A 71,807-nucleotide genomic window follows, 5' to 3' on the forward strand; every position below is an offset into this window, starting at 1 on the left:
TAGAGGGAGTAGAGGTAGAGGGAGTAGAGGTAGAGGGAGTAGAGGTAGAGGGAGTAGAGGGAGTAGAGTGAGTAGAGGTAGAGGGAGTAGAGGGAGTAGAGTGAGTAGAGGTAGAGGGAGTAGAGGGAGTAGAGTGAGTAGAGGTAGAGGGAGTAGAGTGAGTAGAGGTAGAGGGAGTAGAGGTAGAGGGAGTAGAGTGAGTAGAGGGAGTAGAGGGAGTAGAGTGAGTAGAGGGAGTAGAGTGAGTAGAGGTAGAGGGAGTAGAGGGAGTAGAGTGAGTAGAGGTAGAGAGAGTAGAGAGAGTAGAGGTAGAGGGAGTAGAGTGAGTAGAGGGAGTAGAGTGAGTAGAGGTAGAGGGAGTAGAGGGAGTAGAGGGAGTAGAGGTAGAGTGAGTAGAGGGAGTAGATTGAGTAGAGGTAGAGGGAGTAGAGTGAATAGAGGTAGAGGGAGTAGAGGTAGAGGGAGTAGAGTGAGTAGAGGTAGAGAGAGTAGAGAGAGTAGAGGTAGAGAGAGTAGAGAGAGTAGAGAGAGTAGAGGTAGAGAGAGTAGAGGTAGAGAGAGTAGAGAGAGTAGAGGTAGAGAGAGTAGAGAAAGTAGAGAGAGTAGAGGTAGACAGAGTAGAGGTAGAGAGAGTAGAGGTAGAGAGAGTAGAGAGAGTAGACGTAGAGAGAGTAGAGAGAGTAGAGGTAGAGAGAGTAGAGGTAGAGAGAGTAGAGAGAGTAGAGGTAGAGAGATTAGAGAGAGTAGAGGTAGAGAGAGTAGAGAGAGTAGAGGTAGAGAGAGTAGAGGTAGAGAGAGTAGAGAGAGTAGAGGTAGAGAGAGTAGAGAGAGTAGAGTAGAGAGAGTAGAGGTAGAGAGAGTAGAGAGAGTAGAGGTAGAGAGAGTAGAGAGAGTAGAGAGAGTAGAGAAAGTAGAGGTAGAGAGAGTAGAGAGAGTCGAGAGAGTAGAGGTAGAGAGAGAAGAGAGAGTAGAGGTAGAGAGAGTAGAGAGAGTAGAGGTAGAGAGAGTAGAGAGAGTAGAGAGAGTAGAGGTAGAGAGAGTAGAGGTAGAGAGAGTAGAGAGAGTAGAGAGAGTAGAGGTAGAGAGAGTAGAGAGGGTAGAGAGGGTAGAGAGGGTAGACAGAGTAGAGGTAGAGAGAGTAGAGAGAGTAGAGGTAGAGAGAGTAAAGAGAGTAGAGGTAGAGGGAGTAGAGAGAGTAGAGGTAGAGAGATTAGAGAGAGTAGAGGTAGAGAGAGTAGAGAGAGTAGAGGTAGAGAGAGTAGAGAGAGTAGAGGTAGAGAGAGTAGAGGTAGAGAGAGTAGAGATAGAGAGAGTAGAGAGAGTAGAGGTAGAGAGAGTAGAGAGAGTAGAGGTAGAGAGAGTAGAGGTAGAGAGAGTAGAGAGAGTAGAGGTAGAGAGAGTAGAGAGAGTAGAGTAGAGAGAGTAGAGAGAGTAGAGGTAGAGAGAGTAGAGAGAGTAGAGAGAGTAGAGAGAGTAGAGTAGAGAGAGTAGAGGTAGAGAGAGTAGAGGTAGAGAGAGTAGAGAGAGTAGAGGTAGAGAGAGTAGAGGTAGAGAGAGTAGAGAGAGTAGAGGTAGAGAGAGTGGAGAGAGTAGAGGTAGAGAGAGTAGAGACAGTAGAGGTACAGAGAGTAGAGGTACAGAGAGTAGAGAGAGTAGAGGTAGACAGAGTAGAGGTAGAGAGAGTAGAGAGAGTAGAGGTAGAGAGAGTAGAGAGAGTAGAGGTAGAGAGAGTAGAGAGAGTAGAGGTAGAGAGAGTAGAGTAGAGAGAGTAGAGAGAGTAGAGGTAGAGAGAGTAGAGAGAGTAGAGTAGAGAGAGTAGAGGTAGAGAGAGTAGAGAGAGTAGAGAAAGTAGAGGTAGAGAGAGTAGAGAGAGTCGAGAGAGTAGAGGTAGAGAGAGTAGAGAGAGTAGAGGTAGAGAGAGTAGAGAGAGTAGAGGTAGAGAGAGTAGAGAGAGTAGAGGTAGAGAGAGTAGAGAGAGTAGAGGTAGAGAGAGTAGAGGTAGAGAGAGTAGAGAGAGTAGAGGTAGAGAGAGTAGAGAGAGTAGAGGTAGAGAGAGTAGAGAGAGTAGAGGTAGACAGAGTAGAGGTACAGAGATTAGAGAGAGTAGAGGTAGAGAGAGTAGAGGTAGACAGAGTAGAGGTACAGAGATTAGAGAGAGTAGAGGTAGAGAGAGTAGAGAGAGTAGAGGTAGAGAGAGTAGAGAGAGTAGAGGTAGAGAGAGTAGAGGTAGAGAGAGTAGAGAGAGTAGAGAGAGTAGAGTAGAGAGAGTAGAGTAGAGAGAGTAGAGAGAGTAGAGAGAGTAGAGGTAGAGAGAGTAGAGGTAGAGAGAGTAGAGAGAGTAGAGGTAGAGAGAGTAGAGGTAGACAGAGTAGACAGAGTAGAGGTAGAGAGAGTAGAGGTAGAGAGAGTAGAGGTAGAGAGAGTAGAGGTGGAGAGAGTAGACAGAGTAGAGGTAGAGAGAGTAGAGAGAGTAGAGGTAGAGAGAGTAGAGGTAGAGAGAGTAGAGAGAGTAGAGGTAGAGAGAGTAGAGGTAGAGAGAGTAGAGAGAGTAGAGGTAGAGAGAGTAGAGAGAGTAGAGGTAGAGAGAGTAGAGAGGGTAGAGAGAGTAGAGAGAGGAGAGAGTAGAGAGAGTAGAGGTAGAGAGAGTAGAGGTAGAGAGAGTAGAGGTAGAGAGAATAGAGAGAGTAGAGGTAGAGAGAGTAGAGGTAGAGAGAGTAGAGGTAGAGAGAGTAGAGAGAGTAGAGGTAGAGAGAGTAGAGAGAGTAGAGGTAGAGAGAGTAGAGAGAGTAGAGGTAGAGGGAGTAGAGGTAGAGGGAGTAGAGGTAGAGGGAGTAGAGGTAGAGGGAGTAGAGGGAGTAGAGTGAGTAGAGGTAGAGGGAGTAGAGGGAGTAGAGTGAGTAGAGGTAGAGGGAGTAGAGTGAGTAGAGGTAGAGGGAGTAGAGGGAGTAGAGTGAGTAGAGGTAGAGGGAGTAGAGTGAGTAGAGGTAGAGGGAGTAGAGGTAGAGGGAGTAGAGTGAGTAGAGGGAGTAGAGGGAGTAGAGGGAGTAGAGGGAGTAGAGGTAGAGTGAGTAGAGGGAGTAGAGTGAGTAGAGGTAGAGGGAGTAGAGTGAATAGAGGTAGAGGGAGTAGAGGTAGAGGGAGTAGAGTGAGTAGAGGTAGAGAGAGTAGAGAGAGTAGAGGTAGAGAGAGTAGAGAGAGTAGAGGTAGAGAGAGTAGAGGTAGAGAGAGTAGAGGTAGAGAGAGTAGAGGTAGAGAGAGTACAGAGAGTAGAGAGAGTAGAGGTAGAGAGAGTAGAGGTAGAGAGAGTAGAGAGAGTAGAGTAGAGAGAGTAGAGGTAGAGAGAGTAGAGAGAGTAGAGGTAGAGAGAGTAGAGAGAGTAGAGAAAGTAGAGGTAGAGAGAGTAGAGAGAGTCGAGAGAGTAGAGGTAGAGAGAGTAGAGAGAGTAGAGGTAGAGAGAGTAGAGAGAGTAGAGGTAGAGAGAGTAGAGAGAGTAGAGAGAGTAGAGAGAGTAGAGGTAGAGAGAGTAGAGAGAGTAGAGAGAGTAGAGGTAGAGAGAGTAGAGAGGGTAGAGAGGGTAGAGAGGGTAGACAGAGTAGAGGTAGAGAGAGTAGAGAGAGTAGAGGTAGAGAGAGTAAAGAGAGTAGAGGTAGAGAGAGTAGAGAGAGTAGAGGTAGAGAGAGTAGAGGTAGAGAGAGTAGAGAGAGTAGAGGTAGAGAGAGTAGAGAGAGTAGAGGTAGAGAGATTAGAGAGAGTAGAGAGAGTAGAGGTAGAGAGAGTAGAGGTAGAGAGAGTAGAGGTAGAGAGAGTAGAGGTGGAGAGAGTAGACAGAGTAGAGGTAGAGAGAGTAGAGAGAGTAGAGGTAGAGAGAGTAGAGAGAGTAGAGGTAGAGAGAGTAGAGAGAGTATAGGTAGAGAGAGTAGAGAGAGTAGAGAGAGTAGAGGTAGAGAGAGTAGAGGTAGAGAGAGTAGAGGTAGAGAGAGTAGAGAGAGTAGAGGTAGAGAGAGTAGAGAGAGTAGAGGTAGAGAGAGTAGAGGTAGAGAGAGTAGAGAGAGTAGAGGTAGAGAGAGTAGAGGTAGAGAGAGTAGAGAGAGTAGAGGTAGAGAGAGTAGAGGTAGACAGAGTAGAGGTAGAGAGAGTAGAGAGAGTAGAGGTAGAGAGAGTAGAGAGAGTAGAGGTAGAGAGAGTAGAGAGAGTAGAGGTAGAGAGAGTAGAGGTAGAGAGAGTAGAGAGAGTAGAGGTAGAGAGAGTAGAGAGAGTAGAGGTAGAGAGAGTAGAAGTAGAGGGAGTAGAGGTAGAGGGAGTAGAGGTAGAGGGAGTAGAGGGAGTAGAGGTAGAGGGAGTAGAGGGAGTAGAGGGAGTAGAGGTAGTAGAGGTAGTAGAGGGAGTAGAGTGAGTAGAGGGAGTAGAGGTAGAGGGAGTAGAGTGAGTAGAGGTAGAGGGAGTAGAGTGAGTAGAGGTAGAGGGAGTAGAGGGAGTAGAGTGAGTAGAGGTAGAGGGAGTAGAGGGAGTAGAGGTAGAGGGAGTAGAGTGAGTAGAGGGAGTAGAGGTAGAGGGAGTAGAGTGAGTAGAGGGAGTAGAGGTAGAGGGAGTAGAGGGAGTAGAGTGAGTAGAGGTAGAGGGAGTAGAGGGAGTAGAGGGAGTAGAGGTAGAGGGAGTAGAGGGAGTAGAGTGAGTAGAGGTAGAGTGAGTAGAGGGAGTAGAGTGAGTAGAGGTAGAGGGAGTAGAGTGAATAGAGGTAGAGGGAGTAGAGGGAGTAGAGGTAGAGGGAGTAGAGTGAGTAGAGGTAGAGAGAGTAGAGAGAGTAGAGGTAGAGAGAGTAGAGAGAGTAGAGAGAGTAGAGGGAGAGGGAGTAGAGTGAGTAGAGGTAGAGGGAGTAGAGGTAGAGGGAGTAGAGTGAGTAGAGGGAGTAGAGGTAGAGGGAGTAGAGTGAGTAGAGGTAGAGGGAGTAGAGGGAGTAGAGTGAGTAGAGGTAGAGTGAGTAGAGGGAGTAGAGTGAGTAGAGGTAGAGGGAGTAGAGTGAATAGAGGTAGAGGGAGTAGAGAGAGTAGAGGTAGAGAGAGTAGAGAGAGTAGAGGTAGAGAGAGTAGAGAAAGTAGAGAGAGTAGAGGTAGACAGAGTAGAGGTAGAGAGAGTAGAGAGAGTAGAGGTAGAGAGAGTAGACGTAGAGAGAGTAGAGAGAGTAGAGGTAGAGAGAGTAGAGGTAGAGAGAGTAGAGAGAGTAGAGGTAGAGAGAGTAGAGGTAGAGAGAGTAGAGAGAGTAGAGGTAGAGAGATTAGAGAGAGTAGAGGTAGAGAGAGTAGAGAGAGTAGAGGTAGAGAGAGTAGAGGTAGAGAGAGTAGAGAGAGTAGAGGTAGAGAGAGTAGAGAGAGTAGAGGTAGAGAGTAGAGAGAGTAGAGTAGAGAGAGTAGAGGTACAGAGAGTAGAGAGAGTAGAGGTAGAGAGAGTAGAGAAAGTAGAGGTAGAGAGAGTAGAGAGAGTAGAGAGAGTAGAGAGAGTAGAGGTAGAGAGAGTAGAGGTAGACAGAGTAGAGGTAGAGAGAGTAGAGAGAGTAGAGGTAGAGAGAGTAGAGAGAGTAGAGGTAGAGAGAGTAGAGAGAGTAGAGAGAATAGAGAGAGTAGAGAGAATAGAGAGAGTAGAGGTAGAGAGAGTAGAGAGAGTAGAGAGAGTAGAGGTAGAGAGAGTAGAGAGAGTAGAGGTAGAGAGAGTAGAGAGAGTAGAGGTAGAGAGAGTAGAGGTAGAGAGAGTAGAGAGAGTAGAGGTAGAGAGAGTAGAGAGAGTAGAGGTAGAGAGAGTAGAGGTAGAGAGAGTAGAGAGAGTAGAGGTAGAGAGAGTAGAGAGAGTAGAGGTAGAGAGTAGAGAGAGTAGAGTAGAGAGAGTAGAGGTACAGAGAGTAGAGAGAGTAGAGGTAGAGAGAGTAGAGAAAGTAGAGGTAGAGAGAGTAGAGAGAGTAGAGAGAGTAGAGGTAGAGAGAGTAGAGGTAGACAGAGTAGAGGTAGAGAGAGTAGAGAGAGTAGAGGTAGAGAGAGTAGAGAGAGTAGAGGTAGAGAGAGTAGAGAGAGTAGAGGTAGAGAGAGTAGAGAGAGTAGAGAGAATAGAGAGAGTAGAGGTAGAGAGAGTAGAGAGAGTAGAGAGAGTAGAGGTAGAGAGAGTAGAGAGAGTAGAGGTAGAGAGAGTAGATCAGATCTTCTGTGTGTTTGACGTGTCGCTGCACATTTTTCATTGTTCACTTGCGTTTTCGAGCAAAACGCGTCTCATTAGTTCCTCGTGTCGATGCTAAGCTAAGCTAGCTATCCCAAGCTAACCACACCTGAGCGCGTGTGGAATTCTCTTGTAAAACACTCGATCGCTTCTTTTGTCCTAAAGTAACTAAAGTACGTCCACTTGAATAATGATCAGCTTTTCATTTTCATCAATATCAAAGTAACACAAGTTCAATACGTGTTGATTTCATAGATTTGTATTGTGTATTAATATATATATATATATATGAAATAAAAATGCAAACTGAAAAACTAAATAAAAATAAAAACTAATGACAATCTCAAAACTATAATAACCTTGGTACATATATGCGTATATATAACCTTTATGATGAATATTAAATTGCAATAAGTATTGATAGTGTTTTGCAGCCATGTAAAACATCCAATTATATATAATTTACCATCATAAATCAATATACATAGAAAATAATGATCATGACGATAAACAGGGAGGGAGGGAGTTTTTCCTCTCCACAGTCGCCAAAGTGCTGCTCATTGTGGGAACTGTTGGGTTTCTCTATGTTAAATGAGATTTTAAAGTGCCTTGAGATAATGTATATTATGATTTGGTGCTATACAAATTAAATTGAATTGAAACAGGTTTATTGTTTCATCTCTATTTAACAGATTAGATCATTTTAATTGTTTTAATACTATTGTTCTGTTGAATGAGTAAAGAATTGCACTAGACACGTGGCATCTATTGCATGTGCTCTACCTCATCATTGTTTTCACAATGCATAATCATTACATTGATATATATTGGACATCATTATTGATATTCTTTTATCGCTCAGCCCTGATTTGACCTTTATTAAAATGTTAATGTCACCGTTTGAGCTCCCTGCTCCATTTAAATGTATTTTATATGAACTAAAGTGTGTTCCTAAGGAAAGCTCGTTTCATTTGTTTGCTATGTTTGCTACTGTCATTAGCTAGGGATGGAGGTAGAGGGAGCCAGTACGCTGGAGATGCCAGGAGCCCACAGACCCATCATTTGGTGACTATTGCTTGAAAATAAAACAAACGACAGGAAGCTGAAGGTGTGAACAGTTGTTGATATGTGAGAATGAGTAGAGATGTGAATGAAATCAGAAATAATGTTAGTGTTGAAGGTCACCAAGTAAATTGACTCAATTGCTGCAGTACTTGTCATCGAAATTGATGTTGTGTTGGTGAATGGCAGCAACTTTGTAGGTGGTGTAATTGTCACTCTTTTGGTTTGGTGGGTGTTGCACTCCACGTTTGTGTTGGTCACCTGTGTGAGTGTTGCGTGAAGGTAGCTTGAGTAACACCTGTTGTTTGATTTGTCCACCTCATGGTGGCAGCCATTTTGTGTGAAGTGACATTCCCTTGTGGTACAACTTGTGTGTCTGCCGCTCACTTTGAATCCAGCAGCAGTAATTAGTTGGCAAATGCATTGTAATGAATACACTGATTGTAGTTGTTAGTTAGTGAAATGTGATGTAAGTGTTGAATCATTGTTTTAAGGGTGGGGGTGTTTCCTGTAGTGTCCCTGTTTGTCTCTCGTCTCTCCTCTAGCTCCACTGTGATTAACTGATCAGTCATCAATGAGGTGCATCTGGACGGTGGACTGAGGTTCTTGAAAACTCCTGTTAGCATCAGAAGGTAGGTTTCCAGTGTGGAGACTGCTGGGCCTCATACATTGTATTGTTCTCATCATGATTTGTATCAATGGTGTGATTTTACATGTTGTTTGCCTCATAGGGCCACATAATGAGTCCAGTTATCACAAGCACATAATAATTGTTAAATGTTGTGTATGGGGGATATGGCAGCTGTCAAATCTAAAAATGAGGCTGTTTTTTTTTTAAAAAAAGAAAAAAAAGCAGTGTCTGCATTGTTCTTTACAAAGTCAAACATTTATTGTATGAAGTGAAAAATGCTTGAAGATGTGTCTTGTCTGTGAATCACTGAACTTGTATTTAGTTGTACAAGCAGTGTGTTTGAGAACTGCTTCACATGTGTGTTGCATGGAGTCGACCAAGTTGCGTCACCTGTGTACAGGTATTGTAGTCCAGGATGATCGGAGTGGCCACTCCATTATGTTAGTGTTGTTGTTGGATGTTGAAGATGCTGTGTGCTTACTTGTGTGTTTGGGGTGGTTGTCTCGTTGAAACACACATTTGAAGGGTGTCTCCTCTTTGGCATAAGTCAACATGATGTCTTGAAGTATTGTGCCTGTGCCATCATGCTTCAACAATGGGACTTTGCGTAGGTGTCATTGAGGTTATTGTTTGATTCATCTGAATGGTAGTGTTCTGTTGTCTTCCACGTCTTTGTGGTTTTGGTTGTTATTTTAAAGGATTTGAGATGATTGTAGTTGAGCGGTTTGTACTTTTCTGGTTGTCTTGATACTTTTGAATCAAAGTATGCTGTTGTGAACAATGACCCATGTTCCAGTGATTTTCAGACAAATGCACTAGAACTAGCATGTAGACTTTGCTGCCCTGGTCCTTAAACGAGGGCCACCTGTTTGACTTGAGTAATAGAACTCCACACTGCTGTTATTTTGAACACAATGACTGTTGTTGAAAGTGGTGAAATTGTGTTAGGGTTCTGTCTTGTCATGCCTCTGTCACAATAGAAAGGTGATTGTTCAGCCACAAAAAGTCCCAGGTGAGTATGTTTCTATTCTTTTCTCTTCTCAAAAATCTGTTTTGTGAACCTGCATGGTTTTCTAAATAGTAATTTAGTTTTGTGTAAGTCCAGTTTTTGTATGAATGCCACACAGTGTTTGCTAAATGAGACCCTTGATTGTTTTGTCTGTCATACAGGGCCGATGAGGACAGCGGCTCACTCGTTAGGTGGAGCGATGTTGTTTGAGGTTAGTAATGTATTAAGAGCAAATAGTCCGAATAATCTGTACACACTGACATTGTTAAAAATAAAGACGACCACTTCTTTCCTCTTTCAGACATTGTACTGAAAGTCCTTGGTGGTGGGAGGGAACCACATGGAAAATGGTGAGTTTGATCTAAAATAGATTATCAGCTTTTAAAGATTGTTGTTTAGCAGCAAGTAGGTATGTGTTCCTCCAGGTGAGCCATAAATCCTGGTTACTGTATGTCCTTCATGTGTTTCAGGTGTTATTGTGTCTACCAGGTTGTACTTCATGTGGACCTAAGAAACTTCTAAGCTGTTCCACCAGTGTTACTGAGGATCAACAGTGGTAAGTGGTTGTACAGTTCAGTGTTTGTTCATTAAATCAAAAGAGACTTTATATTAATGTGTGTTTGTAAACCATGTCATGTGTTACAGGTTTGTTGAAGCACCTGGATTGTGTCACTGCTGGATTTGTGAGTAGATTTGAACAGTTATTGTTTGAATGTAGTTGATCTATTGCTGCTTGTTCCATGTGAGAAGTAGAGTTGTGTTCAAAATAATAGCAGTGTGTTTTAAACAATATAATAAAATAAAATAAAAGATAGCAGTGTCTGCATTGTTCTTTACAAAGTCAAACATTTATTGTATGAAGTAAAAAATGCTAGATGTGGCCACTCCATAATGTTAGTGTTGTTGTTGGATGTTGAAGATGCTGCGTGCTTCCACGTCTTTGTGGTTTTGGTTGCTATTTTAAAGGATTTGAGATGATTGAAGTTGAGCAGTTTGTACTTTTCTGGTTGTCTTGATACTTTTGAATCAAAGTATGCTGTTGCTGTGAACAATGACCCATGTTCCAGTGATTTTCAGACAAATGCACTAGAACTAGCATGTAGAACATTTGCTGCCTTGGTCCTTAAATGAGGGCCACCTGTTTGCCTTGAGTAATAGAACTCCACACTGCTGTTATTTTGAACACAATGACTGTTGTTGAAATTGTGTTAGGGTTGTGTCTTGTCATGCCTCTGTCACAATAGAGAGGTGATTGTTCAGCCAGGAAAAGTCCCAGGTGAGTATGTTTCTATTCTTCTCAAAAATCTATTGGGTGAACCTGCATGGTTTTCTAATTTGTAATTTAGTTTTGTGTAAGTCCAGTTTTTGTATGAATGCCACACAGTGTTTGCTAAATGAGACCCCTGATGTTTTCTCTGTTTGTCATACAGGGCCGATGAGGACAGCGGCTCACTCGTTATGTGGAGTGATGTTGTTTGAGGTAAGTAATGTATTAAGAGCAAATAGTCTGAATAATCTGTACACACTGATGTTGTTTATAGTTGTAAAAAAATTAAAGACGACCACTTCTGTCCCCCTTTAGACATTGTACTGAAAGTCCTTGGTGGTGGGAGGGAACCACATGGAAAGTGGTGAGTGTGATCTAAAATAGATTATCAGCTTTTAAAGATTGTAGTTTAGCAGCAAGTAGGTATGTGTTCCTCCAGGTGAGCCATAAGTCCTGGTTACTGTATGTCCTTCATGTGTTTCAGGTGTTATTGTGTCTACCAGGTTGTACTTCATGTGGACCTAAGAAACCTCTAAGCTGTTCCACCAGTGTTACTGAGGATCAACAGTGGTAAGTGGTTGTACAGTTCAGTGTTTGTTCATTAAATCAAAAGAGACTTTATATTAATGTGTGTTTGTAAACCATGTCATGTGTTACAGGTTTGTTGAAGCACCTGGATTGTGTCACCGCTGGATTTGTGAGTAGATTTGAACAGTTATTGGTTTGAATGTAGTTGATCTATTGCTGCTTGTTCCATGTGAGATGTAGAGTTGTGTTCAAAATAATAGCAGTGTGTTAATAAAAAATAAATAAATAAAATAAAAGATAGCAGTGTCTGCATTGTTCTTTACAAAGTCAAACATTTATTGTATTGAGTGAAAAATGCTAGAAGATGTGTCTTGTCTGTGAATCACTGAACTTGTATTTAGTTGTACAAGCAGTGTGTTTGAGAACTGCTTCACATGTGTGTTGCATGGAGTCGACCAAGTTGCGTCACCTGTGTACAGGTATTGTAGTCCAGGATGATCGGAGTGGCCACTCCATTATATTAGTGTTGTTGGATGTTGAAGATGCTGTGTGCTTACTTGTGTGTTTGGGGTGGTTGTCTTGTTGAAAGACACATTTGAAGGGTGTCTCCTCTTTGGCATAAGGCAACATGATGTCTTGAAGTATTGTGCTTGTGCTACCATGCTTCACCGTGTTCTGTGGTTTGAACAGTGTTGCCTTCATCACTCCACAAAATGTTGTGGTATTTTCCTTTAAGGAAAATTGTAACCTTTTCAGCACATGTTGATTTTTCAACAATGGGACTTTGCGTAGGATTCATTTTGGTTATTGTTTGATTCATCTGAATGGTAGTGTACTGTTGTCTTCCACGTCTTTGTGGTTTTGGTTGCTATTTTAAAGGATTTGAGATGATTGTAGTTGAGCGGTTTGTACTTTTCTGGTTGTCTTGATACTTTTGAATCAAAGTATGCTGTTGTTGTGAACAATGACCCATGTTCAAGTGATTTTCAGACAAATGCACTAGAACTAGCATGTAGAACATTTGCTGCCTTGGTCCTTAAATGAGGGCCACCTGTTTGACTTGAGTAATAGAACTCCACACTGCTGTTATTTTGAACACAATGACTGTTGTTGAAAGTGGTGAAATTGTGTTAGGGTTGTGTCTTGTCATGCCTCTGTCACAATAGAAAGGTGATTGTTCAGCCAGGAAAAGTCCCAGGTGAGTATGTTTCTATTCTTTTCTCTTCTCAAAAATCTATTGGGTGAACCTGCATGGTTTTCTAAATAGTAATTTAGTTTTGTGTAAGTCCAGTTTTTGTATGAATGCCACACAGTGTTTGCTAAATGAGACCCTTGATTGTTTTGTCTGTCATACAGGGCCGATGAGGACAGCGGCTCACTGGTTAGGTGGAGCGATGTTGTTTGAGGTAAGTAATGTATTAAGAGCAAATAGTCCGAATAATCTGTACACACTGACGTTATTAAAAATAAAGACGACCACTTCTTTCCTCTTTCAGACATTGTACTGAAAGTCCTTGGTGGTGGGAGGGAACCACATGGAAAATGGTGAGTTTGATCTAAAATAGATTATCAGCTTTTAAAGATTGTTGTTTAGCAGCAAGTAGGTATGTGTTCCTCCAGGTGAGCCATAAATCCTGGTTACTGTATGTCCTTCATGTGTTTCAGGTGTTATTGTGTCTACCAGGTTGTACTTCATGTGGACCTAAGAAACCTCTAAGCTGTTCCACCAGTGTTACTGAGGATCAACAGTGGTAAGTGGTCTACCAGGTTGTACTTCATGTGGACCTAAGAAACCTCTAAGCTGTTCCACCAGTGTTACTGAGGATCAACAGTGGTAAGTGGTTGTACAGTTCAGTGTTTGTTCATTAAATCAAAAGAGACTTTATATTAATGTGTGTTTGTAAACCATGTCATGTGTTACAGGTTTGTTGAAGCACCTGGATTGTGTCACTGCTGGATTTGTGAGTAGATTTGAACAGTTATTGTTTGAATGTAGTTGATCTATTGCTGCTTGTTCCATGTGAGAAGTAGAGTTGTGTTCAAAGTAATAGCAGTGTGTTTTAAACAATATAATAAAATAAAATAAAAGATAGCAGTGTCTGCATTGTTCTTTACAAAGTCAAACATTTATTGTATGAAGTAAAAAATGCTAGATGTGTCTTGTCTGTGAATCACTGAAGTTGTATTTAGTTGTACAAGCAGTGTGTTTGAGAACTGCTTCACATGTGTGTTGCATGGAGTCGACCAAGTTGCGTCACCTGTGTACAGGTATTATAGTCCAGGATGATCGGAGTGGCCACTCCATAATGTTAGTGTTGTTGTTGGATGTTGAAGATGCTGCGTGCTTCCACGTCTTTGTGGTTTTGGTTGCTATTTTAAAGGATTTGAGATGATTGAAGTTGAACAGTTTGTACTTTTCTGGTTGTCTTGATACTTTTGAATCAAAGTATGCTGTTGCTGTGAACAATGACCCATGTTCCAGTGATTTTCAGACAAATGCACTAGAACTAGCATGTAGAACATTTGCTGCCTTGGTCCTTAAATGAGGGCCACCTGTTTGCCTTGAGTAATAGAACTCCACACTGCTGTTATTTTGAACACAATGACTGTTGTTGAAATTGTGTTAGGGTTGTGTCTTGTCATGCCTCTGTCACAATAGAGAGGTGATTGTTCAGCCAGGAAAAGTCCCAGGTGAGTATGTTTCTATTCTTCTCAAAAATCTATTGGGTGAACCTGCATGGTTTTCTAATTTGTAATTTAGTTTTGTGTAAGTCCAGTTTTTGTATGAATGCCACACAGTGTTTGCTAAATGAGAACCCTGATGTTTTCTCTGTTTGTCATACAGGGCCGATGAGGACAGCGGCTCACTCGTTATGTGGAGTGATGTTGTTTGAGGTAAGTAATGTATTAAGAGCAAATAGTCTGAATAATCTGTACACACTGATGTTGTTTATAGTTGTAAAAAAATTAAAGACGACCACTTCTGTCCCCCTTTAGACATTGTACTGAAAGTCCTTGGTGGTGGGAGGGAACCACATGGAAAGTGGTGAGTGTGATCTAAAATAGATTATCAGCTTTTAAAGATTGTTGTTTAGCAGCAAGCAGGTATGTGTTCCTCCAGGTAAGCCATAAGTCCTGGTTACTGTATGTCCTTCATGTGTTTCAGGTGTTATTGTGTCTACCAGGTTGTACTTCATGTGGACCTAAGAAACCTCTAAGCTGTTCCACCAGTGTTACTGAGGATCAACAGTGGTAAGTGGTTGTACAGTTCAGTGTTTGTTCATTAAATCAAAAGAGACTTTATATTAATGTGTGTTTGTAAACCATGTCATGTGTTACAGGTTTGTTGAAGCACCTGGATTGTGTCACCGCTGGATTTGTGAGTAGATTTGAACAGTTATTGGTTTGAATGTAGTTGATCTATTGCTGCTTGTTCCATGTGAGATGTAGAGTTGTGTTCAAAATAATAGCAGTGTGTTAATAAAAAATAAATAAATAAAATAAAAGATAGCAGTGTCTGCATTGTTCTTTACAAAGTCAAACATTTATTGTATTGAGTGAAAAATGCTAGAAGATGTGTCTTGTCTGTGAATCACTGAACTTGTATTTAGTTGTACAAGCAGTGTGTTTGAGAACTGCTTCACATGTGTGTTGCATGGAGTCGACCAAGTTGCGTCACCTGTGTACAGGTATTGTAGTCCAGGATGATCGGAGTGGCCACTCCATTATGTTAGTGTTGTTGGATGTTGAAGATGCTGTGTGCTTACTTGTGTGTTTGGGGTGGTTGTCTTGTTGAAAGACACATTTGAAGGGTGTCTCCTCTTTGGCATAAGGCAACATGATGTCTTGAAGTATTGTGCTTGTGCTACCATGCTTCACCGTGTTCTGTGGTTTGAACAGTGTTGCCTTCATCACTCCACAAAATGTTGTGGTATTTTCCTTTAAGGAAAATTGTAACCTTTTCAGCACATGTTGATTTTTCAACAATGGGACTTTGCGTAGGATTCATTTTGGTTATTGTTTGATTCATCTGAATGGTAGTGTTCTGTTGTCTTCCACGTCTTTGTGGTTTTGGTTGCTATTTTAAAGGATTTGAGATGATTGTAGTTGAGCGGTTTGTACTTTTCTGGTTGTCTTGATACTTTTGAATCAAAGTATGCTGTTGTTGTGAACAATGACCCATGTTCAAGTGATTTTCAGACAGATGCACTAGAACTAGCATGTAGAACATTTGCTGCCTTGGTCCTTAAATGAGGGCCACCTGTTTGACTTGAGTAATAGAACTCCACACTGCTGTTATTTTGAACACAATGACTGTTGTTGAAAGTGGTGAAATTGTGTTAGGGTTGTGTCTTGTCATGCCTCTGTCACAATAGAAAGGTGATTGTTCAGCCAGGAAAAGTCCCAGGTGAGTATGTTTCTATTCTTTTCTCTTCTCAAAAATCTATTGGGTGAACCTGCATGGTTTTCTAAATAGTAATTTAGTTTTGTGTAAGTCCAGTTTTTGTATGAATGCCACACAGTGTTTGCTAAATGAGACCCTTGATTGTTTTGTCTGTCATACAGGGCCGATGAGGACAGCGGCTCACTGGTTAGGTGGAGCGATGTTGTTTGAGGTAAGTAATGTATTAAGAGCAAATAGTCCGAATAATCTGTACACACTGACGTTATTAAAAATAAAGACGACCACTTCTTTCCTCTTTCAGACATTGTACTGAAAGTCCTTGGTGGTGGGAGGGAACCACATGGAAAATGGTGAGTTTGATCTAAAATAGATTATCAGCTTTTAAAGATTGTTGTTTAGCAGCAAGTAGGTATGTGTTCCTCCAGGTGAGCCATAAATCCTGGTTACTGTATGTCCTTCATGTGTTTCAGGTGTTATTGTGTCTACCAGGTTGTACTTCATGTGGACCTAAGAAACCTCTAAGCTGTTCCACCAGTGTTACTGAGGATCAACAGTGGTAAGTGGTTGTACAGTTCAGTGTTTGTTCATTAAATCAAAAGAGACTTTATATTAATGTGTGTTTGTAAACCATGTCATGTGTTACAGGTTTGTTGAAGCACCTGGATTGTGTCACTGCTGGATTTGTGAGTAGATTTGAACAGTTATTGTTTGAATGTAGTTGATCTATTGCTGCTTGTTCCATGTGAGAAGTAGAGTTGTGTTCAAAGTAATAGCAGTGTGTTTTAAACAATATAATAAAATAAAATAAAAGATAGCAGTGTCTGCATTGTTCTTTACAAAGTCAAACATTTATTGTATGAAGTAAAAAATGCTAGATGTGTCTTGTCTGTGAATCACTGAAGTTGTATTTAGTTGTACAAGCAGTGTGTTTGAGAACTGCTTCACATGTGTGTTGCATGGAGTCGACCAAGTTGCGTCACCTGTGTACAGGTATTATAGTCCAGGATGATCGGAGTGGCCACTCCATAATGTTAGTGTTGTTGTTGGATGTTGAAGATGCTGCGTGCTTACTTGTGTGTTTGGGGTGGTTGTCTTGTTGAAACACACATTTGAAGGGTGTCTCCTCTTTGGCATAAGTCAACACAATGTCTTGAAGTATTGTGCTTGTGCCACCATGCTTCAACAATGGGACTTTGCTTAGGTGTCATTTAGGTTATTGTCTGATTCATCTGAATGGTAGTGTTCTGTTGTCTTCCACGTCTTTGTGGTTTTGGTTGCTATTTTAAAGGATTTGAGATGATTGAAGTTGAGCGGTTTGTACTTTTCTAGTTGTCTTAATACTTTTGAATCAAAGTATGCTGTTGTTGTGAACATTGACCCATGTTCCAGTGATTTTCAGACAAATGCACTAGAACTAGCATGTAGAACATTTGCTGCCTTGGTCCTTAAATGAGGGCCACCTGTTTGACTTGAGTAATAGAACTCCACACTGCTGTTATTTTGAACACAATGACTGTTGTTGAAAGTGGTGAAATTGTGTTAGGGTTGTGTCTTGTCATGCCTCTGTCACAATAGAAAGGTGAATGTCCAGCCACGAAAAGTCCCAGGTGAGTATGTTTCTATTCTTGTTTTATCTCAAAAATCTATTGGGTAAACTTGCTGCACTTGCTAACTAGGTGTGTGTCCCTCCATGTGAGCCATAACTCCATTTCCTTCATGTGTTTCAGGTGTTATTGTGTCTACCAGGTTGTACTTCATGTGGACCTAAGAAACCTCTAAGCTGTTCCACCAGTGTTACTGAGGATCAACAGTGGTAAGTGGTTGTACAGTTCAGTGTTTGTTCATTAAATCAAAAGAGACTTTATATTAATGTGTGTTTGTAAACCATGTCATGTGTTACAGGTTTGTTGAAGCACCTGGATTGTGTCACTGCTGGATTTGTGAGTAGATTTGAACAGTTATTGGTTTGAATGTAGTTGATCTATTGCTGCTTGTTCCATGTGAGATGTAGAGTTGTGTTCAAAATAATAGCAGTGTGTTAATAAAAAATAAATAAATAAAATAAAAGATAGCAGTGTCTGCATGGTTCTTTACAAAGTCAAACATTTATTGTATTGAGTGAAAAATGCTAGAAGATGTGTCTTGTCTGTGAATCACTGAACTTGTATTTAGTTGTACAAGCAGTGTGTTTGAGAACTGCTTCACATGTGTGTTGCATGGAGTCGACCAAGTTGCGTCACCTGTGTACAGGTATTGTAGTCCAGGATGATCGGAGTGGCCACTCCATAATGTTAGTGTTGTTGTTGGATGTTGAAGATGCTGTGTGCTTACTTGTGTGTTTGGGGTGGTTGTCTTGTTGAAACACACATTTGAAGGGTGTCTCCTCTTTGGCATAAGTCAACATGATGTCTTGAAGTATTGTGCTTGTGCTACCATGCTTCACAGTGTTCTGTGGTTTGAACAGTGTTGCCTTCATCACTCCACAAAATGTTGTGGTATTTTCCTTTAAGGAAAATTGTAACCTTTTCAGCACATGTTGATTTTTCAACAATGGGACTTTGCGTAGGATTCATTTAGGTTATTGTTTGATTCATCTGAATGGTAGTGTTCTGTTGTCTTCCACGTCTTTGTGGTTTTGGTTGCTATTTTAAAGGATTTGAGATGATTGTAGTTGAGCGGTTTGTACTTTTCTGGTTGTCTTGATACTTTTGAATCAAAGTATGCTGTTGTTGTGAACAATGACCCATGTTCCAGTGATTTTCAGACAAATGCACTAGAACTAGCATGTAGAACATTTGCTGCCTTGGTCCTTAAATGACGGCCACCTGTTTGACTTGAGTAATAGAACTCCACACTGCTGTTATTTTGAACACAATGACTGTTGTTGAAAGTGGTGAAATTGTGTTAGGGTTCTGTCTTGTCATGCCTCTGTCACAATAGAAAGGTGATTGTTCAGCCAGGAAAAGTCCCAGGTGAGTATGTTTCTATTCTTTTCTCTTCTCAAAAATCTATTGGGTGAACCTGCATGGTTTTCTAAATAGTAATTTAGTTTTGTGTAAGTCCAGTTTTTGTATGAATGCCACACAGTGTTTGCTAAATGAGACCCTTGATTGTTTTGTCTGTCATACAGGGCCGATGAGGACAGTGGATCACTCGTTAGGTGGAGTGATGTTGTTTGAGGTAAGTAATGTATTAAGAGCAAATAGTCTGAATAATCTGTACACACTGACGTTGTTAAAAATAAAGACGACCACTTCTTTCCTCTTTCAGACATTGTACTGAAAGTCCTTGGTGGAGGGAGGGAACCACATGGAAAATGGTGAGTTTGATCTAAAATAGATTATCAGCTTGTAAAGATTGTAGTTTAGCAGCAAGCAGGTATGTGTTCCTCCAGGTGAGCCATAAGTCCTGGTTACTGTATGTCCTTCATGTGTTTCAGGTGTTATTGTGTCTACCAGGTTGTACTTCATGTGGACCTAAGAAACCTCTAAGCTGTTCCACCAGTGTTACTGAGGATCAACAGTGGTAAGTGGTTGTACAGTTCAGTGTTTGTTCATTAAATCAAAAGAGACTTTATATTAATGTGTGTTTGTAAACCATGTCATGTGTTACAGGTTTGTTGAAGCACCTGGATTGTGTCACTGCTGGATTTGTGAGTAGATTTGAACAGTTATTGTTTGAATGTAGTTGATCTATTGCTGCTTGTTCCATGTGAGAAGTAGAGTTGTGTTCAAAGTAATAGCAGTGTGTTTTAAACAATATAATAAAATAAAATAAAAGATAGCAGTGTCTGCATTGTTCTTTACAAAGTCAAACATTTATTGTATGAAGTAAAAAATGCTAGATGTGTCTTGTCTGTGAATCACTGAAGTTGTATTTAGTTGTACAAGCAGTGTGTTTGAGAACTGCTTCACATGTGTGTTGCATGGAGTCGACCAAGTTGCGTCACCTGTGTACAGGTATTGTAGTCCAGGATGATCGGAGTGGCCACTCCATTATGTTAGTGTTGTTGTTGGATGTTGAAGATGCTGCGTGCTTACTTGTTTGTTTGGGGTGGTTGTCTTGTTGAAACACACATTTGAAGGGTGTCTCCTCTTTGGCATGAGTCAACACAATGTCTTGAAGTATTGTGCTTGTGCCACCATGCTTCAACAATGGGACTTTGCTTAGGTGTCATTTAGGTTATTGTCTGATTCATCTGAATGGTAGTGTTCTGTTGTCTTCCACGTCTTTGTGGTTTTGGTTGCTATTTTAAAGGATTTGAGATGATTGAAGTTGAGCGGTTTGTACTTTTCTGGTTGTCTTGATACTTTTGAATCAAAGTATGCTGTTGTTGTGAACAATGACCCATGTTCCAGTGATTTTCAGACAAATGCACTAGAACTAGCATGTAGAACATTTGCTGCCTTGGTCCTTAAATGAGGGCCACCTGTTTGACTTGAGTAATAGAACTCCACACTGCTGTTATTTTGAACACAATGACTGTTGTTGAAATTGTGTTAGGGTTGTGTCTTGTCATGCCTCTGTCACAATAGAGAGGTGATTGTTCAGCCAGGAAAAGTCCCAGGTGAGTATGTTTCTATTCTTCTCAAAAATCTATTGGGTGAACCTGCATGGTTTTCTAATTTGTAATTTAGTTTTGTGTAAGTCCAGTTTTTGTATGAATGCCACACAGTGTTTGCTAAATGAGACCCCTGATGTTTTCTCTGTTTGTCATACAGGGCCGATGAGGACAGCGGCTCACTGGTTAGGTGGAGCGATGTTGTTTGAGGTAAGTAATGTATTAAGAGCAAATAGTCTGAATAATCTGTACACACTGACGTTGTTTATAGTTGTAAAAAAATAAAGACGACCACTTCTGTCCCCTTTTAGACATTGTACTGAAAGTCCTTGGTGGTGGGAGGGAACCACATGGAAAATGGTGAGTGTGATCTAAAATAGATTATCAGCTTTTAAAGATTGTTGTTTAGCAGCAAGTAGGTATGTGTTCCTCCAGGTAAGCCATAAGTCCTGGTTACTGTATGTCCTTCATGTGTTTCAGGTGTTATTGTGTCTACCAGGTTGTACTTCATGTGGACCTAAGAAACCTCTAAGCTGTTCCACCAGTGTTACTGAGGATCAACAGTGGTAAGTGGTTGTACAGTTCAGTGTTTGTTCATTAAATCAAAAGAGACTTTATATGAATGTGTGTTTGTAAACCATGTCATGTGTTACAGGTTTGTTGAAGCACCTGGATTGTGTCACTGCTGGATTTGTGAGTAGATTTGAACAGTTATTGGTTTGAATGTAGTTGATCTATTGCTGCTTGTTCCATGTGAGATGTAGAGTTGTGTTCAAAATAATAGCAGTGTGTTAATAAAAAATAAATAAATAAAAGATAGCAGTGTCTGCATTGTTCTTTACAAAGTCAAACATTAATTGTATGAAGTGAAAAATGCTTGAAGATGTGTCTTGTCTGTGAATCATTGAACTTGCATTTAGTTGTACGAGCAGTGTGTTTGAGAACTGCTTCACATGTGTGTTGCATGGAGTCGACCAAGTTGCGTCACCTGTGTACAGGTATTGTAGTCCAGGATGATCGGAGTGGCCACTCCATTATGTTAGTGTTGTTGGATGTTGAAGATGCTGTGTGCTTACTTGTGTGTTTGGGGTGGTTGTCTAGTTGAAAGACACATTTGAAGGGTGTCTCCTCTTTGGCATAAGTCAACACAATGTCTTGAAGTATTGTGCTTGTGCTACCATGCTTCACCGTGTTCTGTGGTTTGAACAGTGGTGATGTCATCACTCCACAAAATGTTGTGGTATTTTCCTTTACTGAAAATTGTAACCTCTTCAGCGCATGTTAATTTTTCAACAATGGGACTTTGCATAGGTGTCATTTAGGTTATTGTTTGATTCATCTGAATGGTAGTGTTCTGTTTTCTCCCACGTCTTTGTGGTTTTGGTTGCTATTTTAAAGGATTTGAGATGATTGTAGTTGAGCGGTTTGTACTTTTCTGGTTGTCTTGATACTTTTGAATCAAAGTATGCTGTTGTGAACAATGACCCATGTTCCAGTGATTTTCAGACAAATGCACTAGAACTAGCATGTAGAACATTTGCTGCCTTGGTCCTTAAATGACGGCCACCTGTTTGACTTGAGTAATAGAACTCCACACTGCTGTTATTTTGAACACAATGACTGTTGTTGAAAGTGGTGAAATTGTGTTAGGGTTGTGTCTTGTCATGCCTCTGTCACAATAGAAAGGTGAATGTCCAGCCACGAAAAGTCCCAGGTGAGTATGTTTCTATTCTTGTTTTATCTCAAAAATCTATTGGGTAAACTTGCTGCACTTGCTAACTAGGTGTGTGTCCCTCCATGTGAGCCATAACTCCATTTCCTTCATGTGTTTCAGGTGTTATTGTGTCTACCAGGTTGTACTTCATGTGGACCTAAGAAACCTCTAAGCTGTTCCACCAGTGTTACTGAGGATCAACAGTGGTAAGTGGTTGTACAGTTCAGTGTTTGTTCATTAAATCAAAAGAGACTTTATATTAATGTGTTTGTAAACCATGTCATGTGTTACAGGTTTGTTGAAGCACCTGGATTGTGTCACCGCTGGATTTGTGAGTAGATTTGAACAGTTATTGGTTTGAATGTAGTTGATCTATTGCTGCTTGTTCCATGTGAGATGTAGAGTTGTGTTCAAAATAATAGCAGTGTGTTAATAATAAATAAATAAATAAATAAAAGATAGCAGTGTCTGCATTGTTCTTTACAAAGTCAAACATTTATTGTATGAAGTGAAAAATGCTTGAAGATGTGTCTTGTCTGTGAATCACTGAACTTGTATTTAGTTGTACAAGCAGTGTGTTTGAGAACTGCTTCACATGTGTGTTGCATGGAGTCGACCAAGTTGCGTCACCTGTGTACAGGTATTGTAGTCCAGGATGATCGGAGTGGCCACTCCATTATGTTAGTGTTGTTGGATGTTGAAGATGCTGCGTGCTTACTTGTGTGTTTGGGGTGGTTGTCTTGTTGAAAGACACATTTGAAGGGTGTCTCCTCTTTGGCATAAGGCAACATGATGTCTTGAAGTATTGTGCTTGTGCTACCATGCTTCACCGTGTTCTGTGGTTTGAACAGTGTTGCCTTCATCACTCCACAAAATGTTGTGGTATTTTCCTTTAAGGAAAATTGTAACCTTTTCAGCACATGTTGATTTTTCAACAATGGGACTTTGCATAGGTGTCATTTAGGTTATTGTTTGATTCATCTGAATGGTAGTGTTCTGTTGTCTTCCACGTCTTTGTGGTTTTGGTTGCTATTTTAAAGGATTTGAGATGATTGTAGTTGAGCGGTTTGTACTTTTCTGGTTGTCTTGATACTTTTGAATCAAAGTATGCTGTTGTTGTGAACAATGACCCATGTTCCAGTGATTTTCAGACAAATGCACTAGAACTAGCATGTAGAACATTTGCTGCCTTGGTCCTTAAATGAGGGCCACCTGTTTGACTTGAGTAATAGAACTCCACACTGCTGTTATTTTGAACACAATGACTGTTGTTGAAAGTGGTGAAATTGTGTTAGGGTTGTGTCTTGTCATGCCTCTGTCACAATAGAAAGGTGATTGTTCAGCCAGGAAAAGTCCCAGGTGAGTATGTTTCTATTCTTTTCTCTTCTCAAAAATCTATTGGGTGAACCTGCATGGTTTTCTAAATAGTAATTTATTTTTGTGTAAGTCCAGTTTTTGTATGAATGCCACACAGTGTTTGCTAAATGAGACCCTTGATTGTTTTGTCTGTCATACAGGGCCGATGAGGACAGCGGCTCACTGGTTAGGTGTAGCGATGTTGTTTGAGGTAAGTAATGTATTAAGAGCAAATAGTCTGAATAATCTGTACACACTGACGTTATTAAAAATAAAGACGACCACTTCTTTCCTCTTTCAGACATTGTACTGAAAGTCCTTGGTGGTGGGAGGGAACCACATGGAAAATGGTGAGTTTGATCTAAAATAGATTATCAGCTTTTAAAGATTGTTGTTTAGCAGCAAGTAGGTATGTGTTCCTCCAGGTGAGCCATAAGTCCTGGTTACTGTATGTCCTTCATGTGTTTCAGGTGTTATTGTGTCTACCAGGTTGTACTTCATGTGGACCTAAGAAACCTCTAAGCTGTTCCACAAGTGTTACTGAGGATCAACAGTGGTAAGTGGTTGTACAGTTCAGTGTTTGTTCATTAAATCAAAAGAGACTTTATATTAATGTGTGTTTGTAAACCATGTCATGTGTTACAGGTTTGTTGAAGCACCTGGATTGTGTCACTGCTGGATTTGTGAGTAGATTTGAACAGTTATTGTTTGAATGTAGTTGATCTATTGCTGCTTGTTCCATGTGAGAAGTAGAGTTGTGTTCAAAGTAATAGCAGTGTGTTTTAAACAATATAATAAAATAAAATAAAAGATAGCAGTGTCTGCATTGTTCTTTACAAAGTCAAACATTTATTGTATGAAGTAAAAAATGCTAGATGTGTCTTGTCTGTGAATCACTGAAGTTGTATTTAGTTGTACAAGCAGTGTGTTTGAGAACTGCTTCACATGTGTGTTGCATGGAGTCGACCAAGTTGCGTCACCTGTGTACAGGTATTGGAGTCCAGGATGATCGGAGTGGCCACTCCATAATGTTAGTGTTGTTGTTGGATGTTGAAGATGCTGTGTGCTTACTTGTGTGTTTGGGGTGGTTGTCTTGTTGAAACACACATTTGAAGGGTGTCTCCTCTTTGGCATAAGTCAACACAATGTCTTGAAGTATTGTGCTTGTGCCACCATGCTTCAACAATGGGACTTTGCTTAGGTGTCATTTAGGTTATTGTCTGATTCATCTGAATGGTAGTGTTCTGTTGTCTTCCACGTCTTTGTGGTTTTGGTTGCTATTTTAAAGGATTTGAGATGATTGAAGTTGAGCGGTTTGTACTTTTGTAGTTGTCTTAATACTTTTGAATCAAAGTATGCTGTTGTTGTGAACATTGACCCATGTTCCAGTGATTTTCAGACAAATGCACTAGAACTAGCATGTAGAACATTTGCTGCCTTGGTCCTTAAATGAGGGCCACCTGTTTGACTTGAGTAATAGAACTCCACACTGCTGTTATTTTGAACACAATGACTGTTGTTGAAAGTGGTGAAATTGTGTTAGGGTTGTGTCTTGTCATGCCTCTGTCACAATAGAAAGGTGAATGTCCAGCCACGAAAAGTCCCAGGTGAGTATGTTTCTATTCTTGTTTTATCTCAAAAATCTATTGGGTAAACTTGCTGCACTTGCTAACTAGGTGTGTGTCCCTCCATGTGAGCCATAACTCCATTTCCTTCATGTGTTTCAGGTGTTATTGTGTCTACCAGGTTGTACTTCATGTGGACCTAAGAAACCTCTAAGCTGTTCCACCAGTGTTACTGAGGATCAACAGTGGTAAGTGGTTGTACAGTTCAGTGTTTGTTCATTAAATCAAAAGAGACTTTATATGAATGTGTGTTTGTAAACCATGTCATGTGTTACAGGTTTGTTGAAGCACCTGGATTGTGTCACTGCTGGATTTGTGAGTACATTTGAACAGTTATTGGTTTGAATGTAGTTGATCTATTGCTGCTTGTTCCATGTGAGATGTAGAGTTGTGTTCAAAATAATAGCAGTGTGTTAATAAAAAATAAATAAATAAAAGATAGCAGTGTCTGCATTGTTCTTTACAAAGTCAAACATTTATTGTATGAAGTGAAAAATGCTTGAAGATGTGTCTTGTCTGGGAATCATTGAACTTGCATTTAGTTGTACGAGCAGTGTGTTTGAGAACTGCTTCACATGTGTGTTGCATGGAGTCGACCAAGTTGTGTCACCTGTGTACACGTATTGTAGTCCAGGATGATCGGAGTGGCCACTCCATTATGTTAGTGTTGTTGGATGTTGAAGATGCTGTGTGCTTACTTGTGTGTTTGGGGTGGTTGTCTAGTTGAAACACACATTTGAAGGGTGTCTCCTCTTTGGCATAAGTCAACACAATGTCTTGAAGTATTGTGCTTGTGCTACCATGCTTCACCGTGTTCTGTGGTTTGAACAGTGGTGATGTCATCACTCCACAAAATGTTGTGGTATTTTCCTTTACTGAAAATTGTAACCTCTTCAGCACATGTTAATTTTTCAACAATGGGACTTTGCGTAGGATTCATTTTGGTTATTGTTTGATTCATCTGAATGGTAGTGTTCTGTTGTCTTCCACGTCTTTGTGGTTTTGGTTGCTATTTTAAAGGATTTGAGATGATTGTAGTTGAGCGGTTTGTACTTTTCTGGTTGTCTTGATACTTTTGAATCAAAGTATGCTGTTGTTGTGAACAATGACCCATGTTCCAGTGATTTTCAGACAAATGCACTAGAACTAGCATGTAGAACATTTGCTGCCTTGGTCCTTAAATGAGGGCCACCTGTTTGACTTGAGTAATAGAACTCCACACTGCTGTTATTTTGAACACAATGACTGTTGTTGAAAGTGGTGAAATTGTGTTAGGGTTCTGTCTTGTCATGCCTCTGTCACAATAGAAAGGTGATTGTTCAGCCAGGAAAAGTCCCAGGTGAGTATGTTTCTATTCTTTTCTCTTCTCAAAAATCTATTGGGTGAACCTGCATGGTTTTCTAAATAGTAATTTAGTTTTGTGTAAGTCCAGTTTTTGTATGAATGCCACACAGTGTTTGCTAAATGAGACCCTTGATTGTTTTGTCTGTCATACAGGGCCGATGAGGACAGCGGCTCACTCGTTATGTGGAGTGATGTTGTTTGAGGTAAGTAATGTATTAAGAGCAAATAGTCTGAATAATCTGTACACACTGACGTTGTTTATAGTTGTAAAAAAATAAAGACGACCACTTCTGTCCCCTTTTAGACATTGTACTGAAAGTCCTTGGTGGTGGGAGGGAACCACATGGAAAGTGGTGAGTGTGATCTAAAATAGATTATCAGCTTTTAAAGATTGTTGTTTAGCAGCAAGTAGGTATGTGTTCCTCCAGGTAAGCCATAAGTCCTGGTTACTGTATGTCCTTCATGTGTTTCAGGTGTTATTGTGTCTACCAGGTTGTACTTCATGTGGACCTAAGAAACCTCTAAGCTGTTCCACCAGTGTTACTGAGGATCAACAGTGGTAAGTGGTTGTACAGTTCAGTGTTTGTTCATTAAATCAAAAGAGACTTTATATGAATGTGTGTTTGTAAACCATGTCATGTGTTACAGGTTTGTTGAAGCACCTGGATTGTGTCACTGCTGGATTTGTGAGTACATTTGAACAGTTATTGGTTTGAATGTAGTTGATCTATTGCTGCTTGTTCCATGTGAGATGTAGAGTTGTGTTCAAAATAATAGCAGTGTGTTAATAAAAAATAAATAAATAAAAGATAGCAGTGTCTGCATTGTTCTTTACAAAGTCAAACATTTATTGTATGAAGTGAAAAATGCTTGAAGATGTGTCTTGTCTGGGAATCATTGAACTTGCATTTAGTTGTACGAGCAGTGTGTTTGAGAACTGCTTCACATGTGTGTTGCATGGAGTCGACCAAGTTGTGTCACCTGTGTACACGTATTGTAGTCCAGGATGATCGGAGTGGCCACTCCATTATGTTAGTGTTGTTGGATGTTGAAGATGCTGTGTGCTTACTTGTGTGTTTGGGGTGGTTGTCTAGTTGAAACACACATTTGAAGGGTGTCTCCTCTTTGGCATAAGTCAACACAATGTCTTGAAGTATTGTGCTTGTGCTACCATGCTTCACCGTGTTCTGTGGTTTGAACAGTGGTGATGTCATCACTCCACAAAATGTTGTGGTATTTTCCTTTACTGAAAATTGTAACCTCTTCAGCACATGTTAATTTTTCAACAATGGGACTTTGCGTAGGATTCATTTTGGTTATTGTTTGATTCATCTGAATGGTAGTGTTCTGTTGTCTTCCACGTCTTTGTGGTTTTGGTTGCTATTTTAAAGGATTTGAGATGATTGTAGTTGAGCGGTTTGTACTTTTCTGGTTGTCTTGATACTTTTGAATCAAAGTATGCTGTTGTTGTGAACAATGACCCATGTTCCAGTGATTTTCAGACAAATGCACTAGAACTAGCATGTAGAACATTTGCTGCCTTGGTCCTTAAATGAGGGCCACCTGTTTGACTTGAGTAATAGAACTCCACACTGCTGTTATTTTGAACACAATGACTGTTGTTGAAAGTGGTGAAATTGTGTTAGGGTTCTGTCTTGTCATGCCTCTGTCACAATAGAAAGGTGATTGTTCAGCCAGGAAAAGTCCCAGGTGAGTATGTTTCTATTCTTTTCTCTTCTCAAAAATCTATTGGGTGAACCTGCATGGTTTTCTAAATAGTAATTTAGTTTTGTGTAAGTCCAGTTTTTGTATGAATGCCACACAGTGTTTGCTAAATGAGACCCTTGATTGTTTTGTCTGTCATACAGGGCCGATGAGGACAGCGGCTCACTCGTTATGTGGAGCGATGTTGTTTGAGGTAAGTAATGTATTAAGAGCAAATAGTCTGAATAATCTGTACACACTGACGTTATTAAAAATAAAGACGACCACTTCTTTCCTCTTTCAGACATTGTACTGAAAGTCCTTGGTGGTGGGAGGGAACCACATGGAAAATGGTGAGTTTGATCTAAAATAGATTATCAGCTTTTAACGATTGTTGTTTAGCAGCAAGTAGGTATGTGTTCCTCCAGGTAAGCCATAAGTCCTGGTTACTGTATGTCCTTCATGTGTTTCAGGTGTTATTGTGTCTACCAGGTTGTACTTCATGTGGACCTAAGAAACCTCTAAGCTGTTCCACCAGTGTTACTGAGGATCAACAGTGGTAAGTGGTTGTACAGTTCAGTGTTTGTTCATTAAATCAAAAGAGACTTTATATGAATGTGTGTTTGTAAACCATGTCATGTGTTACAGGTTTGTTGAAGCACCTGGATTGTGTCACTGCTGGATTTGTGAGTACATTTGAACAGTTATTGTTTGAATGTAGTTGATCTATTGCTGCTTGTTCCATGTGAGAAGTAGAGTTGTGTTCAAAGTAATAGCAGTGTGTTTTAAACAATATAATAAAATAAAATAAAAGATAGCAGTGTCTGCATTGTTCTTTACAAAGTCAAACATTTATTGTATTGAGTGAAAAATGCTAGAAGATGTCTTGTCTGTGAATCACTGAACTTGTATTTAGTTGTACAAGCAGTGTGTTTGAGAACTGCTTCACATGTGTGTTGCATGGAGTCGACCAAGTTGCGTCACCTGTGTACAGGTATTGTAGTCCAGGATGATCGGAGTGGCCACTCCATAATGTTAGTGTTGTTGTTGGATGTTGAAGATGCTGTGTGCTTACTTGTGTGTTTGGGGTGGTTGTCTTGTTGAAACACACATTTGAAGGGTGTCTCCTCTTTGGCATAAGTCAACATGATGTCTTGAAGTATTGTGCTTGTGCTACCATGCTTCACAGTGTTCTGTGGTTTGAACAGTGTTGCCTTCATCACTCCACAAAATGTTGTGGTATTTTCCTTTAAGGAAAATTGTAACCTTTTCAGCACATGTTGATTTTTCAACAATGGGACTTTGCGTAGGATTCATTTAGGTTATTGTTTGATTCATCTGAATGGTAGTGTTCTGTTGTCTTCCACGTCTTTGTGGTTTTGGTTGCTATTTTAAAGGATTTGAGATGATTGTAGTTGAGCGGTTTGTACTTTTCTGGTTGTCTTGATACTTTTGAATCAAAGTATGCTGTTGTTGTGAACAATGACCCATGTTCCAGTGATTTTCAGACAAATGCACTAGAACTAGCATGTAGAACATTTGCTGCCTTGGTCCTTAAATGACGGCCACCTGTTTGACTTGAGTAATAGAACTCCACACTGCTGTTATTTTGAACACAATGACTGTTGTTGAAAGTGGTGAAATTGTGTTAGGGTTCTGTCTTGTCATGCCTCTGTCACAATAGAAAGGTGATTGTTCAGCCAGGAAAAGTCCCAGGTGAGTATGTTTCTATTCTTTTCTCTTCTCAAAAATCTATTGGGTGAACCTGCATGGTTTTCTAAATAGTAATTTAGTTTTGTGTAAGTCCAGTTTTTGTATGAATGCCACACAGTGTTTGCTAAATGAGACCCTTGATTGTTTTGTCTGTCATACAGGGCCGATGAGGACAGTGGATCACTCGTTAGGTGGAGTGATGTTGTTTGAGGTAAGTAATGTATTAAGAGCAAATAGTCTGAATAATCTGTACACACTGACGTTGTTAAAAATAAAGACGACCACTTCTTTCCTCTTTCAGACATTGTACTGAAAGTCCTTGGTGGAGGGAGGGAACCACATGGAAAATGGTGAGTTTGATCTAAAATAGATTATCAGCTTGTAAAGATTGTAGTTTAGCAGCAAGCAGGTATGTGTTCCTCCAGGTGAGCCATAAGTCCTGGTTACTGTATGTCCTTCATGTGTTTCAGGTGTTATTGTGTCTACCAGGTTGTACTTCATGTGGACCTAAGAAACCTCTAAGCTGTTCCACCAGTGTTACTGAGGATCAACAGTGGTAAGTGGTTGTACAGTTCAGTGTTTGTTCATTAAATCAAAAGAGACTTTATATTAATGTGTGTTTGTAAACCATGTCATGTGTTACAGGTTTGTTGAAGCACCTGGATTGTGTCACTGCTGGATTTGTGAGTAGATTTGAACAGTTATTGTTTGAATGTAGTTGATCTATTGCTGCTTGTTCCATGTGAGAAGGAGAGTTGTGTTCAAAATAATAGCAGTGTGTTTTAAACAATATAATAAAATAAAATAAAAGATAGCAGTGTCTGCATTGTTCTTTACAAAGTCAAACATTTATTGTATGAAGTAAAAAATGCTAGATGTGTCTTGTCTGTGAATCACTGAAGTTGTATTTAGTTGTACAAGCAGTGTGTTTGAGAACTGCTTCACATGTGTGTTGCATGGAGTCGACCAAGTTGCGTCACCTGTGTACAGGTATTGTAGTCCAGGATGATCGGAGTGGCCACTCCATTATGTTAGTGTTGTTGTTGGATGTTGAAGATGCTGCGTTCTTACTTGTTTGTTTGGGGTGGTTGTCTTGTTGAAACACACATTTGAAGGGTGTCTCCTCTTTGGCATGAGTCAACACAATGTCTTGAAGTATTGTGCTTGTGCCACCATGCTTCAACAATGGGACTTTGCTTAGGTGTCATTTAGGTTATTGTCTGATTCATCTGAATGGTAGTGTTCTGTTGTCTTCCACGTCTTTGTGGTTTTGGTTGCTATTTTAAAGGATTTGAGATGATTGAAGTTGAGCGGTTTGTACTTTTCTGGTTGTCTTGATACTTTTGAATCAAAGTATGCTGTTGTTGTGAACAATGACCCATGTTCCAGTGATTTTCAGACAAATGCACTAGAACTAGCATGTAGAACATTTGCTGCCTTGGTCCTTAAATGAGGGCCACCTGTTTGACTTGAGTAATAGAACTCCACACTGCTGTTATTTTGAACACAATGACTGTTGTTGAAATTGTGTTAGGGTTGTGTCTTGTCATGCCTCTGTCACAATAGAGAGGTGATTGTTCAGCCAGGAAAAGTCCCAGGTGAGTATGTTTCTATTCTTCTCAAAAATCTATTGGGTGAACCTGCATGGTTTTCTAATTTGTAATTTAGTTTTGTGTAAGTCCAGTTTTTGTATGAATGCCACACAGTGTTTGCTAAATGAGACCCCTGATGTTTTCTCTGTTTGTCATACAGGGCCGATGAGGACAGCGGCTCACTGGTTAGGTGGAGCGATGTTGTTTGAGGTAAGTAATGTATTAAGAGCAAATAGTCTGAATAATCTGTACACACTGACGTTGTTTATAGTTGTAAAAAAATAAAGACGACCACTTCTGTCCCCTTTTAGACATTGTACTGAAAGTCCTTGGTGGTGGGAGGGAACCACATGGAAAATGGTGAGTGTGATCTAAAATAGATTATCAGCTTTTAAAGATTGTTGTTTAGCAGCAAGTAGGTATGTGTTCCTCCAGGTGAGCCATAAGTCCTGGTTACTGTATGTCCTTCATGTGTTTCAGGTGTTATTGTGTCTACCAGGTTGTACTTCATGTGGACCTAAGAAACCTCTAAGCTGTTCCACCAGTGTTACTGAGGATCAACAGTGGTAAGTGGTTGTACAGTTCAGTGTTTGTTCATTAAATCAAAAGAGACTTTATATTAATGTGTTTGTAAACCATGTCATGTGTTACAGGTTTGTTGAAGCACCTGGATTGTGTCACCGCTGGATTTGTGAGTAGATTTGAACAGTTATTGGTTTGAATGTAGTTGATCTATTGCTGCTTGTTCCATGTGAGATGTAGAGTTGTGTTCAAAATAATAGCAGTGTGTTAATAATAAATAAATAAATAAATAAAAGATAGCAGTGTCTGCATTGTTCTTTACAAAGTCAAACATTTATTGTATGAAGTGAAAAATGCTTGAAGATGTGTCTTGTCTGTGAATCACTGAACTTGTATTTAGTTGTACAAGCAGTGTGTTTGAGAACTGCTTCACATGTGTGTTGCATGGAGTCGACCAAGTTGCGTCACCTGTGTACAGGTATTGTAGTCCAGGATGATCGGAGTGGCCACTCCATTATGTTAGTGTTGTTGGATGTTGAAGATGCTGCGTGCTTACTTGTGTGTTTGGGGTGGTTGTCTTGTTGAAAGACACATTTGAAGGGTGTCTCCTCTTTGGCATAAGGCAACATGATGTCTTGAAGTATTGTGCTTGTGCTACCATGCTTCACCGTGTTCTGTGGTTTGAACAGTGTTGCCTTCATCACTCCACAAAATGTTGTGGTATTTTCCTTTAAGGAAAATTGTAACCTTTTCAGCACATGTTGATTTTTCAACAATGGGACTTTGCATAGGTGTCATTTAGGTTATTGTTTGATTCATCTGAATGGTAGTGTTCTGTTGTCTTCCACGTCTTTGTGGTTTTGGTTGCTATTTTAAAGGATTTGAGATGATTGTAGTTGAGCGGTTTGTACTTTTCTGGTTGTCTTGATACTTTTGAATCAAAGTATGCTGTTGTTGTGAACAATGACCCATGTTCCAGTGATTTTCAGACAAATGCACTAGAACTAGCATGTAGAACATTTGCTGCCTTGGTCCTTAAATGAGGGCCACCTGTTTGACTTGAGTAATAGAACTCCACACTGCTGTTCTTTTGAACACAATGACTGTTGTTGAAAGTGGTGAAATTGTGTTAGGGTTGTGTCTTGTCATGCCTCTGTCACAATAGAAAGGTGATTGTTCAGCCAGGAAAAGTCCCAGGTGAGTATGTTTCTATTCTTTTCTCTTCTCAAAAATCTATTGGGTGAACCTGCATGGTTTTCTAAATAGTAATTTATTTTTGTGTAAGTCCAGTTTTTGTATGAATGCCACACAGTGTTTGCTAAATGAGACCCTTGATTGTTTTGTCTGTCATACAGGGCCGATGAGGACAGCGGCTCACTGGTTAGGTGTAGCGATGTTGTTTGAGGTAAGTAATGTATTAAGAGCAAATAGTCTGAATAATCTGTACACACTGACGTTATTAAAAATAAAGACGACCACTTCTTTCCTCTTTCAGACATTGTACTGAAAGTCCTTGGTGGTGGGAGGGAACCACATGGAAAATGGTGAGTTTGATCTAAAATAGATTATCAGCTTTTAAAGATTGTTGTTTAGCAGCAAGTAGGTATGTGTTCCTCCAGGTGAGCCATAAGTCCTGGTTACTGTATGTCCTTCATGTGTTTCAGGTGTTATTGTGTCTACCAGGTTGTACTTCATGTGGACCTAAGAAACCTCTAAGCTGTTCCACAAGTGTTACTGAGGATCAACAGTGGTAAGTGGTTGTACAGTTCAGTGTTTGTTCATTAAATCAAAAGAGACTTTATATTAATGTGTGTTTGTAAACCATGTCATGTGTTACAGGTTTGTTGAAGCACCTGGATTGTGTCACTGCTGGATTTGTGAGTAGATTTGAACAGTTATTGTTTGAATGTAGTTGATCTATTGCTGCTTGTTCCATGTGAGAAGTAGAGTTGTGTTCAAAGTAATAGCAGTGTGTTTTAAACAATATAATAAAATAAAATAAAAGATAGCAGTGTCTGCATTGTTCTTTACAAAGTCAAACATTTATTGTATGAAGTAAAAAATGCTAGATGTGTCTTGTCTGTGAATCACTGAAGTTGTATTTAGTTGTACAAGCAGTGTGTTTGAGAACTGCTTCACATGTGTGTTGCATGGAGTCGACCAAGTTGCGTCACCTGTGTACAGGTATTGGAGTCCAGGATGATCGGAGTGGCCACTCCATAATGTTAGTGTTGTTGGATGTTGAAGATGCTGTGTGCTTACTTGTGTGTTTGGGGTGGTTGTCTTGTTGAAACACACATTTGAAGGGTGTCTCCTCTTTGGCATAAGTCAACACAATGTCTTGAAGTATTGTGCTTGTGCCACCATGCTTCAACAATGGGACTTTGCTTAGGTGTCATTTAGGTTATTGTCTGATTCATCTGAATGGTAGTGTTCTGTTGTCTTCCACGTCTTTGTGGTTTTGGTTGCTATTTTAAAGGATTTGAGATGATTGAAGTTGAGCGGTTTGTACTTTTGTAGTTGTCTTAATACTTTTGAATCAAAGTATGCTGTTGTTGTGAACATTGACCCATGTTCCAGTGATTTTCAGACAAATGCACTAGAACTAGCATGTAGAACATTTGCTGCCTTGGTCCTTAAATGAGGGCCACCTGTTTGACTTGAGTAATAGAACTCCACACTGCTGTTATTTTGAACACAATGACTGTTGTTGAAAGTGGTGAAATTGTGTTAGGGTTGTGTCTTGTCATGCCTCTGTCACAATAGAAAGGTGAATGTCCAGCCACGAAAAGTCCCAGGTGAGTATGTTTCTATTCTTGTTTTATCTCAAAAATCTATTGGGTAAACTTGCTGCACTTGCTAACTAGGTGTGTGTCCCTCCATGTGAGCCATAACTCCATTTCCTTCATGTGTTTCAGGTGTTATTGTGTCTACCAGGTTGTACTTCATGTGGACCTAAGAAACCTCTAAGCTGTTCCACCAGTGTTACTGAGGATCAACAGTGGTAAGTGGTTGTACAGTTCAGTGTTTGTTCATTAAATCAAAAGAGACTTTATATGAATGTGTGTTTGTAAACCATGTCATGTGTTACAGGTTTGTTGAAGCACCTGGATTGTGTCACTGCTGGATTTGTGAGTAGATTTGAACAGTTATTGTTTGAATGTAGTTGATCTATTGCTGCTTGTTCCATGTGAGATGTAGAGTTGTGTTCAAAATAATAGCAGTGTGTTAATAAAAAATAAATAAATAAAAGATAGCAGTGTCTGCATTGTTCTTTACAAAGTCAAACATTTATTGTATGAAGTGAAAAATGCTTGAAGATGTGTCTTGTCTGTGAATCATTGAACTTGTATTTAGTTGTACGAGCAGTGTGTTTGAGAACTGCTTCACATGTGTGTTGCATGGAGTCGACCAAGTTGTGTCACCTGTGTACAGGTAGTGTAGTCCAGGATGATCGGAGTGGCCACTCCATTATGTTAGTGTTGTTGGATGTTGAAGATGCTGTGTGCTTACTTGTGTGTTTGGGGTGGTTGTCTAGTTGAAAGACACATTTGAATGGTGTCTCCTCTTTGGCATAAGTCAACACAATGTCTTGAAGTATTGTGCTTGTGCTACCATGCTTCACCGTGTTCTGTGGTTTGAACAGTGGTGATGTCATCACTCCACAAAATGTTGTGGTATTTTCCTTTACTGAAAATTGTAACCTCTTCAGCACATGTTAATTTTTCAACAATGGGACTTTGCATAGGTGTCATTTAGGTTATTGTCTGATTCCTCTGAATGGTAGTGTTCTGTTGTCTCCCACGTCTTTGTGGTTTTGGTTGCTATTTTAAAGGATTTGAGATGATTGTAGTTGAGCGGTTTGTACTTTTCTGGTTGTCTTGATACTTTTGAATCAAAGTATGCTGTTGTGAACAATGACCCATGTTCCAGTGATTTTCAGACAAATGCACTAGAACTAGCATGTAGAACATTTGCTGCCTTGGTCCTTAAATGACGGCCACCTGTTTGACTTGAGTAATAGAACTCCACACTGCTGTTATTTTGAACACAATGACTGTTGTTGAAAGTGGTGAAATTGTGTTAGGGTTGTGTCTTGTCATGCCTCTGTCACAATAGAAAGGTGATTGTTCAGCCACGAAAAGTCCCAGGTGAGTATGTTTCTATTCTTGTTTTATCTCAAAAATCTATTGGGTAAACTTGCTGCACTTGCTAACTAGGTGTGTGTCCCTCCATGTGAGCCATAACTCCATTTCCTTCATGTGTTTCAGGTGTTATTGTGTCTACCAGGTTGTACTTCATGTGGACCTAAGAAACCTCTAAGCTGTTCCACCAGTGTTTTTGAGGATCAACAGTGGTAAGTGGTTGTACAGTTCAGTGTTTGTTCATTAAATCAAAAGAGACTTTATATCAATGTGTGTTTGTAAACCATGTCATGTGTTACAGGTTTGTTGAAGCACCTGGATTGTGTCACTGCTGGATTTGTGAGTACATTTGAACAGTTATTGTTTGAATGTAGTTGATCTATTGCTGCTTGTTCCATGTGAGATGTAGAGTTGTGTTCAAAATAATAGCAGTGTGTTAATAATAAATAAATAAATAAATAAAAGATAGCAGTGTCTGCATTGTTCTTTACAAAGTCAAACATTTATTGTATGAAGTGAAAAATGCTTGAAGATGTGTCTTGTCTGTGAATCACTGAACTTGTATTTAGTTGTACAAGCAGTGTGTTTGAGAACTGCTTCACATGTGTGTTGCATGGAGTCGACCAAGTTGTGTCACCTGTGTACAGGTATTGTAGTCCAGGATGATCGGAGTGGCCACTCCATTATGTTAGTGTTGTTGGATGTTGAAGATGCTGTGTGCTTACTTGTGTGTTTGGGGTGGTTGTCTAGTTGAAAGACACATTTGAAGGGTGTCTCCTCTTTGGCATAAGGCAACATGATGTCTTGAAGTATTGTGCTTGTGCTACCATGCTTCACCGTGTTCTGTGGTTTGAACAGTGGTGATGTCATCACTCCACAAAATGTTGTGGTATTTTCCTTTAAGGAAAATTGTAACCTCTTCAGCACATGTTAATTTTTCAACAATGGGACTTTGCATAGGTGTCATTTAGGTTATTGTCTGATTCATCTGAATGGTAGTGTTCTGTTGTCTCCCATGTGTTTGTGGTTTTGGTTGTTATTTTAAAGGATTTGAGATGATTGAAGTTGAACAGTTTGTACTTTTCTGGTTGTCTTGATACTTTTGAATCAAAGTATGCTGTTGTTGTGAACAATGACCCATGTTCCAGTGATTTTCAGACAAATGCACTAGAACTAGCATGTAGAACATTTGCTGCCTTGGTCCTTAAATGAGGGCCACCTGTTTGACTTGAGTAATAGAACTCCACACTGCTGTTATTTTGAACACAATGACTGTTGTTGAAATTGTGTTAGGGTTGTGTCTTGTCATGCCTCTGTCACAATAGAGAGGTGATTGTTCAGCCAGGAAAAGTCCCAGGTGAGTGTTTCTATTCTTCTCAAAAATCTATTGGGTGAACCTGCATGGTTTTCTAATTTGTAATTTAGTTTTGTGTAAGTCCAGTTTTTGTATGAATGCCACACAGTGTTTGCTAAATGAGACCCCTGATGTTTTCTCTGTTTGTCATACAGGGCCGATGAGGACAGCGGCTCACTCGTTATGTGGAGCGATGTTGTTTGAGGTAAGTAATGTATTAAGAGCAAATAGTCTGAATAATCTGTACACACTGACGTTGTTTATAGTTGTAAAAAAATAAAGACGACCACTTCTGTCCCCTTTCAGACATTGTACTGAAAGTCCTTGGTGGTGGGAGGGAACCACATGGAAAGTGGTGAGTGTGATCTAAAATAGATTATCAGCTTTTAAAGATTGTTGTTTAGCAGCAAGTAGGTATGTGTTCCTCCAGGTGAGCCATAAGTCCTGGTTACTGTATGTCCTTCATCCTTTTCAGGTGTTATTGTGTCTACCAGGTTGTACTTCATGTGGACCTAAGAAACCTCTAAGCTGTTCCACCAGTGTTACTGAGGATCAACAGTGGTAAGTGGTTGTACAGTTCAGTGTTTGTTCATTAAATCAAAAGAGACTTTATATGAATGTGTGTTTGTAAACCATGTCATGTGTTACAGGTTTGTTGAAGCACCTGGATTGTGTCACTGCTGGATTTGTGAGTAGATTTGAACAGTTATTGTTTGAATGTAGTTGATCTATTGCTGCTTGTTCCATGTGAGATGTAGAGTTGTGTTCAAAATAATAGCAGTGTGTTAATAAAAAATAAATAAATAAAAGATAGCAGTGTCTGCATTGTTCTTTACAAAGTCAAACATTTATTGTATGAAGTGAAAAATGCTTGAAGATGTGTCTTGTCTGTGAATCATTGAACTTGTATTTAGTTGTACGAGCAGTGTGTTTGAGAACTGCTTCACATGTGTGTTGCATGGAGTCGACCAAGTTGTGTCACCTGTGTACAGGTAGTGTAGTCCAGGATGATCGGAGTGGCCACTCCATTATGTTAGTGTTGTTGGATGTTGAAGATGCTGTGTGCTTACTTGTGTGTTTGGGGTGGTTGTCTAGTTGAAAGACACATTTGAAGGGTGTCTCCTCTTTGGCATAAGTCAACACAATGTCTTGAAGTATTGTGCTTGTGCTACCATGCTTCACCGTGTTCTGTGGTTTGAACAGTGGTGATGTCATCACTCCACAAAATGTTGTGGTATTTTCCTTTACTGAAAATTGTAACCTCTTCAGCACATGTTAATTTTTCAACAATGGGACTTTGCTTAGGTGTCATTTAGGTTATTGTCTGATTCCTCTGAATGGTAGTGTTCTGTTGTCTCCCACGTCTTTGTGGTTTTGGTTGCTATTTTAAAGGATTTGAGATGATTGTAGTTGAGCGGTTTGTACTTTTCTGGTTGTCTTGATACTTTTGAATCAAAGTATGCTGTTGTGAACAATGACCCATGTTCCAGTGATTTTCAGACAAATGCACTAGAACTAGCATGTAGAACATTTGCTGCCTTGGTCCTTAAATGACGGCCACCTGTTTGACTTGAGTAATAGAACTCCACACTGCTGTTATTTTGAACACAATGACTGTTGTTGAAAGTGGTGAAATTGTGTTAGGGTTGTGTCTTGTCATGCCTCTGTCACAATAGAAAGGTGAATGTCCAGCCACGAAAAGTCCCAGGTGAGTATGTTTCTATTCTTGTTTTATCTCAAAAATCTATTGGGTAAACTTGCTGCACTTGCTAACTAGGTGTGTGTCCCTCCATGTGAGCCATAACTCCATTTCCTTCATGTGTTTCAGGTGTTATTGTGTCTACCAGGTTGTACTTCATGTGGACCTAAGAAACCTCTAAGCTGTTCCACCAGTGTTTTTGAGGATCAACAGTGGTAAGTGGTTGTACAGTTCAGTGTTTGTTCATTAAATCAAAAGAGACTTTATATCAATGTGTGTTTGTAAACCATGTCATGTGTTACAGGTTTGTTGAAGCACCTGGATTGTGTCACTGCTGGATTTGTGAGTAGATTTGAACAGTTATTGTTTGAATGTATTTGATCTATTGCTGCTTGTTCCATGTGAGATGTAGAGTTGTGTTCAAAATAATAGCAGTGTGTTAATAATAAATAAATAAATAAATAAAAGATAGCAGTGTCTGCATTGTTCTTTACAAAGTCAAACATTTATTGTATGAAGTGAAAAATGCTTGAAGATGTGTCTTGTCTGTGAATCACTGAACTTGTATTTAGTTGTACAAGCAGTGTGTTTGAGAACTGCTTCACATGTGTGTTGCATGGAGTCGACCAAGTTGTGTCACCTGTGTACAGGTATTGTAGTCCAGGATGATCGGAGTGGCCACTCCATTATGTTAGTGTTGTTGGATGTTGAAGATGCTGTGTGCTTACTTGTGTGTTTGGGGTGGTTGTCTAGTTGAAAGACACATTTGAAGGGTGTCTCCTCTTTGGCATAAGGCAACATGATGTCTTGAAGTATTGTGCTTGTGCTACCATGCTTCACCGTGTTCTGTGGTTTGAACAGTGGTGATGTCATCACTCCACAAAATGTTGTGGTATTTTCCTTTAAGGAAAATTGTAACCTCTTCAGCACATGTTAATTTTTCAACAATGGGACTTTGCATAGGTGTCATTTAGGTTATTGTCTGATTCATCTGAATGGTAGTGTTCTGTTGTCTCCCATGTGTTTGTGGTTTTGGTTGTTATTTTAAAGGATTTGAGATGATTGAAGTTGAACAGTTTGTACTTTTCTGGTTGTCTTGATACTTTTGAATCAAAGTATGCTGTTGTTGTGAACAATGACCCATGTTCCAGTGATTTTCAGACAAATGCACTAGAACTAGCATGTAGAACATTTGCTGCCTTGGTCCTTAAATGAGGGCCACCTGTTTGACTTGAGTAATAGAACTCCACACTGCTGTTATTTTGAACACAATGACTGTTGTTGAAATTGTGTTAGGGTTGTGTCTTGTCATGCCTCTGTCACAATAGAGAGGTGATTGTTCAGCCAGGAAAAGTCCCAGGTGAGTGTTTCTATTCTTCTCAAAAATCTATTGGGTGAACCTGCATGGTTTTCTAATTTGTAATTTAGTTTTGTGTAAGTCCAGTTTTTGTATGAATGCCACACAGTGTTTGCTAAATGAGACCCCTGATGTTTTCTCTGTTTGTCATACAGGGCCGATGAGGACAGCGGCTCACTCGTTATGTGGAGCGATGTTGTTTGAGGTAAGTAATGTATTAAGAGCAAATAGTCTTAATAATCTGTACACACTGACGTTGTTTATAGTTGTAAAAAAATAAAGACGACCACTTCTGTCCCCTTTTAGACATTGTACTGAAAGTCCTTGGTGGTGGGAGGGAACCACATGGAAAGTGGTGAGTGTGATCTAAAATAGATTATCAGCTTTTAAAGATTGTTGTTTAGCAGCAAGTAGGTATGTGTTCCTCCAGGTAAGCCATAAGTCCTGGTTACTGTATGTCCTTCATGTGTTTCAGGTGTTATTGTGTCTACCAGGTTGTACTTCATGTGGACCTAAGAAACCTCTAAGCTGTTCCACCAGTGTTACTGAGGATCAACAGTGGTAAGTGGTTGTACAGTTCAGTGTTTGTTCATTAAATCAAAAGAGACTTTATATGAATGTGTGTTTGTAAACCATGTCATGTGTTACAGGTTTGTTGAAGCACCTGGATTGTGTCACTGCTGGATTTGTGAGTACATTTGAACAGTTATTGGTTTGAATGTAGTTGATCTATTGCTGCTTGTTCCATGTGAGATGTAGAGTTGTGTTCAAAATAATAGCAGTGTGTTAATAAAAAATAAATAAATAAAATAAAAGATAGCAGTGTCTGCATTGTTCTTTACAAAGTCAAACATTTATTGTATTGAGTGAAAAATGCTAGAAGATGTGTCTTGTCTGTGAATCACTGAACTTGTATTTAGTTGTACAAGCAGTGTGTTTGAGAACTGCTTCACATGTGTGTTGCATGGAGTCGACCAAGTTGTGTCACCTGTGTACAGGTATTGTAGTCCAGGATGATCGGAGTGGCCACTCCATTATGTTAGTGTTGTTGGATGTTGAAGATGCTGTGTGCTTACTTGTGTGTTTGGGGTGGTTGTCTAGTTGAAAGACATATTTGAAGGGTGTCTCCTCTTTGGCATAAGTCAACACAATGTCTTGAAGTATTGTGCTTGTGCTACCATGCTTCACCAAGTTCTGTGGTTTGAACAGTGGTGATGTCATCACTCCACAAAATGTTGTGGTATTTTCCTTTACTGAAAATTGTAACCTCTTCAGCACATGTTAATTTTTCAACAATGGGACTTTGCATAGGTGTCATTTAGGTTATTGTTTGATTCATCTGAATGGTAGTGTTCTGTTTTCTTCCACGTCTTTGTGGTTTTGGTTGCTATTTTAAAGGATTTGAGATGATTGTAGTTGAGCGGTTTGTACTTTTCTGGTTGTCTTGATACTTTTGAATCAAAGTATGCTGTTGTTGTGAACAATGACCCATGTTCAAGTGATTTTCAGACAAATGCACTAGAACTAGCATGTAGAACATTTGCTGCCTTGGTCCTTAAATGACGGCCACCTGTTTGACTTGAGTAATAGAACTCCACACTGCTGTTATTTTGAACACAATGACTGTTGTTGAAAGTGGTGAAATTGTGTTAGGGTTGTGTCTTGTCATGCCTCTGTCACAATAGAGAGGTGATTGTTCAGCCAGGAAAAGTCCCAGGTGAGTGTTTCTATTCTTCTCAAAAATCTATTGGGTGAACCTGCATGGTTTTCTAATTTGTAATTTAGTTTTGTGTAAGTCCAGTTTTTGTATGAATGCCACACAGTGTTTGCTAAATGAGACCCCTGATGTTTTCTCTGTTTGTCATACAGGGCCGATGAGGACAGCGGCTCACTCGTTATGTGGAGCGATGTTGTTTGAGGTAAGTAATGTATTAAGAGCAAATAGTCTGAATAATCTGTACACACTGACGTTGTTTATAGTTGTAAAAAAATAAAGACGACCACTTCTGTCCCCTTTTAGACATTGTACTGAAAGTCCTTGGTGGTGGGAGGGAACCACATGGAAAATGGTGAGTGTGATCTAAAATAGATTATCAGCTTTTAAAGATTGTTGTTTAGCAGCAAGTAGGTATGTGTTCCTCCAGGTGAGCCATAAGTCCTGGTTACTGTATGTCCTTCATGTGTTTCAGGTGTTATTGTGTCTACCAGGTTGTACTTCATGTGGACCTAAGAAACCTCTAAGCTGTTCCACCAGTGTTACTGAGGATCAACAGTGGTAAGTGGTTGTACAGTTCAGTGTTTGTTCATTAAATCAAAAGAGACTTTATATGAATGTGTGTTTGTAAACCATGTCATGTGTTACAGGTTTGTTGAAGCACCTGGATTGTGTCACTGCTGGATTTGTGAGTACATTTGAACAGTTATTGTTTGAATGTAGTTGATCTATTGCTGCTTGTTCCATGTGAGATGTAGAGTTGTGTTCAAAATAATAGCAGTGTGTTAATAAAAAATAAATAAATAAAAGATAGCAGTGTCTGCATTGTTCTTTACAAAGTCAAACATTTATTGTATGAAGTGAAAAATGCTTGAAGATGTGTCTTGTCTGTGAATCATTGAACTTGTATTTAGTTGTACGAGCAGTGTGTTTGAGAACTGCTTCACATGTGTGTTGCATGGAGTCGACCAAGTTGTGTCACCTGTGTACAGGTAGTGTAGTCCAGGATGATCGGAGTGGCCACTCCATAATGTTAGTGTTGTTGGATGTTGAAGATGCTGCGTGCTTACTTGTGTGTTTGGGGTGGTTGTCTTGTTGAAACACACATTTGAAGGGTGTCTCCTCTTTGGCATAAGGCAACATGATGTCTTGAAGTATTGTGCTTGTGCCACCATGCTTCACAGTGTTCTGTGGTTTGAACAGTGTTGCCTTCATCACTCCACAAAATGTTGTGGTATTTTCCTTTACTGAAAATTGTAACCTCTTCAGCACATGTTAATTTTTCAACAATGGGACTTTGCATAGGTGTCATTTTGGTTATTGTTTGATTCATCTGAATGGTAGTGTTCTGTTTTCTCCCACGTCTTTGTGGTTTTGGTTGCTATTTTAAAGGATTTGAGATGATTGTAGTTGAGCGGTTTGTACTTTTCTGGTTGTCTTGATACTTTTGAATCAAAGTATGCTGTTGTGAACAATGACCCATGTTCCAGTGATTTTCAGACAAATGCACTAGAACTAGCATGTAGAACATTTGCTGCCTTGGTCCTTAAATGACGGCCACCTGTTTGACTTGAGTAATAGAACTCCACACTGCTGTTATTTTGAACACAATGACTGTTGTTGAAAGTGGTGAAATTGTGTTAGGGTTGTGTCTTGTCATGCCATGCCTCTGTCACAATAGAAAGGTGAATGTCCAGCCACGAAAAGTCCCAGGTGAGTATGTTTCTATTCTTGTTTTATCTCAAAAATCTATTGGGTAAACTTGCTGCACTTGCTAACTAGGTGTGTGTCCCTCCATGTGAGCCATAACTCCATTTCCTTCATGTGTTTCAGGTGTTATTGTGTCTACCAGGTTGTACTTCATGTGGACCTAAGAAACCTCTAAGCTGTTCCACCAGTGTTACTGAGGATCAACAGTGGTAAGTGGTTGTACAGTTCAGTGTTTGTTCATTAAATCAAACGAGACTTTATATCAATGTGTGTTTGTAAACCATGTCATGTGTTACAGGTTTGTTGAAGCACCTGGATTGTGTCACTGCTGGATTTGTGAGTAGATTTGAACAGTTATTGGTTTGAATGTAGTTGATCTATTGCTGCTTGTTCCATGTGAGATGTAGAGTTGTGTTCAAAATAATAGCAGTGTGTTAATAATAAATAAATAAATAAATAAAAGATAGCAGTGTCTGCATTGTTCTTTACAAAGTCAAACATTTATTGTATGAAGTGAAAAATGCTTGAAGATGTGTCTTGTCTGTGAATCACTGAACTTGTATTTAGTTGTACAAGCAGTGTGTTTGAGAACTGCTTCACATGTGTGTTGCATGGAGTCGACCAAGTTGCGTCACCTGTGTACACGTGTTGTAGTCCTGGATGATCGGAGTGGCCACTCCATTATGTTAGTGTTGTTGGATGTTGAAGATGCTGTGTGCTTACTTGTGTGTTTGGGGTGGTTGTCTAGTTGAAAGACACATTTGAAGGGTGTCTCCTCTTTGGCATAAGTCAACACAATGTCTTGAAGTATTGTGCTTGTGCTACCATGCTTCAACAATGGGACTTTGCTTAGGTGTCATTTTGGTTATTGTTTGATTCATCTGAATGGTAGTGTTCTGTTGTCTTCTACATCTTTGTGGTTTTGGTTGCTATTTTAAAGGATTTGAGATGATTGTAGTTGAGCGGTTTGTACTTTTCTAGTTGTCTTGATACTTTTGAATCAAAGTATGCGGTTGTTGTGTACAATGACCCATGTTCCAGTGATTTTCAGACAAATGCACTAGAACTAGCATGTAGAACATTTGATGCCTTGGTCCTTAAATGAGGGCCAGCTGTTTGACTTGAGTAATAGAACTCCACACTGCTGTTCTTTTGAACACAATGACTGTTGTTGAAAGTGGTGAAATTGTGTTAGGGTTGTGTCTTGTCATGCCTCTGTCACAATAGAGAGGTGATTGTTCAGCCAGGAAAAGTCCCAGGTGAGTGTTTCTATTCTTCTCAAAAATCTATTGGGTGAACCTGCATGGTTTTCTAATTTGTAATTTAGTTTTGTGTAAGTCCAGTTTTTGTATGAATGCCACACAGTGTTTGCTAAATGAGACCCCTGATGTTTTCTCTGTTTGTCATACAGGGCTGATGAGGACAGCGGCTCACTCGTTATGTGGAGCGATGTTGTTTGAGGTAAGTAATGTATTAAGAGCAAATAGTCTTAATAATCTGTACACACTGACGTTGTTTATAGTTGTAAAAAAATAAAGACGACCACTTCTGTCCCCTTTTAGACATTGTACTGAAAGTCCTTGGTGGTGGGAGGGAACCACATGGAAAGTGGTGAGTGTGATCTAAAATAGATTATCAGCTTTTAAAGATTGTTGTTTAGCAGCAAGTAGGTATGTGTTCCTCCAGGTAAGCCATAAGTCCTGGTTACTGTATGTCCTTCATGTGTTTCAGGTGTTATTGTGTCTACCAGGTTGTACTTCATGTGGACCTAAGAAACCTCTAAGCTGTTCCACCAGTGTTACTGAGGATCAACAGTGGTAAGTGGTTGTACAGTTCAGTGTTTGTTCATTAAATCAAAAGAGACTTTATATGAATGTGTGTTTGTAAACCATGTCATGTGTTACAGGTTTGTTGAAGCACCTGGATTGTGTCACTGCTGGATTTGTGAGTAGATTTGAACAGTTATTGGTTTGAATGTAGTTGATCTATTGCTGCTTGTTCCATGTGAGATGTAGAGTTGTGTTCAGAATAATAGCAGTGTGTTAATAAAAAATAAATAAATAAAATAAAAGATAGCAGTGTCTGCATTGTTCTTTACAAAGTCAAACATTTATTGTATTGAGTGAAAAATGCTAGAAGATGTGTCTTGTCTGTGAATCACTGAACTTGTATTTAGTTGTACAAGCAGTGTGTTTGAGAACTGCTTCACATGTGTGTTGCATGGAGTCGACCAAGTTGTGTCACCTGTGTACAGGTATTGTAGTCCAGGATGATCGGAGTGGCCACTCCATTATGTTAGTGTTGTTGGATGTTGAAGATGCTGTGTGCTTACTTGTGTGTTTGGGGTGGTTGTCTAGTTGAAAGACACATTTGAAGGGTGTCTCCTCTTTGGCATAAGTCAACACAATGTCTTGAAGTATTGTGCTTGTGCTACCATGCTTCACCGTGTTCTGTGGTTTGAACAGTGGTGATGTCATCACTCCACAAAATGTTGTGGTATTTTCTTTTACTGAAAATTGTAACCTCTTCAGCACATGTTAATTTTTCAACAATGGGACTTTGCATAGGTGTCATTTAGGTTATTGTCTGATTCATCTGAATGGTAGTGTTCTGTTGTCTCCCACGTCTTTGTGGTTTTGGTTGCTATTTTAAAGGATTTGAGATGATTGAAGTTGAACAGTTTGTACTTTTCTGGTTGTCTTGATACTTTTGAATCAAAGTATGCTGTTGTTGTGAACAATGACCCATGTTCCAGTGATTTTCAGACAAATGCACTAGAACTAGCATGTAGAACATTTGCTGCCTTGGTCCTTAAATGAGGGCCACCTGTTTGACTTGAGTAATAGAACTCCACACTGCTGTTATTTTGAACACAATGACTGTTGTTGAAATTGTGTTAGGGTTGTGTCTTGTCATGCCTCTGTCACAATAGAGAGGTGATTGTTCAGCCAGGAAAAGTCCCAGGTGAGTGTTTCTATTCTTCTCAAAAATCTATTGGGTGAACCTGCATGGTTTTCTAATTTGTAATTTAGTTTTGTGTAAGTCCAGTTTTTGTATGAATGCCACACAGTGTTTGCTAAATGAGACCCCTGATGTTTTCTCTGTTTGTCATACAGGGCCGATGAGGACAGCGGCTCACTCGTTATGTGGAGTGATGTTGTTTGAGGTAAGTAATGTATTAAGAGCAAATAGTCTGAATAATCTGTACACACTGATGTTGTTTATAGTTGTAAAAAAAATAAAGACGACCACTTCTGTCCCCTTTTAGACATTGTACTGAAAGTCCTTGGTGGTGGGAGGGAACCACATGGAAAGTGGTGAGTGTGATCTAAAATAGATTATCAGCTTTTAAAGATTGTTGTTTAGCAGCAAGTAGGTATGTGTTCCTCCAGGTAAGCCATAAGTCCTGGTTACTGTATGTCCTTCATGTGTTTCAGGTGTTATTGTGTCTACCAGGTTGTACTTCATGTGGACCTAAGAAACCTCTAAGCTGTTCCACCAGTGTTACTGAGGATCAACAGTGGTAAGTGGTTGTACAGTTCAGTGTTTGTTCATTAAATCAAAAGAGACTTTATATGAATGTGTGTTTGTAAACCATGTCATGTGTTACAGGTTTGTTGAAGCACCTGGATTGTGTCACTGCTGGATTTGTGAGTACATTTGAACAGTTATTGGTTTGAATGTAGTTGATCTATTGCTGCTTGTTCCATGTGAGATGTAGAGTTGTGTTCAAAATAATAGCAGTGTGTTAATAAAAAATAAATAAATAAAATAAAAGATAGCAGTGTCTGCATTGTTCTTTACAAAGTCAAACATTTATTGTATTGAGTGAAAAATGCTAGAAGATGTGTCTTGTCTGTGAATCACTGAACTTGTATTTAGTTGTACAAGCAGTGTGTTTGAGAACTGCTTCACATGTGTGTTGCATGGAGTCGACCAAGTTGTGTCACCTGTGTACAGGTATTGTAGTCCAGGATGATCGGAGTGGCCACTCCATTATGTTAGTGTTGTTGGATGTTGAAGATGCTGTGTGCTTACTTGTGTGTTTGGGGTGGTTGTCTAGTTGAAAGACACATTTGAAGGGTGTCTCCTCTTTGGCATAAGTCAACACAATGTCTTGAAGTATTGTGCTTGTGCTACCATGCTTCACCGTGTTCTGTGGTTTGAACAGTGGGGATGTCATCACTCCACAAAATGTTGTGGTATTTTCTTTTACTGAAAATTGTAACCTCTTCAGCACATGTTAATTTTTCAACAATGGGACTTTGCATAGGTGTCATTTAGGTTATTGTCTGATTCATCTGAATGGTAGTGTTCTGTTGTCTCCCACGTCTTTGTGGTTTTGGTTGCTATTTTAAAGGATTTGAGATGATTGAAGTTGAACAGTTTGTACTTTTCTGGTTGTCTTGATACTTTTGAATCAAAGTATGCTGTTGTTGTGAACAATGACCCATGTTCCAGTGATTTTCAGACAAATGCACTAGAACTAGCATGTAGAACATTTGCTGCCTTGGTCCTTAAATGAGGGCCACCTGTTTGACTTGAGTAATAGAACTCCACACTGCTGTTATTTTGAACACAATGACTGTTGTTGAAATTGTGTTAGGGTTGTGTCTTGTCATGCCTCTGTCACAATAGAGAGGTGATTGTTCAGCCAGGAAAAGTCCCAGGTGAGTGTTTCTATTCTTCTCAAAAATCTATTGGGTGAACCTGCATGGTTTTCTAATTTGTAATTTAGTTTTGTGTAAGTCCAGTTTTTGTATGAATGCCACACAGTGTTTGCTAAATGAGACCCCTGATGTTTTCTCTGTTTGTCATACAGGGCCGATGAGGACAGCGGCTCACTCGTTATGTGGAGTGATGTTGTTTGAGGTAAGTAATGTATTAAGAGCAAATAGTCTGAATAATCTGTACACACTGATGTTGTTTATAGTTGTAAAAAAAATAAAGACGACCACTTCTGTCCCCTTTTAGACATTGTACTGAAAGTCCTTGGTGGTGGGAGGGAACCACATGGAAAGTGGTGAGTGTGATCTAAAATAGATTATCAGCTTTTAAAGATTGTTGTTTAGCAGCAAGTAGGTATGTGTTCCTCCAGGTAAGCCATAAGTCCTGGTTACTGTATGTCCTTCATGTGTTTCAGGTGTTATTGTGTCTACCAGGTTGTACTTCATGTGGACCTAAGAAACCTCTAAGCTGTTCCACCAGTGTTACTGAGGATCAACAGTGGTAAGTGGTTGTACAGTTCAGTGTTTGTTCATTAAATCAAAAGAGACTTTATATGAATGTGTGTTTGTAAACCATGTCATGTGTTACAGGTTTGTTGAAGCACCTGGATTGTGTCACTGCTGGATTTGTGAGTACATTTGAACAGTTATTGGTTTGAATGTAGTTGATCTATTGCTGCTTGTTCCATGTGAGATGTAGAGTTGTGTTCAAAATAATAGCAGTGTGTTAATAAAAAATAAATAAATAAAAGATAGCAGTGTCTGCATTGTTCTTTACAAAGTCAAACATTTATTGTATGAAGTGAAAAATGCTAGAAGATGTGTCTTGTCTGTGAATCACTGAAGTTGTATTTAGTTGTACAAGCAGTGTGTTTGAGAACTGCTTCACATGTGTGTTGCATGGAGTCGACCAAGTTGCGTCACCTGTGTACAGGTATTGTAGTCCAGGATGATCGGAGTGGCCACTCCATTATGTTAGTGTTGTTGGATGTTGAAGATGCTGTGTGCTTACTTGTGTGTTTGGGGTGGTTGTCTTGTTGAAACACACATTTGAAGGGTGTCTCCTCTTTGGCATAAGGCAACATGATGTCTTGAAGTATTGTGCTTGTGCCACCATGCTTCACAGTGTTCTGTGGTTTGAACAGTGTTGCCTTCATCACTTCACAAAATGTTGTGGTATTTTCCTTTACTGAAAATTGTAACCTCTTCAGCACATGTTAATTTTTCAACAATGGGACTTTGCATAGGTGTCATTTAGGTTATTGTTTGATTCATCTGAATGGTAGTGTTCTGTTTTCTCCCACGTCTTTGTGGTTTTGGTTGTTATTTTAAAGGATTTGAGATGATTGTAGTTGAGCGGTTTGTACTTTTCTGGTTGTCTTGATACTTTTGAATCAAAGTATGCTGTTGTTGTGAACAATGACCCATGTTCCAGTGATTTTCAGACAAATGCACTAGAACTAGCATGTAGAACATTTGCTGCCTTGGTCCTTAAATGAGGGCCACCTGTTTGACTTGAGTAATAGAACTCCACACTGCTGTTATTTTGAACACAATGACTGTTGTTGAAAGTGGTGAAATTGTGTTAGGGTTGTGTCTTGTCATGCCTCTGTCACAATAGAGAGGTGATTGTTCAGCCAGGAAAAGTCCCAGGTGAGTGTTTCTATTCTTCTCAAAAATCTATTGGGTGAACCTGCATGGTTTTCTAATTTGTAATTTAGTTTTGTGTAAGTCCAGTTTTTGTATGAATGCCACACAGTGTTTGCTAAATGAGACCCCTGATGTTTTCTCTGTTTGTCATACAGGGCCGATGAGGACAGCGGCTCACTCGTTATGTGGAGCGATGTTGTTTGAGGTAAGTAATGTATTAAGAGCAAATAGTCTGAATAATCTGTACACACTGATGTTGTTTATAGTTGTAAAAAAATAAAGACGACCACTTCTGTCCCCTTTTAGACATTGTACTGAAAGTCCTTGGTGGTGGGAGGGAACCACATGGAAAGTGGTGAGTGTGATCTAAAATAGATTATCAGCTTTTAAAGATTGTTGTTTAGCAGCAAGTAGGTATGTGTTCCTCCAGGTAAGCCATAAGTCCTGGTTACTGTATGTCCTTCATGTGTTTCAGGTGTTATTGTGTCTACCAGGTTGTACTTCATGTGGACCTAAGAAACCTCTAAGCTGTTCCACCAGTGTTACTGAGGATCAACAGTGGTAAGTGGTTGTACAGTTCAGTGTTTGTTCATTAAATCAAAAGAGACTTTATATGAATGTGTGTTTGTAAACCATGTCATGTGTTACAGGTTTGTTGAAGCACCTGGATTGTGTCACTGCTGGATTTGTGAGTACATTTGAACAGTTATTGGTTTGAATGTAGTTGATCTATTGCTGCTTGTTCCATGTGAGATGTAGAGTTGTGTTCAAAATAATAGCAGTGTGTTAATAAAAAATAAATAAATAAAATAAAAGATAGCAGTGTCTGCATTGTTCTTTACAAAGTCAAACATTTATTGTATTGAGTGAAAAATGCTAGAAGATGTGTCTTGTCTGTGAATCACTGAACTTGTATTTAGTTGTACAAGCAGTGTGTTTGAGAACTGCTTCACATGTGTGTTGCATGGAGTCGACCAAGTTGTGTCACCTGTGTACAGGTATTGTAGTCCAGGATGATCGGAGTGGCCACTCCATTATGTTAGTGTTGTTGGATGTTGAAGATGCTGTGTGCTTACTTGTGTGTTTGGGGTGGTTGTCTAGTTGAAAGACATATTTGAAGGGTGTCTCCTCTTTGGTATAAGGCAACATGATGTCTTGAAGTATTGTGCTTGTGCCACCATGCTTCAACAATGGGACTTTGCTTAGGTGTCATTTAGGTTATTGTCTGATTCATCTGAATGGTAGTGTTCTGTTGTCTTCCACGTCTTTGTGGTTTTGGTTGCTATTTTAAAGGATTTGAGATGATTGAAGTTGAGCGGTTTGTACTTTTCTGGTTGTCTTGATACTTTTGAATCAAAGTATGCTGTTGTTGTGAACAATGACCCATGTTCCAGTGATTTTCAGACAAATGCACTAGAACTAGCATGTAGAACATTTGCTGCCTTGGTCCTTAAATGAGGGCCAGCTGTTTGACTTGAGTAATAGAACTCCACACTGCTGTTATTTTGAACACAATGACTGTTGTTGAAAGTGGTGAAATTGTGTTAGGGTTCTGTCTTGTCATGCCTCTGTCACAATAGAAAGGTGATTGTTCAGCTAGGAAAAGTCCCAGGTGAGTATGTTTCTATTCTTTTCTCTTCTCAAAAATCTATTGGGTAAACTTGCTGCACTTGCTAACTAGGTGTGTGTCCCTCCATGTGAGCCATAACTCCATTTCCTTCATGTGTTTCAGGTGTTATTGTGTCTACCAGGTTGTACTTCATGTGGACCTAAGAAACCTCTAAGCTGTTTCACCAGTGTTATTGAGGATCAACAGTGGTAAGTGGTTGTACAGTTCAGTGTTTGTTCATTAAATCAAAAGAGACTTTATATTAATGTGTGTTTGTAAACCATGTCATGTGTTACAGGTTTGTTGAAGCACCTGGATTGTGTCACTGCTGGATTTGAGAGTAGATTTGAACAGTTATTGTTTGAATGTAGTTGATCTATTGCTGCTTGTTCCATGTGAGATGTAGAGTTGTGTTGAAAATAATAGCAGTGTGTTGTAAACAAAATAATAAAATAAAATAAAAGATATTGTCTGCATTGTTCTTAATTACGTCAATTGTGGACGGAAATTCTATTACAGTCGATGTTTATCCGACAAAACGGTTCACAAATTTAAAGAACTGCTCCCCTCCTCACTTCCCTCTCAGCCATGTCTCAGTACAATACAAGAAGATTATCAAAACCTTACTCCCACACTAGTTGATAACTTTGTAAATAGTACTGCAGCCTCACTAAAAACAGCACTTGAAGCTGTCACCCCATTCAAAAAGAAGAAACTAAGTCAGAGGAGATTAGCTCCGTGGTATAATTCCCAAACGCGCGTTCTAAAACAGACATCGCGGAAGCTAGAAAGGAAGTGGCGTTCCACCAATCGCCAAGACTTCCAGCTAGCCTGGAAGAGTAGCCTTATAAATTACAAAAAAGCACTTAGAAATGCCCAAACCTCTTATTATTCATTACTAATAGAAGAAAATAGGAACAACCCCAGGTTCCTCTTCAGCACTGTAGCCAGGCTGACAGAAAGTCACACCTCTACTGACCCATCTATTCCTCTAGATGTGAGAAGCAATGACTTCATGAGCTTCTTCACTAATGAAATTACAACCATCAGGGATAAAATCCACCACCTCCTCCCAGTGAATAACACTGATACATTGTCTGGTCCTGAAACCATAGCACCAGATTTATGTCTAAACAAATTTTACTCGATTGATCTTCCTGAACTGACCTCGTTAGTTTCATCATCTAAACCAACTACTTGTCAGCTGGACTCTGTTCCAACTAGACTTTTTAAAGAAGTCCTACCCCTAATTGACCGTTCCATTTTAAATCAGATTAATATGTCTTTGCTAACTGGCTACGTACCACAGGCTTTTAAGGTAGCCGTTATTAAACCTCTGCTTGAAAAGCCTACGCTTGATCCAGAGGTTTTAGCTAACTGTAGACCCATATCCAACCTGCCCTTCATTTCCAAAATCCTAGAAAAAGCCGTTGCTAACCAGCTGTGTGGTTCCTTAGATAGTAACGGTTTATTGGAAAAATTTGAGTCAGGATTTAGAACCTATCACAGCACAGAAACAGCACTATTGAAAGTCACCAATGACCTTCTTATGGCATCAGATGATGGACTTGTCTCTGTCCTCGTCTTGTTGGAACTTAGTGCAGCCTTTGACACAATAGATCATAAGATTCTGCTACAGAGATTAGAACAACATATAGGAATTAAAGGAACAGCACTACACAGGTTTAAATCATATTTATCAGATAGATTCCAATTTATTAATGTTAACAATGACTAGTCCATGCACATGCAAGTTAATCATGGAGTTCCACAAGGTTCTGTCCTTGGACCAATACTCTTCACCCTATATATGCTCCCCTTAGGCAACATTATCAGACCGCACCCCATACAATTCCACTGCTATGCAGAAGACACCCAATTGTATATTTCCATGAAGCACGATGAATCTAATCGCCTAGTTCAACTTCAGGAATGTCTCAAAGATATCAAGGCGTGGATGACCCAAAATGTTCTACTTTTAAACTCAGACAAAACTGAGGTTGTTGTAATTGGCCCTAAACATCTCAGAGAAACACTGTCTGACCAGATAGTCACTTTGGATGGTGTCAGTCTGGCTTCCAGCTCCACTGTGAGGAACCTTGGAGTGTTGTTCGACCAAGACATGTCATTTGACCCCCATATTAAACTAGTGTCTAGGATGGCTTTCTTCCATCTGCGCAATATTAACAAAATTAGAAACATCCTGTCTAAGCAGGATGCTGAAAAACCAGTCCACGCGTTTGTAACCTCTAGATTAGATTACTGCAACTCTCTATTAGCAGGATGCTCCATGAAGACTGTTAAAAGTCTCCAGTTGGTCCAAAATGCTGCAGCACGAGTGCTGACAGGAACTAGAAGGAGAGATCATATCACTCCTGTCTTAGCTTCCTTACATTGGCTCCTGGTAAAATTTAGAATAGAATTCAAGATCCTGCTCCTCACTTTTAAAGCCCTCAACAATCACGCCCCCTCATATATCAAAGAGCTGATAACACCTTATTATCCAAGTAGATCACTTTGTTCCCAAAACACAGGCTCTCTAGTGGTTCCAAGAGTCTGTAAGAGTAGAGCAGGAGGTAGAACATTTAGCTACCAGGCTCCTCTCCTGTGGAACCAGCTCCCACTCTGGGTTCGGGAGGCAGACACTGTCTCAGCATTTAAAGTAAAACTAAAAACCTTCCTCTTTGACAAAGCCTATAGTTAGGGCTGGATCAGGTGAGTCCTGAACCATCCCTTAGTTGTGCTGCTATAGGTTTAGACTGCTGGGGGAACTCCCATCATGCACTGAGCACTTCTTCACTTCCCTCTGTCTCTCTGTCTCTCTGCCCCCCCCACACCTCTTTATTTATTTATTTATTTATTAGTTTTAACATGTCATCATGTCAAAGTGTCACTTTGTCCTCCCATAGTCCCTCTGGCTCTTCTCTCTATCTCGTTTCAGATAACTCCGGCACCGGGACTACAGGACCACAACGACCACCATCACCATTGTCTGCATTTATTACAAGACCTCAGCAATTCATTAGTATATCTAGTCATGTAGATCTATACATTGTTATTGTTATGGTTAGCCTTGATTTTGATGGTGCCAAATTGTTACCGGTCTCTCTCTCTCCACCTCATCTCTCTCTTCTCTCCCCCGCTTTTCACCCATCTCTCCTTTCCTCCCCCCTTACTTTTCTTTCCTCACCCCAACCGGTCGAGGCAGATGACCGCCCACATTGAGCCTGGTTCTGCCAGAGGTCTCTCCCTGTTAATGAGGGAGTTTTTCCTCTCCACAGTCGCCTGTGCTTGCTCATTGTGGGAACTGTTGGGTTTCTCTATGTTAATATTGTTTTAAGGTCTTGACCTTTAAATGTAAAGTGCCTTGAGATAATGTAAATTATGAATTGGCGCTATATAAATAAAATTGAATTGAATTGAATTGTCATTTTGCGACACGGATGAGAGCGAAGACGAGCTGGAAATAGCCGCATGGTGACCTTGAAGTCTGCGAGGAGGAAGAGGAGAAGATGGGAGTGAGAGGTTTAACACTGAAACACACACGTGTATTTATTATCCACAGAGGCAGATTCTGACACATGAATCGAATCAAACCAAAAAAACAGCACAAAGCAGTCAATAAAGTTCTCTGATGCTAAAACAAATGTATCTGTCGTCATAATTCCTAATCGATTCAATTGTTGCTAAATGTTTGTTTTAATCTGAAACGGCAAAGTAGCTTTTCCTAAAGTTGACAGATAAATGAAATGGGGTGAAAAACATCAAGACAGGAATAAGTGGAACGCACCGTCAAATACACACGCTGCATTCAATATGGAGTAGCTTGTGTGTTTTGTACTTAAGTTTTGAGGTACTTTTTTTTAGTTACCTCTGCCAAGGTAGTTATGTTGTCACCCCTCTGTCTGTTTGTTCGTAAACAGGATTAAGACCCATAAAAAAGAATGTGACTATAGAAATAAACTGTGTTAACTGAGGGATTATGTTAAAATGACCAGATGGATTTCTGTGGAGGTGGAGGGATATGGGTCGGTGAGGATCCAATTACATTGTGGTCCTGTTTCAGATCAGGGGCAAATCAAATTATTCAATATTGTGAAATATTTTAGTACTTAGGCACAGGGGCTGAAAATATATAATTCAGTCCAATGCAGCCCTCTTCCCATCATAGTTCTCTGATAATATATATATAATATCATCAAGATGAATTGTATATTAAGGCAAAAGAACGCAAAAAACCCAATCATTGTATAGTAAGGTATACAAATTATATTAAAAAGTGCAGTAAATGTACATACTTTTCAGAGTAGTAACAACCCTGAAGATCAATTATAATAACTTTATATCATCCTGTCAATGGATGTGCTCATGAGGGATGAATAACATTTAAAAATAAATTAAATAAACAGATTGTGATATTTTATTATCATATCATATGATGTGCTATACATTTTTTTTAAATCAGTCGTGCCCAAGAATGTTTGGAAATTGTTTACAATATTTATTGTTTGAATTAGATAAAGAAACTCCACCCCCGCGAGTCTACCTAACTTGGTCTATTCGAAGTTCCCCTTCTCCATATATCCCATTGGAGTCCTCCACTTCCTGTTTGCCAGTCGGTACTTCCGCTTGGATGCGGAACTGCTTGGATCGGGAGCCCGTAGATCTTCACGAGGTGAATACTGTTTTAAATATCAACACAGTTATACACAGTTATACACAGTTATTATATCTTCTGTGTGTTTGACGTGTCGCTGCACATTTTTCATTGTTCACTCGTGTTTTCGAGCAAAACGCGTCTCATTAGTTCCTCGTGTCGATGCTAAGCTAAGCTAGCTATCCCAAGCTAACCACACCTGAGCGCGTGTGGAATTCTCTTGTAAAACACTCGATCGCTTCTTTTGTCCTGAACTAACTAAAGTACGTCCACTTGAATAATGATCAGCTTTTCATTTTCATCAATATCAAAGTAACACAAGTTCAATACGTTTTGATTTCATAGATTTGTATTGTGTATTAATATATATATATATGAAATAAAAATGCAAACTGAAAAACTAAATAAAAATAAAAACTAATGACAATCTCAAAACTATAATAACCTTGGTACGTATATGCGTATATATAACCTTTATGATGAATATTAAATTGCAATAAGTATTGATAGTGTTTTGCAGCCATGTAAAACACCCAATTATATATAATTTACCATCATAAATCAATATACATAGAAAATAATGATCATGACGATAAACAGGGAGGGAGGGAGTTTTTCCTCTCCACAGTCGCCAAAGTGCTGCTCATTGTGGGAACTGTTGGGTTTCTCTATGTTAAATGAGATTTTAAAGTGCCTTGAGATAATGTATATTATGATTTGGTGCTATACAAATTACATTGAATTGAAACAGGTTTATTGTTTCATCTCTATTTAACAGATTAGATCATTTTAATTGTTTTAATACTATTGCTCTGTTGAATGAGTAAAGAATTGCACTAGACACGTGGCATCTATTGCATGTGCTCTACCTCATCATTGTTTTCACAATGCATAATCATTACATTGATATATATTGGACATCATTATTGATATTCTTTTATCGCTCAGCCCTGATTTGACCTTTATTAAAATGTTAATGTCACCGTTTGAGCTCCCTGCTCCATTTAAATGTATTTTATATGAACTAAAGTGTGTTCCTAAGGAAAGCTTGTATCATTTGTTTGCTATGTTTGCTACTGTCATTAGCTAGGGATGGAGGTAGAGGGAGCCAGTACGCTGGAGATGCCAGGAGCCCACAGACCCATCATTTGGTGACTATTGCTTGAAAATAAAACAAACGACAGGAAGCTGAAGGTGTGAACAGTTGTTGATATGTGAGAATGAGTAGAGATGTGAATGAAATCAGAAATAATGTTAGTGTTGAAGGTCACCAAGTAAATTGACTCAACTGCTGCAGTACTTGTCATCGAAATTGATGTTGTGTTGGTGAATGGCAGCAACTTTGTAGGTGGTGTAATTGTCACTCTTTTGGTTTGGTGGGTGTTGCACTCCACGTTTGTGTTGGTCACCTGTGTGAGTGTTGCGTGAAGGTAGCTTGAGTAACACCTGTTGTTTGATTTGTCCACCTCATGGTGGCAGCCATTTTGTGTGAAGTGACATTCCCTTGTGGTACAACTTGTGTGTCTGCCGCTCACTTTGAATCCAGCAGCAGTAATTAGTTGGCAAATGCATTGTAATGAATGAATTGACCTTAGTTGTTAGTGAAATGTGATGTAAGTGTTGAATCATTGTTTTAAGGGTGGGGGTGTTTCCTGTAGTGTCCCTGTTTGTCTCTCGTCTCTCCTCTAGCTCCACTGTGATTAACTGATCAGTCATCAATGAGGTGCATCTGGACGGTGGACTGAGGTTCTTGGAAACTCCTGTGTTAGCATCAGAAGGTAGGTTTCCAGTGTGGAGACTGCTGGGCCTCATACATTGTATTGTTCTCATCATGATTTGTATCAATGGTGTGATTTTACATGTTGTTTGCCTCATAGGGCCACATAATGAGTCCAGTTATCACAAGCACATAATAATTGTTAAATGTTGTGTATGGGAGATATGGCAGCTGTCAATAAATCTAAAAATGAGGCTGTTTTTTTTTTTAAAAAAAGAAAAAAAAGCAGTGTCTGCATTTTTCTTTACAAAGTCAAACATTTATTCTATGAAGTGAAAAATGCTTGAAGATGTGTCTTGTCTGTGAATCACTGAACTTGTATTTAGTTGTACAAGCAGTGTGTTTGAGAACTGCTTCACATGTGTGTTGCATGGAGTCGACCAAGTTGTGTCACCTGTGTACAGGTATTGGAGTCCAGGATGATCGGAGTGGCCACTCCATTATGTTAGTGTTGTTGGCTGTTGAAGATGCTGTGTGCTTACTTGTGTGTTTGGGGTGGTTGTCTCGTTGAAACACACATTTGAAGGGTGTCTCCTCTTTGGCATAAGTCAACACAATGTCTTGAAGTATTGTGCTTGTGCCACCATGCTTCACAGTGTTCTGTGGTTTGAACAGTGGTGATGTCATCACTCCACAAAATGTTGTGGTATTTTCCTTTAAGGAAAATTGTAACCTCTTCAGCACATGTTAATTTTTCAACAATGGGACTTTGCGTAGGATTCATTTTGGTTATTGTTTGATTCATCTGAATGGTAGTGTTCTGTTGTCTTCTACATCTTTGTGGTTTTGGTTGCTATTTTAAAGGATTTGAGATGATTGAAGTTGAGCGGTTAGTAGTTTTCTGGTTGTCTTGATACTTTTGAATCAAAGTATGCTGTTGTTGTGAACAATGACCCATGTTCCAGTGATTTTCAGACAAATGCACTAGAACTAGCATGTAGAACATTTGCTGCCTTGGTCCTTAAATGAGGGCCACCTGTTTGACTTGAGTAATAGAACTCCACACTGCTGTTCTTTTGAACACAATGACTGTTGTTGAAAGTGGTGAAATTGTGTTAGGGTTGTGTCTTGTCATGCCTCTGTCACAATAGAGAGGTGATTGTTCAGCCAGGAAAAGTCCCAGGTGAGTGTTTCTATTCTTCTCAAAAATCTATTGGGTGAACCTGCATGGTTTTCTAATTTGTAATTTAGTTTTGTGTAAGTCCAGTTTTTGTATGAATGCCACACAGTGTTTGCTAAATGAGACCCCTGATGTTTTCTCTGTTTGTCATACAGGGCCGATGAGGACAGCGGCTCACTGGTTAGGTGGAGCGATGTTGTTTGAGGTAAGTAATGTATTAAGAGCAAATAGTCTGAATAATCTGTACACACTGACGTTGTTTATAGTTGTAAAAAAATAAAGACGACCACTTCTGTCCCCTTTTAGACATTGTACTGAAAGTCCTTGGTGGTGGGAGGGAACCACATGGAAAATGGTGAGTGTGATCTAAAATAGATTATCAGCTTTTAAAGATTGTTGTTTAGCAGCAAGTAGGTATGTGTTCCTCCAGGTAAGCCATAAGTCCTGGTTACTGTATGTCCTTCATGTGTTTCAGGTGTTATTGTGTCTACCAGGTTGTACTTCATGTGGACCTAAGAAACCTCTAAGCTGTTCCACCAGTGTTACTGAGGATCAACAGTGGTAAGTGGTTGTACAGTTCAGTGTTTGTTCATTAAATCAAAAGAGACTTTATATTAATGTGTGTTTGTAAACCATGTCATGTGTTACAGGTTTGTTGAAGCACCTGGATTGTGTCACTGCTGGATTTGTGAGTACATTTGAACAGTTATTGGTTTGAATGTAGTTGATCTATTGCTGCTTGTTCCATGTGAGATGTAGAGTTGTGTTCAAAATAATAGCAGTGTGTTAATAATAAATAAATAAATAAATAAAAGATAGCAGTGTCTGCATTGTTCTTTACAAAGTCAAACATTTATTGTATGAAGTGAAAAATGCTTGAAGATGTGTCTTGTCTGTGAATCACTGAACTTGTATTTAGTTGTACAAGCAGTGTGTTTGAGAACTGCTTCACATGTGTGTTGCATGGAGTCGACCAAGTTGTGTCACCTGTGTACACGTATTGTAGTCCAGGATGATCGGAGTGGCCACTCCATTATGTTAGTGTTGTTGGATGTTGAAGATGCTGTGTGCTTACTTGTGTGTTTGGGGTGGTTGTCTAGTTGAAAGACACATTTGAAGGGTGTCTCCTCTTTGGCATAAGTCAACACAATGTCTTGAAGTATTGTGCTTGTGCTACCATGCTTCACCGTGTTCTGTGGTTTGAACAGTGGTGATGTCATCACTCCACAAAATGTTGTGGTATTTTCCTTTAAGGAAAATTGTAACCTCTTCAGCACATGTTAATTTTTCAACAATGGGACTTTGCTTAGGTGTCATTTAGGTTATTGTTTGATTCATCTGAATGGTAGTGTTCTGTTGTCTTCCACGTCTTTGTGGTTTTGGTTGCTATTTTAAAGGATTTGAGATGATTGAAGTTGAACAGTTTGTACTTTTCTGGTTGTCTTGATACTTTTGAATCAAAGTATGCTGTTGTTGTGAACAATGACCCATGTTCCAGTGATTTTCAGACAAATGCACTAGAACTAGCATGTAGAACATTTGCTGCCTTGGTCCTTAAATGAGGGCCAGCTGTTTGACTTGAGTAATAGAACTCCACACTGCTGTTATTTTGAACACAATGACTGTTGTTGAAATTGTGTTAGGGTTGTGTCTTGTCATGCCTCTGTCACAATAGAGAGGTGATTGTTCAGCCAGGAAAAGTCCCAGGTGAGTGTTTCTATTCTTCTCAAAAATCTATTGGGTGAACCTGCATGGTTTTCTAATTTGTAATTTAGTTTTGTGTAAGTCCAGTTTTTGTATGAATGCCACACAGTGTTTGCTAAATGAGACCCCTGATGTTTTCTCTGTTTGTCATACAGGGCCGATGAGGACAGCGGCTCACTGGTTAGGTGGAGCGAAGTTGTTTGAGGTAAGTAATGTATTAAGAGCAAATAGTCTGAATAATCTGTACACACTGACGTTGTTTATAGTTGTAAAAAAATAAAGACGACCACTTCTGTCCCCTTTTAGACATTGTACTGAAAGTCCTTGGTGGTGGGAGGGAACCACATGGAAAATGGTGAGTGTGATCTAAAATAGATTATCAGCTTTTAAAGATTGTTGTTTAGCAGCAAGTAGGTATGTGTTCCTCCAGGTAAGCCATAAGTCCTGGTTACTGTATGTCCTTCATGTGTTTCAGGTGTTATTGTGTCTACCAGGTTGTACTTCATGTGGACCTAAGAAACCTCTAAGCTGTTCCACCAGTGTTACTGAGGATCAACAGTGGTAAGTGGTTGTACAGTTCAGTGTTTGTTCATTAAATCAAAAGAGACTTTATATTAATGTGTGTTTGTAAACCATGTCATGTGTTACAGGTTTGTTGAAGCACCTGGATTGTGTCACTGCTGGATTTGTGAGTACATTTGAACAGTTATTGTTTGAATGTAGTTGATCTATTGCTGCTTGTTCCATGTGAGATGTAGAGTTGTGTTCAAAATAATAGCAGTGTGTTAATAATAAATAAATAAATAAATAAAAGATAGCAGTGTCTGCATTGTTCTTTACAAAGTCAAACATTTATTGTATGAAGTGAAAAATGCTTGAAGATGTGTCTTGTCTGTGAATCACTGAACTTGTATTTAGTTGTACAAGCAGTGTGTTTGAGAACTGCTTCACATGTGTGTTGCATGGAGTCGACCAAGTTGTGTCACCTGTGTACACGTATTGTAGTCCAGGATGATCGGAGTGGCCACTCCATTATGTTAGTGTTGTTGGATGTTGAAGATGCTGTGTGCTTACTTGTGTGTTTGGGGTGGTTGTCTAGTTGAAAGACACATTTGAAGGGTGTCTCCTCTTTGGCATAAGTCAACACAATGTCTTGAAGTATTGTGCTTGTGCTACCATGCTTCACCGTGTTCTGTGGTTTGAACAGTGGTGATGTCATCACTCCACAAAATGTTGTGGTATTTTCCTTTAAGGAAAATTGTAACCTCTTCAGCACATGTTAATTTTTCAACAATGGGACTTTGCTTAGGTGTCATTTAGGTTATTGTTTGATTCATCTGAATGGTAGTGTTCTGTTGTCTTCCACGTCTTTGTGGTTTTGGTTGCTATTTTAAAGGATTTGAGATGATTGTAGTTGAGCGGTTAGTACTTTTCTGGTTGTCTTGATACTTTTGAATCAAAGTATGCTGTTGTTGTGAACAATGACCCATGTTCCAGTGATTTTCAGACAAATGCACTAGAACTAGCATGTAGAACATTTGCTGCCTTGGTCCTTAAATGAGGGCCAGCTGTTTGACTTGAGTAATAGAACTCCACACTGCTGTTATTTTGAACACAATGACTGTTGTTGAAATTGTGTTAGGGTTGTGTCTTGTCATGCCTCTGTCACAATAGAGAGGTGATTGTTCAGCCAGGAAAAGTCCCAGGTGAGTGTTTCTATTCTTCTCAAAAATCTATTGGGTGAACCTGCATGGTTTTCTAATTTGTAATTTAGTTTTGTGTAAGTCCAGTTTTTGTATGAATGCCACACAGTGTTTGCTAAATGAGACCCTTGATTGTTTTGTCTGTCATACAGGGCCGATGAGGACAGCGGCTCACTCGTTAGGTGGAGCGATGTTGTTTGAGGTAAGTAATGTATTAAGAGCAAATAGTCTGAATAATCTGTACACGCTGACGTTGTTAAAAATAAAGACGACCACTTCTTTCCTCTTTCAGACATTGTACTGAAAGTCCTTGGTGGTGGGAGGGAACCACATGGAAAATGGTGAGTTTGATCTAATATAGATTATCAGCTTTTAACGATTGTTGTTTAGCAGCAAGTAGGTATGTGTTCCTCCAGGTGAGCCATAAGTCCTGGTTACTGTATGTCCTTCATGTGTTTCAGGTGTTATTGTGTCTACCAGGTTGTACTTCATGTGGACCTAAGAAACCTCTAAGCTGTTCCACCAGTGTTACTGAGGATCAACAGTGGTAAGTGGTTGTACAGTTCAGTGTTTGTTCATTAAATCAAAAGAGACTTTATATGAATGTGTTTGTAAACCATGTCATGTGTTACAGGTTTGTTGAAGCACCTGGATTGTGTCACTGCTGGATTTGTGAGTAGATTTGAACAGTTATTGGTTTGAATGTAGTTGATCTATTGCTGCTTGTTCCATGTGAGATGTAGAGTTGTGTTCAAAATAATAGCAGTGTGTTAATAAAAAATAAATAAATAAAATAAAAGATAGCAGTGTCTGCATTGTTCTTTATAAAGTCAAACATTTATTGTATTGAGTGAAAAATGCTAGAAGATGTCTTGTCTGTGAATCACTGAACTTGTATTTAGTTGTACAAGCAGTGTGTTTGAGAACTGCTTCACATGTGTGTTGCATGGAGTCGACCAAGTTGCGTCACCTGTGTACAGGTATTGTAGTCCAGGATGATCGGAGTGGCCACTCCATAATGTTAGTGTTGTTGTTGGATGTTGAAGATGCTGTGTGCTTACTTGTGTGTTTGGGGTGGTTGTCTTGTTGAAACACACATTTGAAGGGTGTCTCCTCTTTGGCATTAGGCAACATGATGTCTTGAAGTATTGTGCTTGTGCCACCATGCTTCACAGTGTTCTGTGGTTTGAACAGTGTTGCCTTCATCACTCCACAAAATGTTGTGGTATTTTCCTTTAAGGAAAATTGTAACCTTTTCAGCACATGTTGATTTTTCAACAATGGGACTTTGCGTAGGATTCATTTTGGTTATTGTTTGATTCATCTGAATGGTAGTGTTCTGTTGTCTTCCACGTCTTTGTGGTTTTGGTTGCTATTTTAAAGGATTTGAGATGATTGTAGTTGAGCGGTTTGTACTTTTCTGGTTGTCTTGATACTTTTGAATCAAAGTATGCTGTTGTTGTGAACAATGACCCATGTTCCAGTGATTTTCAGAGAAATGCACTAGAACTAGCATGTAGAACATTTGCTGCCTTGGTCCTTAAATGAGGGCCACCTGTTTGACTTGAGTAATAGAACTCCACACTGCTGTTATTTTGAACACAATGACTGTTGTTGAAATTGTGTTAGGGTTGTGTCTTGTCATGCCTCTGTCACAATAGAAAGGTGATTGTTCAGCCAGGAAAAGTCCCAGGTGAGTATGTTTCTATTCTTTTCTCTTCTCAAAAATCTATTGGGTGAACCTGCATGGTTTTCTAAATAGTAATTTAGTTTTGTGTAAGTCCAGTTTTTGTATGAATGCCACACAGTGTTTGCTAAATGAGACCCTTGATTGTTTTGTCTGTCATACAGGGCCGATGAGGACAGCGGCTCACTCGTTAGGTGGAGCGATGTTGTTTGAGGTAAGTAATGTATTAAGAGCAAATAGTCTGAATAATCTGTACACACTGACGTTGTTAAAAATAAAGACGACCACTTCTTTCCTCTTTCAGACATTGTACTGAAAGTCCTTGGTGGAGGGAGGGAACCACATGGAAAATGGTGAGTTTGATCTAAAATAGATTATCAGCTTTTAAAGATTGTAGTTTAGCAGCAAGTAGGTATGTGTTCCTCCAGGTGAGCCATAAGTCCTGGTTACTGTATGTCCTTCATGTGTTTCAGGTGTTATTGTGTCTACCAGGTTGTACTTCATGTGGACCTAAGAAACCTCTAAGCTGTTCCACCAGTGTTACTGAGGATCAACAGTGGTAAGTGGTTGTACAGTTCAGTGTTTGTTCATTAAATCAAAAGAGACTTTATATTAATGTGTGTTTGTAAACCATGTCATGTGTTACAGGTTTGTTGAAGCACCTGGATTGTGTCACTGCTGGATTTGTGAGTAGATTTGAACAGTTATTGTTTGAATGTAGTTGATCTATTGCTGCTTGTTCCATGTGAGAAGTAGAGTTGTGTTCAGAATAATAGCAGTGTGTTAATAAAAAAATAAAAGATAGCAGTATCTGCATTGGTCTTTACAAAGTCAAACATTAATTGTATGAAGGGAAAAATGCTAGAAGATGTGTCTTGTCTGTGAATCACTGAAGTTGTATTTAGTTGTACGAGCAGTGTGTTTGAGAACTGCTTCACATGTGTGTTGCATGGAGTCGACCAAGTTGCGTCACCTGTGTACAGGTATTGTAGTCCAGGATGATCGGAGTGGCCACTCCATAATGTTAGTGTTGTTGGATGTTGAAGATGCTGTGTGCTTACTTGTGTGTTTGGGGTGGTTGTCTCGTTGAAACACACATTTGAAGGGTGTCTCCTCTTTGGCATAAGGCAACACAATGTCTTGAAGTATTGTGCCTGTGCCATCATGCTTCACAGTGTTCTGTGGTTTGAACAGTGTTGCCTTCATCACTCCACAAAATGTTGTGGTATTGTCCTTTAAGGAAAATTGTAACCTCTTCAGCACATGTTGATTTTTCAACAATTGGACTTTGCGTAGGTGTCATTTTGGTTATTGTTTGATTCATCTGAATGGTAGTGTTCTGTTGTCTTCCACGTCTTTGTGGTTTTGGTTGCTATTTTAAAGGATTTGAGATGATTGAAGTTGAGCGGTTTGTACTTTTCTGGTTTTTTGATACTTTTGAATCAAAGTATGTGGTTGTTGTGAACAATGACCCATGTTCCAGTGATTTTCAGAGAAATGCACTAGAACTAGCATGTAGAACATTTGCTGCCTTGGTCCTTAAATGAGGGCCACCTGTTTGACTTGAGTAATAGAACTCCACACTGCTGTTATTTTGAACACAATGACTGTTGTTGAAAGTGGTGAAATTGTGTTAGGGTTGTGTCTTGTCATGCCTCTGTCACAATAGAAAGGTGATTGTTCAGCCAGGAAAAGTCCCAGGTGAGTATGTTTCTATTCTTTTCTCTTCTCAAAAATCTATTGGGTGAACCTGCATGGTTTTCTAAATAGTAATTTAGTTTTGTGTAAGTCCAGTTTTTGTATGAATGCCACACAGTGTTTGCTAAATGAGACCCTTGATTGTTTTGTCTGTCATACAGGGCCGATGAGGACAGCGGCTCACTCGTTAGGTGGAGCGATGTTGTTTGAGGTAAGTAATGTATTAAGAGCAAATAGTCTGAATAATCTGTACACACTGACATTGTTAAAAATAAAGACGACCACTTCTTTCCTCTTTCAGACATTGTACTGAAAGTCCTTGGTGGTGGGAGGGAACCACATGGAAAATGGTGAGTTTGATCTAAAATAGATTATCAGCTTTTAAAGATTGTAGTTTAGCAGCAAGTAGGTATGTGTTCCTCCAGGTGAGCCATAAGTCCTGGTTACTGTATGTCCTTCATGTGTTTCAGGTGTTATTGTGTCTACCAGGTTGTACTTCATGTGGACCTAAGAAACCTCTAAGCTGTTCCACAAGTGTTACTGAGGATCAACAGTGGTAAGTGGTTGTACAGTTCAGTGTTTGTTCATTAAATCAAAAGAGACTTTATATTAATGTGTGTTTGTAAACCATGTCATGTGTTACAGGTTTGTTGAAGCACCTGGATTGTGTCACTGCTGGATTTGTGAGTAGATTTGAACAGTTATTGTTTGAATGTAGTTGATCTATTGCTGCTTGTTCCATGTGAGAAGTAGAGTTGTGTTCAAAGTAATAGCAGTGTGTTTTAAACAATATAATAAAATAAAATAAAAGATAGCAGTGTCTGCATTGTTCTTTACAAAGTCAAACATTTATTGTATGAAGTAAAAAATGCTAGATGTGTCTTGTCTGTGAATCACTGAAGTTGTATTTAGTTGTACGAGCAGTGTGTTTGAGAACTGCTTCACATGTGTGTTGCATGGAGTCGACCAAGTTGCGTCACCTGTGTACAGGTATTGTAGTCCAGGGTGATCGGAGTGGCCACTCCATTATGTTAGTGTTGTTGGATGTTGAAGATGCTGTGTGCTTACTTGTGTGTTTGGGGTGGTTGTCTCGTTGAAACACACATTTGAAGGGTGTCTCCTCTTTGGCATAAGGCAACACAATGTCTTGAAGTATTGTGCCTGTGCCATCATGCTTCACAGTGTTCTGTGGTTTGAACAGTGTTGCCTTCATCACTCCACAAAATGTTGTGGTATTGTCCTTTAAGGAAAATTGTAACCTCTTCAGCACATGTTGATTTTTCAACAATTGGACTTTGCGTAGGTGTCATTTTGGTTATTGTTTGATTCATCTGAATGGTAGTGTTCTGTTGTCTTCCACGTCTTTGTGGTTTTGGTTGTTATTTTAAAGGATTTGAGATGATTGAAGTTGAGCGGTTTGTACTTTTCTGGTTTTTTGATACTTTTGAATCAAAGTATGCGGTTGTTGTGAACAATGACCCATGTTCCAGTGATTTTCAGAGAAATGCACTAGAACTAGCATGTAGAACATTTGCTGCCTTGGTCCTTAAATGAGGGCCACCTGTTTGACTTGAGTAATAGAACTCCACACTGCTGTTATTTTGAACACAATGACTGTTGTTGAAAGTGGTGAAATTGTGTTAGGGTTGTGTCTTGTCATGCCTCTGTCACAATAGAAAGGTGATTGTTCAGCCAGGAAAAGTCCCAGGTGAGTATGTTTCTATTCTTTTCTCTTCTCAAAAATCTATTGGGTGAACCTGCATGGTTTTCTAAATAGTAATTTAGTTTTGTGTAAGTCCAGTTTTTGTATGAATGCCACACAGTGTTTGCTAAATGAGACCCTTGATTGTTTTGTCTGTCATACAGGGCCGATGAGGACAGCGGCTCACTCGTTAGGTGGAGCGATGTTGTTTGAGGTAAGTAATGTATTAAGAGCAAATAGTCTGAATAATCTGTACACACTGACGTTGTTAAAAATAAAGACGACCACTTCTTTCCTCTTTCAGACATTGTACTGAAAGTCCTTGGTGGTGGGAGGGAACCACATGGAAAATGGTGAGTTTGATCTAAAATAGATTATCAGCTTTTAAAGATTGTTGTTTAGCAGCAAGTAGGTATGTGTTCCTCCAGGTGAGCCATAAGTCCTGGTTACTGTATGTCCTTCATGTGTTTCAGGTGTTATTGTGTCTAGCAGGTTGTACTTCATGTGGACCTAAGAAACCTCTAAGCTGTTCCACCAGTGTTACTGAGGATCAACAGTGGTAAGTGGTTGTACAGTTCAGTGTTTGTTCATTAAATCAAAGGTGACTTTATATTAATGTGTGTTTGTGAACCATGTCATGTGTTACAGGTTTGTTGAAGCACCTGGATTGTGTCACTGCTGGATTTGTGAGTAGATTTGAACAGTTATTGTTTGAATGTATTTGATCTATTGCTGCTTGTTCCATGTGAGATGTAGAGTTGTGTTCAGAATAATAGCAGTGTGTTAATAAAAAAATAAAAGATAGCAGTATCTGCATTGGTCTTTACAAAGTCAAACATTAATTGTATGAAGGGAAAAATGCTAGAAGATGTGTCTTGTCTGTGAATCACTGAAGTTGTATTTAGTTGTACGAGCAGTGTGTTTGAGAACTGCTTCACATGTGTGTTGCATGGAGTCGACCAAGTTGCGTCACCTGTGTACAGGTATTGTAGTCCAGGATGATCGGAGTGGCCACTCCATAATGTTAGTGTTGTTGGATGTTGAAGATGCTGTGTGCTTACTTGTGTGTTTGGGGTGGTTGTCTCGTTGAAACACACATTTGAAGGGTGTCTCCTCTTTGGCATAAGGCAACACAATGTCTTGAAGTATTGTGCCTGTGCCATCATGCTTCACAGTGTTCTGTGGTTTGAACAGTGTTGCCTTCATCACTCCACAAAATGTTGTGGTATTGTCCTTTAAGGAAAATTGTAACCTCTTCAGCACATGTTGATTTTTCAACAATTGGACTTTGCGTAGGTGTCATTTTGGTTATTGTTTGATTCATCTGAATGGTAGTGTTCTGTTGTCTTCCACGTCTTTGTGGTTTTGGTTGTTATTTTAAAGGATTTGAGATGATTGAAGTTGAGCGGTTTGTACTTTTCTGGTTTTTTGATACTTTTGAATCAAAGTATGTGGTTGTTGTGAACAATGACCCATGTTCCAGTGATTTTCAGAGAAATGCACTAGAACTAGCATGTAGAACATTTGCTGCCTTGGTCCTTAAATGAGGGCCACCTGTTTGACTTGAGTAATAGAACTCCACACTGCTGTTATTTTGAACACAATGACTGTTGTTGAAAGTGGTGAAATTGTGTTAGGGTTGTGTCTTGTCATGCCTCTGTCACAATAGAAAGGTGATTGTTCAGCCAGGAAAAGTCCCAGGTGAGTATGTTTCTATTCTTTTCTCTTCTCAAAAATCTATTGGGTGAACCTGCATGGTTTTCTAAATAGTAATTTAGTTTTGTGTAAGTCCAGTTTTTGTATGAATGCCACACAGTGTTTGCTAAATGAGACCCTTGATTGTTTTGTCTGTCATACAGGGCCGATGAGGACAGCGGCTCACTCGTTAGGTGGAGCGATGTTGTTTGAGGTAAGTAATGTATTAAGAGCAAATAGTCTGAATAATCTGTACACGCTGACGTTGTTAAAAATAAAGACGACCACTTCTTTCCTCTTTCAGACATTGTACTGAAAGTCCTTGGTGGTGGGAGGGAACCACATGGAAAATGGTGAGTTTGATCTAAAATAGATTATCAGCTTTTAAAGATTGTTGTTTAGCAGCAAGTAGGTATGTGTTCCTCCAGGTGAGCCATAAGTCCTGGTTACTGTATGTCCTTCATCCTTTTCAGGTGTTATTGTGTCTACCAGGTTGTACTTCATGTGGACCTAAGAAACCTCTAAGCTGTTCCACCAGTGTTACTGAGGATCAACAGTGGTAAGTGGTTGTACAGTTCAGTGTTTGTTCATTAAATCAAAAGAGACTTTATATTAATGTGTGTTTGTAAACCATGTCATGTGTTACAGGTTTGTTGAAGCACCTGGATTGTGTCACTGCTGGATTTGTGAGTAGATTTGAACAGTTATTGTTTGAATGTAGTTGATCTATTGCTGCTTGTTCCATGTGAGAAGTAGAGTTGTGTTCAAAGTAATAGCAGTGTGTTTTAAACAATATAATAAAATAAAATAAAAGATAGCAGTGTCTGCATTGTTCTTTACAAAGTCAAACATTTATTGTATGAAGTAAAAAATGCTAGATGTGTCTTGTCTGTGAATCACTGAAGTTGTATTTAGTTGTACAAGCAGTGTGTTTGAGAACTGCTTCACATGTGTGTTGCATGGAGTCGACCAAGTTGCGTCACCTGTGTACAGGTATTGTAGTCCAGGGTGATCGGAGTGGCCACTCCATTATGTTAGTGTTGTTGGATGTTGAAGATGCTGTGTGCTTACTTGTGTGTTTGGGGTGGTTGTCTCGTTGAAACACACATTTGAAGGGTGTCTCCTCTTTGGCATAAGGCAACACAATGTCTTGAAGTATTGTGCCTGTGCCATCATGCTTCACAGTGTTCTGTGGTTTGAACAGTGTTGCCTTCATCACTCCACAAAATGTTGTGGTATTGTCCTTTAAGGAAAATTGTAACCTCTTCAGCACATGTTGATTTTTCAACAATTGGACTTTGCGTAGGTGTCATTTTGGTTATTGTTTGATTCATCTGAATGGTAGTGTTCTGTTGTCTTCCACGTCTTTGTGGTTTTGGTTGTTATTTTAAAGGATTTGAGATGATTGAAGTTGAGCGGTTTGTACTTTTCTGGTTTTTTGATACTTTTGAATCAAAGTATGCGGTTGTTGTGAACAATGACCCATGTTCCAGTGATTTTCAGAGAAATGCACTAGAACTAGCATGTAGAACATTTGCTGCCTTGGTCCTTAAATGAGGGCCACCTGTTTGACTTGAGTAATAGAACTCCACACTGCTGTTATTTTGAACACAATGACTGTTGTTGAAAGTGGTGAAATTGTGTTAGGGTTGTGTCTTGTCATGCCTCTGTCACAATAGAAAGGTGATTGTTCAGCCAGGAAAAGTCCCAGGTGAGTATGTTTCTATTCTTTTCTCTTCTCAAAAATCTATTGGGTGAACCTGCATGGTTTTCTAAATAGTAATTTAGTTTTGTGTAAGTCCAGTTTTTGTATGAATGCCACACAGTGTTTGCTAAATGAGACCCTTGATTGTTTTGTCTGTCATACAGGGCCGATGAGGACAGCGGCTCACTCGTTAGGTGGAGCGATGTTGTTTGAGGTAAGTAATGTATTAAGAGCAAATAGTCTGAATAATCTGTACACACTGACGTTGTTAAAAATAAAGACGACCACTTCTTTCCTCTTTCAGACATTGTACTGAAAGTCCTTGGTGGTGGGAGGGAACCACATGGAAAATGGTGAGTTTGATCTAAAATAGATTATCAGCTTTTAAAGATTGTTGTTTAGCAGCAAGTAGGTATGTGTTCCTCCAGGTGAGCCATAAGTCCTGGTTACTGTATGTCCTTCATCCTTTTCAGGTGTTATTGTGTCTACCAGGTTGTACTTCATGTGGACCTAAGAAACCTCTAAGCTGTTCCACCAGTGTTACTGAGGATCAACAGTGGTAAGTGGTTGTACAGTTCAGTGTTTGTTCATTAAATCAAAAGAGACTTTATATTAATGTGTGTTTGTAAACCATGTCATGTGTTACAGGTTTGTTGAAGCACCTGGATTGTGTCACTGCTGGATTTGTGAGTAGATTTGAACAGTTATTGTTTGAATGTAGTTGATCTATTGCTGCTTGTTCCATGTGAGAAGTAGAGTTGTGTTCAAAGTAATAGCAGTGTGTTTTAAACAATATAATAAAATAAAATAAAAGATAGCAGTGTCTGCATTGTTCTTTACAAAGTCAAACATTTATTGTATGAAGTAAAAAATGCTAGATGTGTCTTGTCTGTGAATCACTGAAGTTGTATTTAGTTGTACAAGCAGTGTGTTTGAGAACTGCTTCACATGTGTGTTGCATGGAGTCGACCAAGTTGCGTCACCTGTGTACAGGTATTGTAGTCCAGGGTGATCGGAGTGGCCACTCCATTATGTTAGTGTTGTTGGATGTTGAAGATGCTTTGTGCTTACTTGTGTGTTTGGGGTGGTTGTCTCGTTGAAACACACATTTGAAGGGTGTCTCCTCTTTGGCATAAGGCAACACAATGTCTTGAAGTATTGTG

At 39.5% G+C, this 71,807-nt stretch overlaps 2 long non-coding RNA genes across 2 annotated transcripts; both read left to right on the forward strand.

The window, feature by feature from the left end:
• The first annotated feature begins 9,370 nt into the window (after nt 1-9,370).
• On the forward strand, nt 9,371-54,843 carry LOC138407086 (uncharacterized). Its single transcript, XR_011240516.1, has 2 exons — nt 9,371-9,456; nt 54,138-54,843. It is a non-coding gene; the product is annotated as an uncharacterized lncRNA (long non-coding RNA).
• LOC138407101 (uncharacterized) lies at nt 37,031-43,772 on the forward strand. The gene is made up of 3 exons (XR_011240539.1): nt 37,031-37,085; nt 38,578-38,644; nt 43,509-43,772. It is a non-coding gene; the product is annotated as an uncharacterized lncRNA (long non-coding RNA).
• Nucleotides 54,844-71,807: the final 16,964 nt, after the last annotated feature.

This window comes from Paralichthys olivaceus, chromosome 24 (assembly GCF_024713975.1).
Source record: "Paralichthys olivaceus isolate ysfri-2021 chromosome 24, ASM2471397v2, whole genome shotgun sequence".
Classification (NCBI taxonomy): domain Eukaryota; kingdom Metazoa; phylum Chordata; class Actinopteri; order Pleuronectiformes; family Paralichthyidae; genus Paralichthys; species Paralichthys olivaceus.